The sequence below is a fragment of the Mesoplodon bidens genome (genome assembly GCF_964165515.1).
Source record: "Mesoplodon bidens genome assembly, chromosome: 8".
NCBI lineage: Eukaryota > Metazoa > Chordata > Mammalia > Artiodactyla > Ziphiidae > Mesoplodon > Mesoplodon bidens.
In genome coordinates, this window is record NC_138165.1 from 1,573,171 (window position 1) to 1,644,840 (window position 71,670).

General features: G+C 44.2%; 1 protein-coding gene across 2 annotated transcripts; it reads left to right on the forward strand.

Moving 5' to 3' along the window:
• Positions 1-212: 212 nt before the first annotated feature.
• CYP27C1 (cytochrome P450 family 27 subfamily C member 1) lies at positions 213-20,873 on the forward strand. Of its 2 annotated transcripts, none has more exons than XM_081242138.1 (9): positions 213-519; positions 6,042-6,232; positions 6,987-7,186; positions 8,541-8,750; positions 9,430-9,593; positions 12,834-13,000; positions 14,693-14,771; positions 15,289-15,492; positions 20,316-20,873. In XM_081242138.1, the coding sequence occupies exons 1-9, from the start codon at positions 259-261 to the stop codon at positions 20,430-20,432; spliced, it is 1,593 nt and encodes a 530-aa protein (XP_081098264.1). In that variant the 5' UTR covers positions 213-258; the 3' UTR covers positions 20,433-20,873. The 2 variants fall into 2 exon arrangements, with proteins under 2 accessions (XP_081098264.1, XP_081098265.1); XM_081242139.1 differs by having other exon boundaries at positions 477-519; positions 6,115-6,232.
• Positions 20,874-71,670: the final 50,797 nt, after the last annotated feature.

Consider the following 71,670-nt stretch of genomic DNA (forward strand, 5'->3'; position numbering starts at 1 on the left):
TTGGTCTCAAAGAACGCTTAATTAATCTGATGTGAAGAAAAAATAATAATCGCTTTATTTCTCTGGCAGTCTAATCACAGACCACCCCCTTTTCCCCAGACTTAGGGGAGGGAGCGTTTAATAACGGTCTGTGTAAACTGATGCCCAGGCCGTAAGAGTTCGCAGGAGCTCTGCTCGAACAAGTTAAAACCAAGCAAAGAGCAAAGGGCGGCCCTCGAAACAAAAAACTGCTCAAACCAGCCAACGCAGAGGATCGCAATGGCTCTGCTGGCGCGGATCCTCAAAGTCCGTCTGAGCCCGGCGCCCGAGCGGGGCCCTTGGCAGCCTCGGCCCAGGGACGCCAGGCTCCCGGCGAGGGCGCGGGCCGAGGACAAAGGAGCCGGGCGGCCGGGGGCGCCGCGGGCCGGGGGCCGGACAGAGGGACCACGGAGCCTCGCCGCCATGCCGGGGCCGCGGACCCTCGCCAACCTGGTGGAGCTCTTCTGGAAGGACGGCTTCAGCCGCATCCACGAGATCCAGGTAGCTGCGAGCGGGAGACCGGGAGCGCGAGGGGGCTAGCTCCGGCGGGAAGGCGCCGGGGACGAGGCCTGGGGAGGGAGCGCCGGGAAGGGGACCCGGGGAGAGGATCCCGGGAAGGACGCCAGCGAGGAAACCCCGGGAGGGAGCGCCGGGGAGGGGATACGGGGAGAGGAAACCGGGGAGGGAGCGCCGGGGAGGGGATCCGGGACAGGATCCTGGGGAGGGAGCTCCGGGGAGGGGACCCGGGACAGGATCCTGGGGAGGGAGCGCTGGGGAGGGGACCCGGGAGAGGAAACCAGGGAGGGAACGCCGGGGAGGGGGTCCGGGGAGAGGATCCCGGGGAGGGAGAGCCAGAGAGGGGACCCGGGAGAGGATCCCTGGGAGGGAGAGCCAGAGAGGGGACTTGGGAGAGGATCCTGGGGAGGCAGCGCCGGGGAGGGGATCCGGGGAGAGAATCCCGGGGGGGAGCGCCGGGGCGGGGACCCCGGGAGGGCACCGGGGAGGGGCGCTGGAGGAGGGGGTCACGGGCAGGGGCCGCCCTGGAGCCGCTGCGCCCCCACGCGCCGTACTCTCCGGCGGGCAGGCCTGCGGAGTCGGGGCGCGGGGAGCCGCCCCCCGGCCTCCCGGGACCGTCCCGAGGGAGGCCCGTGAGGAGCGCCTCTCTCTCGGTGGGTGACGAGCCCTGCGGGTCTTTACACGGCCGAGGACAGGTTGCGTATGTTCCTAGTCCTTTTTGTTTGTGTTTTATAATTGAAAAAAAAACCAACCTAAAAATAACAGCGAGGGGTTCGGAGGCTCCGAGTTATGTAATCTCTAAGTGATGGGAAGACAAACGAAAGTTCGTGAACCTCGGCGTCAAGCCAGGTCTGGGCAGGGACTTAGGAAGAACCCAACCGGTCCAGCAACCCCGTCGGAGTGTTGGGAGCCCGCTCGTTGTATGGTGGCTCATCTTGACCCTGAGTTTTGCCCTTCCTGTGCTCACCTCAAATCGCGTCTTTCACTGCAAGGTGAGCCCCACCTTTCAGCGTCGTCAAATTCATTCGCTCCCATTTCCTGTGGCAGCTGCTTGCTGCTTGCCTCCGTCATTTTCTCAGGGCTCCCACCCCAGCACCCGCTGTGATTTCTGGGACCTGGGCCTTTTGACCTCCTCCTTCCCCACTACTCACTTCTTTTTGTTCAGAGCTTACCCTTCAACCTTCAGAAACTTCTCAGAGGAAGCTTTTTGTAACCACCCACCTGGGTTCTGGTCATTTGTTCATACATTCATTCCCTCAACCCTTAACCTACATGATGGTGCAGAAGCCACAGCTACAGCTGGAGAAGCAGAAACTTACTTCATTGATAGAAAAACAAAACCAAACACAGTGGGGCAAGAGCAACAATCTTAATTTGACTGAAATTCCAGTTGGCCCCTCCTCTCTGTGCCCCACATGAACTCTACACGATTTCTTCCCAAACATGTTTCTAGGGGTCAAAAATGATTTTTTTTCTGTTCCATGTGGAATCTGAACATAAGGTATCAAGATAATAGTTTTCAAATACGGTAAAAAAAGTTATTTATTTATTGACAAGTTCAATACAGATTGCTCTAGACTGGAGCACTGGTTGTTTACTAGAGCTGGTTGTTCTAGTAAAACCCTCTCCCCGTGCTCTCCAGGTCACCCCTAAGGCATTTCTAAGGAGGAAGAGAATTACTCTGTTACCTCAAGTCCAGTTTCCTTTCACTCAACTTGTAATCACAGAATGCTGTCTCATGAGGGATTCATCTATAGGGTCCAGGTCTTTCACTTTACATGTGGAAAAGGCCCAAAGTGTCAGCGGAGTGACTTGCCCACAGTCACATAGCTGGTTAGTGGCAAAGCAGACACAGTGATCAAGGTCGCCAGGTATGACAGAGCAGGAGGGTCCTGCGTTACATAGCAGCCCTTTACAAGCACCTGTGGAATCTTGGCCAATCAGTTCTTCTCTCTGGACCACAGTTTCCTCCTCTGTGCAGGAGTCTAACAGTCCTCATCCATCTCACGGGTTATTGTGAGGTCGTGTGATCAGGGCTGTGGAAGGGCTTTGTAAACTGTATTAATAACCAATACATAAGAAGAATGAACAGTTCTGGAACTCTTTTCATGTGCCAGGCACAGTTTTAAGTCCTCCATGTGAGGTAATCTCTATTATTTCTCCATTTTGCAGGTGAGGAAACTGAGACACAGTGGAACCTAACTTCCCAAGGTCACCCCGCTAGTAAACTGTGAGCCGAGATTCCAACTCCAGAGTCTGTGCTCCAGCTGGCTACACAAACTGAGTCTGTGGCTGACTCTATCATTCCTTGGCCCTCCACCAAAAAGGGCTGTAAACTACCTGTGTCCTTCATCTCGTTCTTTTTGCCCCTTGGTCAGTGGCTCCCTTGTCTGATTGTGCCCATTCAGTAGCTGGATGTGCCCGAGGAGTGGCCCATCTCCCAGTGGTTCCGGTAACATTCATCCTATCAGAGACCTGGAGAAATACCCTTTTGGGGTCACCTGTTTGTTAGGCAGAGTGATCCCTTGGCACCTGACACATCCCAGTTGAGTCTGAGTGTCTTCATCTCCAGGCAGCGGGACTTCAACCAGGTCCACAAAGAAGCAAACAGCTTCTACCTGAGAGCAGAACAGTGGAGAGACGACAGAACCTCTGGCCCGCCATTTCTGTGGTTGAGAGTTGGGGTGATAAGAAATGTTGGCAGATGCCAAAGAGGGACGTGGTCATTTTCCCCATGCTTAGCCCTGCCTATGTCATGCTTTTTTTTTTTTTTTTTGGCCACACCACACAACATGAGGGATATTAGTTCCCTGACCAGGGATCTAACCCATGCCCCCTGCATTGGAAGCATGGATTCTTAACCACTGGACCGCCAGGGAAGTCCCTATACCTATGTCATGCTGAGCCATGCTGGAGGGTACTTTCTCTCCTTCCTTCTTTAATTATTTAACTGGACTGTTTAACTCATTTACATTTATTGTGATTTCTTTTTTTGGTAACAACTTCATTGAGATATAATTCACATATCATACAATTCTCTCACTTAAAGTACACAACCATCACCACAATCAATTATAGAACATTTTCATAACCTTAAAAAGAAACCCCATATTGTATTCTTTAGCTATCACTCCCCAACCCTCTCATTCCCCCAGCCTTAAGAAACCACTAATAATTTACTTTCTGTCTTTATAGATTGGCCTATTCTGGACATTTCCTATAAATGGAATCATATAACATGTGGTCTTTTTTGTCTGGCTTCTTTCACTGAGCATAATGTTTTCAAGTTCACCCATGTTGTAACATGTATTAGTACCTCATTCCTGTTTATGGACAAATAATATTCCAGTGTGTGGATAGACCACATTTTGTTTACTTATTCATCAGTTGATAGACATTTAGATTGTTTCGACATTTTGGCTGTTATGTTTTCATTTCTTTTGGGTATATAGCTAGGCGTGAAATTGCTATGTCAAATAGTAACTCTGTATTTAACTTTTTGAGGAATTGCTAGACTGTTCTAAAGTGGCTGCATTATTTTATATTCCAGCAACAGTGCAAGAGGGTTTTGATTTCTCCACATCCTTGCCAATACTTGTTATTACCTGTCCTTTTGATTATAAGCACCCTAGTATTTGGGAAGTGATATCTCATTGTGGTTTTGATTTGCATTTCCCTAATGACTAATGACGTTGAGCTTCTTTTCATGTGCTTATTAGATATTTCGATATCTTCTTTGGAGAAATGTCCATTCAAATAATTGCCCAGTTTTTAATTGGGTTATTTGTTGTTGTTGTTTTTTACTGTTGGGTTGTAATAGCTTTTTAATATATTCTAGACATAAATCTCTTATCCAATATGTACTTTGCAAATATTTTCTCTATTCTAGGGATTGTCTTTCACTTTCTTTGTAATGTCCTTTGACATTACGCACATTTTAAAATTTTGATGATGTCCAATCATCTGTTTTTTCTTTTGTTGCTTGTTCTTTCAGTATCATATCTTAAGACACCATTGCCAAATCCAAGGTCATGAATATTTATCCCTATGTTTTCGTCCAAGTGTTTTGTGGTTTTAGCTCTTGCATTTAGTCTTTGGTCCACTTTGAGGTAGTTTTTGTATGTGGTGTGAAATAAGGGTACAAATTATTTTTTGTTTGTGGCTATCCAATTTCCCAGCATCTTTTGTTAAAGAGGCTATTCTTTCCCATTTAATTGTCTTGGCACCCTTTTTGAAAATCCATTGACCTTAGAAGTATGGGTTTATTTCTGGGTTCTCAATTCTATTCCAATGATTTAGATATCCATCCTTATGCCAGTAGCACACTGTCTTCATTACTTTTATAGTAACCTTTGAAATAGGGAACTGTGAGTCCTTCAACTTTGTTCTTTTTTAGGATTATTTTTGCGGTTCTAAATCACTGGAATTCTGATAGGGATTATGTTGAATTTATGGATCAGTTTGAGAAGTATTGCCATCTTAATAATATTAGGTCTTCCATTCCATCGACATGGAATAAATAAATTCCATTTATGTAGGTCTTTAATTTCTTTCAGTGATCTTTTGCAGTTTTCAGAGTGTAAGTTTTACACTTCTTTTATTAAATGTATTCCCAAATATTTTATTCTTTATGATGCTATTGTAAATGGAATTGCTTTCTTAATTTTATTTTTGGATTATTCATTGCTAGTGTGTGGAAATACAATTGAATTTTGTATATTGATCTTATATCCGGCAAGCTTACTGAACATGTTTTTTAGCAGATACCTTAGAATTTTCTACACGCCAGATCACGTCATATGTGAATAGAGAGAGCTTTACTTCTCCCTTTCCAATCTAGGTGCCTTTTCTTTCATTTTTTTGCTGGGGGCATTTTTACAGGTTTATTACAGATTTCCCACAGGGAGCTTTCTTCACAGGGCAGGCTGGGTGGCTGCTGAGTGTCTGAATGTAAGGAGCAGGCACACCCTGTTTGACTCAGGACAGTTAAGACCCTGCAGTTCATCTACAGCCACATTCCTCTCCATTGCTTCACACAGCTAAGGTTTTTTTAAACACACATCTTTAAAGAACTAAGAAAACTTCTATGAATAAGATTTTTGTTTTAATTAATATTTATTGGAGTATAGTTGATTTACAATGTTGGGTTAGTTTCTGCTGAACAGCGAAGTGAATCAGTTATACATATATACACACCCACTCTTTTTTAGATTCTATTCCCATGTAGGGCATTACAGAGTACTGAGTAGAGTTCCCTGTGCTAGACAGTAGGTCCTTATTAGTTATCTAGTGTGTATATGTCAATCCCAATCTCCCAATTTATCCCTGCCCCCTCCTTTCCCCCTTGGTAACCGTAAGTAAAGTGGCCACTCTGATTCAGTTCTGCATGATGTAGAGCTTCCCTCTGCCCCAGTTTTCTGCTCCCCTAACATCCAGGAATGTCCGTGTCAAAGGTATATCATATCTATGTATTTTTTTCCTTTTTTGATTTCTCCATGGTTTTGCAGCAGAAACACACACGGGAATATGGAAAAATCTTCAAGTCTCACTTTGGTCCTCAGTTTGTAGTATCTGTTGCAGACCGAGACCTGGTGGCTCAGGTGCTCCGGGCAGAGGGGGCCGCGCCCCAGAGAGCCAACATGGGGTCCTGGCAGGAGTACCGAGACTTACGGGGCAGATCCACCGGGCTCATCTCCGCGTGAGTATGTGAGGCCAGGCTGAGACACGAGCAGGAGCGGGGAGCCCAGGGACGCCCCCTCCCCCCCCCCGAACGCTGGGCTCCTAAAACCAGCTATTAATAAAGCACAGAACTCCCAGTGGAATAGTATCAAAAGAGCCTCAGGTGTGATCTCCCCAAATCTCCTAAAACCCTCTGGGAAGAGATTTGGTGGCAGGGACAAGGTGGGGACCCCACTAGCCGAGTGATGGAGAGGAGCCATTTTTCAAGGAACGCTTTGTGGCTTTCGGTGTCCATTCGGTGCCCACTGACGGGAGCTGAAGCTCACAGAGCCCATCTGTGGACAGGGGTGAGGGTGGTGAGCTGTTTTAGGAGACCTCCAGGAGGGGCTACGAACTTCAGCATTGATCGCCATGTGATGACGTTCCTGCCTTATAACAGACTATGGTTATTATACACCTTTGTGTTTTCCAAGAGTGAATCGGTACAGCCTCAGGTAGGGAGGAGAAAACAGAGCATCTGCAGAGCCCCTGGTCCAAATCCCTTTGGTTTAGAAATTCTCTCTTTGGCTCTTTTGATATACATGTCCTTACACATGAACTGGGGAGTAATACCATCACTCCCCTCTCTTTGCAGTGCCTGTCCTCTCTTCATCGCATTTAGACTGGCAAATCTTGTTGACTCTTTATTGCTGGGAAATTTTTGCAGAGATACTCTGAATTCCTTCCTAGACTATCACTATAAGTAAGATTATTTGGAATTCACTTTATTCTAGGGAGGGTGAACAGTGGCTCAAGATGAGAAGTGTGTTGAGACAAAGAATTCTGAAACCGAAAGATGTGGCCATTTTTGCAGGAGAAATCAACCAAGTTATTGCTGATTTAATTAAAAGAATCTACTTCCTCAAGAGCCAGGCAGAAGATGGGGAGACTGTGACCAACATCAATGACCTTTTCTTCAAATATTCAATGGAAGGTAGGTGAACTCAGGAAGTGGGGAAGATGGAAGAATGGACATTTTACCAAAATATGGTTGTTATCACTCATTGAGCATCTCCTGTGTCCCAGACAATGTGCTAAGCCCCATACATACGTACATGTAATTGTCACAGTGCTAATGGAACCAGGTTGACTGACACTGTTTTACACATGGGGGAACTGAAAAACTAACACCCGTTTTTAGTGGCAGAAACTTGGGTTTCAAATTGAGGTCTCTCTAACTCAAGAACCATGCTCCTAATTACTACACATTTTGTTTTAGCATAGTTTAAAAAGCAACAGAAGTCTAGAGAGCATGTACTACAATCATTCCAGCTTTTAAAATCCATGTTAAATGGGTAGCACATTCTCATGGTTCAAAAATCAAACCCAAAAAGTACTCATGGAAAAGTCTCCCTCTCTCTTGACCCAGCTAGGTCACCAGCTTCTTCAAGGGATATTTTATGTACATACAAAGAAATATGAGTATGAGTGTGAGTATTCTTTTTACTTAAAAAAAATATCAGTAGCATACCAAACATTTCTTCTGTACCTGGGTTTTTGGAGAATTCTATTAGCTTTCCCATTTTTATTTATATTTATTTATTTATGGCTACATTGCGCGTGGCATGCGGAACTTCCCTGACCAGGGATGGAACCCGCACCCCCTGTAGTGGAAGTGCGGAGTCTTAACCACTGGACCACCAGGGAAGTCCAGATTTCCCATTTAAAAAAAAAAAAGTTTCTTCAAGTTTAAGTTTTAAGTTAACTTTTCAAAGTTCTGGTATTAATGCTCTCTAAAAATAGTAACAAAATCAACAGAGAAGTGAGTTGTAAACACACTGAAAAATCCTGCCCTTCCCTGGTTCACAGAGGCCCTTTCCTCTGCCCCCTTAGCTCGTCCTGGGGCTGCCCAATGTGCGGCCAGGAGGAGCCACCTTTCAACTCCCCAAAGTTGGGCAACTGGCTGAAAGGTTGGGAGTTTTGCCTTGTGAGTGTTGAACAGAACATTGAGCTGAGGGCGCACTGAAGCAGAGGGTTCGTCAGCATTGAACCCACAGCGCCCTGGGGGTCAGGACCTGGTAGAGAAAACCTCAGGGCTGGGCACCTGGATCACTTTTTTTTTAATTTTTATTTTTTTTTGGCTGCACTGCGAGGCTTGTGGGATCTTATTTCCCTGACCAGGGATGGAACCCAGGCCCCCTGCAGTGGAAGCGAGGAGTCCTAACCACTGGACCTCCAGGGAAGTCCCTGGACCACTTTTGAAAGTTACATTTATGGCCAGGTATTGTATGTTGATGCTGTGAATAATCTAGAAGAAGAAGAAGGGTTGTAACCTCTCTCCCGCGCAGGAGTGGCCACCATTCTTTACGAGAGTCGTCTGGGCTGCCTGGAGAACAGCGTCCCGCAGGCGACGATGGACTACATCGAGGCCCTAGGGCTCATGTTCTGCACATTCAAGACGTCCATGTACGCCGGTGCCATCCCTAGGTGGCTCCGCCCACTCATCCCCAAACCCTGGCGGGAATTCTGCAGGTCCTGGGATGGACTCTTCAAATTCAGTAAGAGAAGAGTCAGGGCACCTTTTGTAGAAGCAGATGGACCTGACTTTCCTCCTAGTTGTGTATCTAACACTCACGCAGACAGTGGGTATTACTGCAGGGGATACCCCAATGGAGTTATGTGCTATTTGGACTCAAGAACTTTTAGATTGGTTTCTTGAATGAGCAAAAAGCACGTGGGTTGTGACCACAAGTAATGTGACAGATTTCTCACTTTTTAAAATAATAAATTTATTTATTTAGTTTATTTATTATTTTTGGCTGCATTGGGTCTTTGTTGTTGCGCGCGGGCTTTCTCTAGTTGTGGCGAACGGGGGCTACTCTTTGTTGCGGTGCACAGGCTTCTCCTTGCAGTGGCTTCTCTTGTTGCAGAGCATGGGCTCTAGGCGTGCGGGCTCAGTAGTTGTGTCACGCAGGCTCAGTAGTTGTGGCACGCAGGCTCAGTAGTTGTGGCACATAGGCTCAATAGTTGTGGCTCACGGGCTCTAGAGTGCAGGCTCAGTAGTTGTGGCACACAGGCTTAGTTGCTCCGCGGCATGTGGGATCTTCCCGGACCAGGGCTTGAACCCGTGTCCTCTGCATTGTTGGGTGGATTCTTAACCACTGCGCCACCAGGGAAGCCCTGAAGAGGCAATTCTTAACCAAAACTTCTTTTAAAAGAAACACTGTTTTCAAACAGGCCAAATTCACGTTGACAACAAGTTGAGGGACATACAGTGCCAAATGGACCGAGGGGAGAGAGTGAGAGGGGGCCTGCTCACGTACCTCTTCCTCAGCCAGGAGCTGACACGGGAGGAAATCTACGCCAACATGACCGAGATGCTGCTGGCCGGCGTGGACACGGTGAGCTCTCAGCATTCTTTTCTTCTCAGCAGAGCACAGTTAAAGCTGGGGGCCTTTCCGAGGAATCCGACAGATGGCAGATACTTTAAGAGGACCATGCTTGTTTGTACTAGCTGAACGTCTGCTTCACTGCTGAGGGTCTCCAGGAGAAAACTCGACCTTTTTTCTTTTCTTTAATATAAACTAAGGTGCACAATGAATTCTGTAAATAACATAACCCAATTCTATTACCACACACACAAAGTAGCAATATGTTTTAAAGTTTAAAATCATTCCTGATTTGCAAACATTTCTCCATTCATAATATCAGAAATGAAAGGACTTCCCTGGCGGTCCAGTGGTTAAGACTTCGCCTTTCAGTGCAGCGGGTGCGGGCTCGATCCCTGGTCGGGGAGCTAAGATCCCCCATGCCTTGTGGCCAAAAATCCAAAACATAAAACAGAAGCAGGAGTGTAACAAATTCAATAAAGACTTTAAAAATAGTCCACATCAAAAACATCTTAAAAAACAAAAAAGAAATGAAGAGGGCACAGACATTACTTATCATTTAAAATATTCTGGGCTGTGGAGAACTTCCCAGTTCATTTGATAAAGTCAGCATAACTTCAAAACTTGCTAAAGAAAGCATAAAGAAAGAAAAGTTTAATAAGCAATTTGACTTATGAATATGTACATATATCAATTTTAAATCCTAGTGAATAGATTCAGTTAGTGTAGCAGATGAATAATACACTATGACCAACGAGGGCTCAATATCAGAATGAAACAAAGCATTGCCCATTGATTTGGAGGGAATTCCATACCCTATTACTAAGTGAGAAATGAAGATGCAGGAAAGCGTGTATATCCTGTGTTCCCGTTAGTAAAACAGTGGCCCCCGTCCCATCTGTCCATGTACACGTGTATATTGCTAAGTGATTGCTGGACGTGGAGGAGAGTATGGAGCCTGCACCCTGGATGGTTAACATGGGTTCCTGGGCTGGGGCGGGGCTGGTACAGGGGTGTGGAAGCCAAGTTCCTTCCAAAAACTTACGTATAATCTGATACATTTACTCAAGTATAAAAAAGGATATACTTGTGGGTATATGTACAGAAAAAGTTTAAAATTTGCTAAAAGAAAGTGGTGAAATAAAAAGAAGGGCCAGGCTTTTGGTAATTGGTGGAAGAAAAGTCAGTTGAGTGAAATAATGAAGATTAAGACAGTAAATTTGGTGATTTACTGTGTCTCCAACGCACATCTGTAAGCACCCTTCTGTTCACACGGAATCCTCTGAGGTAGGTGTTATTGTCTTCATTTAACAGGTGGGAAAATGAAACAGCTAAGCTTGCCTCAAGGTTTTTCCTTCACAGGAGTGCTTCCCGGACTTGAGGAAAGCAAAAATCTCCTTTTTAGAGGTAGACAAAAACCCCACGGTTGACATTTTTATTATGAAGTCACTTAAACCTGTAAAAGCAAAAAAACTTCACATAAATTCATTATTCTTATGAATCATCTTCAACAATAAAGCAAAAAGTATATAAATTAAATACAAACTAATCAATGCGGTCAATGCAAGCGATGAAAGTTCTGATTAACCGTGTGAATGTGACAGTGTGGGTTTCCTTGAGTGGAGAAGCAATGATGGAATGAACGGCCTTTTATCTAAGCTGATTCAGATGCGTGCTACTCCTGCCCCCTGGTGGTAACTAAGAGCATCACCGTGAGATAGACGGCAGAGAGGACTCGTTCCTACGTGAAGGGAACATCAGGAGAAAAACTCTGGAAACTTCATGCTCATTTTTTAAAATGTTATTTTAAAAAGCCAACTTCACTGCAGCATAATTTATGCACAATAAACTGCATCCATTTAAACGGTGCAATTCGATACAGATTGTTGACTGATACAGGATAAGCACAGATGCATCATTTTTGAAACCAGCACTGCAGTTAAGATCGTGGACATTGCTACCACCTCTGCAAGTTCCTCACCCCCATTTCAGTCCATCCCTCCCATAACCCCTGCCCCCCCCCCGCAACCGCCTTCTGACACTGTCATAACAGTTTGCATTTTTCTAGAAATCAGTTTGCATTTTTCTAGAAACTTATATAAATGGAATTGTACGGTATGTATTTTGTGTCTGGATTCCTTCACTCAGCAAAATCATCTTGAAATTCATAGATGTTGTTGCCTGTAAAAGTAGTTTATTCTTTTTTATTACTGGATAGTATTCCATTGTATGGCTATACCACGTTTGGTTTTTCCATGAATATGTGATTTTAATAGAAATTTTCTGTTCTCTTCATAGGAAGCATCTAAATTATTTCCTTATCATTTATAAGGAAGAACTTGCACGTTACATTGTATATTACAGGAGAGCTTGCCCTCTAAAAATACATAATATCTGTTAGAGGGAAATAACATCAATATGGCCTACTTAAGTTAGATTTTTTTTAGATGAAAGAAAGGGCACTTATACTGTGGAATTTCCTTGTTTACAAGAGAGTGAACTACAGTCACATAGGTAATAGTATTGATTTTAGTGAAAATCTTGGAATCTAGGGTATAAAAGAGAATTATTTATTCTCAATAACCAGAAATGTAATTCTTCAGTTTAGGAAGTGGTATACACAATGATACTGCTTTGTGCAAATGCCATTCAATCCTTGTATGCTGCTTTGCTTGGTAAGTGCACGGGAACAATGATGGACCAGTAATAGTCCTGTGACCACCACCTCCCGTCCCCGACTCCCTCATCTCTTCTAGATTAGGGCAAACAGAGCAGCCCTTGCCCAGCCATGGGCCTGCAGGATGCAGTTCTCAGGCTGATGGGCAGCCTCAGGTCCTTTCCAGCAAAACTCAGGTGACCTTTGTAGAGAAGGTCGAAGAAAGTTCTAGGCACAACTTCCAGGCTTGACCAGCATTCCTACGTGCTCTCAAACTCCATGTAAGAAGAGGCAGATTGCTCTTCAATGATTTTAAAAAGTTCCAAAATATTTTTTCCTGCGGCTCTTCATTGAAAGAGCACTTGAATCCCATCGTTGATGTTACTTTCCAAAAATCTCTGTTAGTTTTTTTTCCAGGAGGAGTTAAGGTAGATCATCTTTTGTTTCAGTAAGACATAAAATGCTCCGATGGACTTATATGGGCATGGCTTTGCACCCGTGCTTATTCTCCCATGACTTCACGTCCGATGTTGCCTGCACCTGAAATCCTCGATTTTACTCAGCCATATGCCTGTGTCTGCCGGTTTCTTTATTAGACATCGTTCACGTTGTCCTGGGCGGTGTATCTCCTCGCGAGGCACCCGGAAGTGCAGCAGACCGTGTACCGGGAGATAGTGAGGAATCTGGGGGAAAGGCATGTTCCCACGGCTGCAGACGTCCCCAAAGTCCCACTGGTCCGAGCTCTGCTTAAGGAAACCTTGAGGTAAAAGGCTCACCAAAATTCATGTCAAAAACCATGTCCGTTAAGTCTCTGATTCTTTATCACAATGAATGTGCTTTTGACTTAAAAACTGGGTCCTAAACCAATACTCCAGCGACCCGCGGTGGCAGAAATGTTTAGGAAGGAGAGACTCATGACCATTTTATTTCCTCTCTGCCCTCGACAGAGCAGCAGAAAGGCTATTCTATTTTACATTTGGAAATAGTCATTTCTTCATAAAGATTTTTAGAGCCATCCTCGAACTTTGTACTCACTCTAGACATTTGTTTCATCAACTGTTTCCCAGTGTGCTCCTCTGAGGATAAAGCAGAACAGGACTGACTGTCAGGAGAATGTTCTGGGCTGAGTGGCCAGTTACTAGACGTGCTTACTGTGCTCCTTGTGTGAATATCTAGTCAAGGTGGAGACACCAAGTAGTGAGGCTTGTTTACTTCCGGACAGGACTTTACTGACCCTGGGAAACGCCGGGGCGTGAGGGATACAGGTGGTCTTGGGCAGGCTTGGGTGGGAGGTGGGATTAGGTGACTAGTGAAGGTTCTTCCTCCTGTGAGGCTCAGGATCGTGACCACAGCATTCCTCTGTGGAGGAAATGCTGTGACAAGGAGCAAAGGTTATTCACAGAGTACACACTAAAATAATGCTTTTAAACCTGACTTGATAATGATATTTCAAGTTGGATTGCATCTTCCATCTTCAGCATGCTGTTTAATCTCAAAAAAAAAAAAAAAAAAAAAGAAGAGAGAGAGAAAGAAAAAGCCAGCTGTGTGTTAACTGGTATTTGTCAATTAAAGTTTATTCAGAGTTTTCGTAAGATCACTTCCCAGAGAATTCAAAAACTGATGTAGCGTTTCTCAGAATCTATTTCTTGGAGCCCTGAGTCCTATGAACTATTTCTTGATAAAGGGATCCCATGCTTGCATAGATTTCAGAAATTCAGCATTATTCCTCTTGGGACTTCCCCGGTGATGCAGTGGTTAAGAATCCGTCTGCCAATGCAGGGGACACGGGTTCGATCCCTGGTCGGGGAAGATCCCACATGCCGCGGAGCAACTGAGCCTGTGCGCCACAACTACTGAAGCCCGCATGCCTAGAGCCCGTGCTCCGCAACAAGAGAAGCCACCACAATGAGAAGCCCTCGCACTGCAACAAAGACCCAACACAGCCAATAAATAAGTAAATAAATTTATTTAAAAAAAAAAGAATTATTCCTCTTGGGAGCACAGTACCATTTTAAAGGCTTTGTGTTCTATAAATTTTTTTGACTGTGAGGCCCCAGAATACTTGCTGGGCAAAGCTAGGGAGCCCACGAAGATCCTTGCAAGATTTCCTGGTTGAAACTGTACCATGTGTTACTTTTTTTTTTTTTTTTTTTCCGTATGCGGGTCTCTCACTGCTGTGGCCTCTCCCGTTGCGGAGCACAGGCTCCGGACGTGCAGGCCCAGCGGCCATGGCTCACCGGCCCAGCCGCTCTGTGGCATGTGGGATCCTCCCGGGCCGGGGCACAAACCCATGTCCCCTGCATCAGCAGACAGACTCTCAACCACTGCGCCACCTGGGAAGCCCCATGTGTTACTTTTTAGAAAATGAAAATGGCAATATATCCAGACTTTTAAATGTTTAGTAACATATTTTGAAAGTCACCACTCCCTTCCTGTCCCCGTTGGCTCTTTCTAGGCTGTTTCCAGTGCTGCCGGGGAATGGCCGGGTCACCCAGGAAGACCTGGTTGTTGGCGGGTATCTGATTCCCAGAGGCGTGAGTTTGGCGGACATGGCGGGGCTGGGCTGAGCAGGGGCGGTTGGATTGGAAATTTGCTTCCATGTTTTGGATGTCCCTGTACCTAAGCAAATATCTGTAGATGTCCTTTTCTTCTGCATATATTTTTATGATGAAGATGGGGGTTTAGGAGCAAGGAGATGTGGATTGTGTGATACTGCTCTGGCAAAAACAAAGGCAGATATCTCTGTAGCTCACAAGCCTATTCAACCCTCCCTCCCCCCGGAGGCCCCATGGAAGCAGCAGTTCCCTCCAGGGAGAGTTTCTGAAGGACTTGAATTGCCTTCTCTGTGGCTGCATTGATGTTCATTCCGGGTAGGGTGTGAATTGAAGGGGGACCTACCATCCTGGGTCTGCATGGCCTCTTGGGCCCTTACATGACTCCTCCTGGCCCGAAGCAACTCTGGAGGGTCAGTCCAGCCGGGGCTGTGGCCTCTTCTCTGCTTTCCCTTGATTAAGTTCTTTACTACTTTTCTGGTGAAAACGGTTTGCTCAGACCCAGCTGGCCCTCTGCCACTATGCCACCTCCTACGAGGATGAGAACTTCCCTCGGGCCAAGGAGTTCCGGCCTGAGCGCTGGCTGCGGCCAGGAAACCTGCGCAGGGTTGACAATTTCGGGTCCATCCCCTTCGGCTACGGGGCTCGAAGCTGTATCGGGCGGAGGATTGCAGAACTGGAGATCCACCTCCTTGTGATTCAGGTAGGGCCCGTGGGCTTCATCCAGGTGGGCTTCATCCAGGTGGGCTTCATCCAGGTGACTGGGCTCCGTTGTTGGATCAAGACTTAGGTGAAAACAAGGAAACAGGATTTTGAAAACTTTCAGAGCTTCCTGTTAAATCTCTTTTGTGTGTTAAAATGCCTCCCCTCCCCCTAGAGTAGCCACCTCTAGCCCCATGGCCACCTGCCTTGTTCCTTTCTTCCTTGGAGTCACATGGGCAGAACTGGGATGTGTGTGTGTGTCCGTGTGTGTGTGTGTGTGTGTGTGTGTAGCAGGGGTGGGTGGTTACAGGAGCCCAAGCACTCCCACAGGGGTTCTGCAGAGAGGCCAGTGGAAGGTATCCAGCAAGCGGCCCTCAAACATTATGGACCATCCCATCACCAGGAGCCCCTCGAAATCAGGTTCCTGGGCCCTGGCCACAGAGAGAGTCACTTGGTGGGTCTGGGATGGGGCTCTGGGCGATTCTGATGTCAGTGGTCTGTGGGCTGCACTCGGTCTAAGGAAGTGCACATGGTGGGGCACGGGGGCATCTCTACTCCTGCTGGTGGCTGCATCTTCTGTTCAAGCCCCGGCCTCCCAGGCCTCCTCCCTTCAGAGCTTGTCACTGTCACCATCACCATGGAGGAAGTCAGGCTCACCCCCTGACACCCCCTCAGCACCTTGTTTTCTGTGAATCAGCCTTTTAAACAGGGAGGTGGCTTTCAAGCTTGTTTGGGTTTCGAAACATCAGGAAGGCTTGGTTTTGGTGAGAGAATACCTTACATGCAAATCTCTAAATGCTCAAGTGTTTACTTTTGTGCTTGTCCAGTATCTGAGTTCAGGCTGCAGCAGGACCTAAATAATGTCTGAAGGAAATTTTATGCAAGAAAAGCCTGCAGTAGAGAAAATTCTATCCATTAGCCTTTCCTGCGGATGTGGGGAGCCTGCCATGGAAAACCTAGGCCCAAGGTTCGGGGGCTACTGTCACTGACGCAAGGCTTTGGAAGCACGAGGGGATGACCTGGGGACCCATCTCCCCATGTCACTGATGAGGATGCTGAGGCTCAGGGGGCTGGAGCCACTTGCCACGGTTGCCGCGTGGCAGGTGCAGGGCACGAGGCACGTGTCCTGTCTCCTGCCTGCATTTCCCCTCATGTCAGCCAGGTGTTGCCTGCAGGCCGGCAGAGCCCAGGGCAGAGCATTCAGGGGTTGGGACCTTTACGGATGATGGCATCAGAGGGCGTAAGGGATGGGGAAGCCTGGCCGGCCTGTGGGGGATGGTGGGCAAGGGAGGCAGGCTCGGAGGGCGGGAGGAGGTGAAGGGCCATGGCCAGGGAGGTGGGCGTGGAAGGGGGCGGGGAGGACACCAGCGGGGCCCACCTGGCTCTGGTGGGAAAGCTCCGGGGACCTGGTGAGACCAGCAGAAGTGGGCGCTGGCCTGTCCCTCGGTCGTCCCACCTCTGTGGGCACACGGGTGGCTACAGTCCTCCAAGGTGAGAGGTGTCCCTTCCAGGGCAGCTGTCCCGGGCAGCGGTGGGCCCCATGAACACTGGCCAGGCCCAGTCATGCCCAAGGTGAGAGGCATCTCCGTGTGGAGGATGGACTCCAACGCCAGCTCTGCCAGTCTGTGGTTCCGACACCATGGGCAGACCTCCTAGCCACTCTGAGCATGTTTCCTCATCCACAAAATGGGCCAAATATCTGCCTTTTGGGTGTGTGAGGAATAAAACTAGTCTAAGCAGAGCCTGTGCTGTCTGCACACCTGCTCTCAGTGTCTGCTCATGGGGACTGTGTTTGGGAAGGTCCTGGCTCCATCAGTGCTCCTGTGTGTTCCACAGCCATGTCTCCGATGGGCAGAGGCCACTTCCAGGAAGCTTTTCGGGGGAGCTGACTGCTTCCTGGCTGCTTCCCTCTTCTGATGGCCTGGACAACCATAGCGGATGCTGAGGGCAAGAGGGCCAGCTGAGGGCACAGATGGTGGAGTGGGAAAAGGGTCAGAAACTGGGTGTTTGGTGGTGGTGATGGGGGTTTTATTTGTTTGCTACTATAACATACACGGGTACCTGCTACAGTTCTTGCTTCAAGAGCCCTCATTTCTACTTGTGCAAGTATAGAGAGGGAACATCATTATTTGTAATTGCCAAGAGAAAAAAAAAAAACAGAAGGCACAAATAAACCGTACTAGGAATGAGAAAGGAGACATAGCTACAAATGCAGTTGATTTTCTTTTTTTAAATCAAGAAAATACTGCAAACAGCTTTTTTACCAATACATCTGAAGACTTAGATAAAATGTACAATTTACTAGAAAAGGTGTAAATTACCCAAATTGACTCAAAAGAAAGAGGACAGACCTTGAATACACTGAGTCAGTAGTAAAAATATCTACCACCAAATGTTCCAGACCTAGACAGTTTTATTGGCAAGTTTTATCAAACCTCCAATGAACGGGTGATCATCATCTTAAACAAATAGAAAATAGAAAACAAATAGAAAATAGAAAAAGGAAGTCTTGTTTTTATGAGACTTGTATAACCTTGAGAGTCACAACCTGGAGTGGGTAGAATAGGAAAGAAAAACTACAGGCCAATCTGATTTATGAACAAAGATGAAAAATACCTTAAATGAAAAATTGGCGAGCCAAATCAGCAATGTATGGACCAGAAATGCACCGTCACCAAATCAGGTTTGTTCAGGAATGCAAGGATGGCCCACCTCAAGACAGAATTCACCACAATGACAAATTAAGGGAGAAAAATTTTATGACCCTCTCCCAAAATAATTGATAAAATTCAACACCCATTCATGAAGAAACTCTCTTAGCACACCTATAATGGAAGGGCTTTCCTTAAGCAAATAAAGAGTGTCTATCCCAGCAAAACAGCGACTTATGCCTGTGGCCTCTGGGAAGGGAAGGTTTGGCTTTAATGCTGCAATATTAATCTGTTTCCTTGAAATCAGGAACAAGATGTTCATATTGCACGGAGAATGGTTAGAAGATACACCCTTGCTCCTTGGGAACTGGAGACTTGAGGTGGAAGGGGGGCCTTGTTTTTTTGGCTTTTACATCTCCTGTGTAGTTTTCATTTTTCAATGAGCACATACCGCCACTCAGAAAGGAAAAAGGCCCTGTGGGATGTTGGCCATGGAGTGAGGAGACCTGTGTGTGATTCCTTCCTCTGCCACATGGGAATGCGCGAGCAGTCCTGTGAGGTCAGAACAAAGGGTCAGAGATTAGATGATGAGGTGAAGGCATCTCGATGCCAGAATGTTCTAGAGCTGCCTAAATACAGGTCGTTCAGCTTGGCTCTCTAACAATGACAAAGCAATGATTTTAGCCTGTGTCTTCAGTGCAGCCCTGCTCCCTGCCTGACCTCCACCCCTAGAGCCCCAGCTCACCCAGAGGACCCATCAGTGGGTCTTGCTGCTTTACCTGGGAGACCAGGCTGGAGAGTCAGGGTGGGCTGGGGCGTTTGCATCCCATGGGACAATATAGGTTCTCCAGCACTGATGCTCTCTTAGGAGGTTGGAGCAGGGGAGGGATGAATGGCTGGTCTGCTACCCTGCACTGTCCCCACTGGCTCTTGAGCAAGGCCTTGCCTCCCCTCCAGGAACCAATGTAGTTTTGACAGAGGTCCTTAGAGCAGGTTGCCTTTTGTTCTCTAAGCCTAGAGGTGACTTTGAAAATCAAGCCTTGGCCATTTGGTGGGGAGATTAGTGCTTGAGGCTGACAGATACTTAAGTGATCTTTAAAACTTCCCAGTTTCACCCTGAGAGATAGGGCTGCTTCTCCTTTTGAACTGCAGAAGTGAGAAATGGAATCAAAGGTGCAAATGAAGAATATTTAAATTAAAGACAGTAATGGATAAAGTCTGACAGCTGTGCCCCTGCTGTGTCCGTACCACCACTGAAGTGGCTGCAGATTCCAAACCAGCAGGAACCCTGGAATTTCACTTTGTTCCTCTTTCCTCCTTGCTCCTTTGATTCCTTCCTTTTCTAGACCTACAGCGGAAGCAATACAGTTAGAACTTTGAACTAGCTAATAAAGTGTAAGTCATTTGAACATTCTGTTACTGAACAAAGCTCATGTGCCCGATGCTCAGTGAGGCCAAGCAAACCAAAATGTCAGAGTTTCAAGCAGAGAAAGGTTTATTGCAGGGCCAAGCAAGGACATGGGTGGCTTATGCCCCCCAAACCCCAAACTCCTTGATGGTTTGTGGGGAGAAGCTTTTATAGGCAAAATTTGGGGTAAGGGCTGCAGGGCTGATTGGTTGGTGGTGAGGTAACAGAGCGGGGCTCCAGGAATCTTGTGCTCATCCTGAAGTTACCATCCTCCACCTGAGGGGGGACCTTAGTTCTGCAGAAGTGCTCAAAGATACTGTGACGTATATTTCTTGAGAAGGAACCAGAACCCAGCCCCAAGCCTGCACTACTGTTTCTTGACTGCTCCTCCCTTGTTTCTGCATCCCCTCCCTTCCCTAATTAGTAACTGCTCGAGTCCCTTCTTTGGAACTCAGGGAAGGTCAAGGAAGTCGTATGAAGCCTATTTCCTCCCAGCAAGAAATGGGGGACATAGAAGGGTTTTTGTGCCCAGGAGCCCCACAGGGTCCTGCTCAGTTTAAATTCTGATTGCGTATCTTTGTCCCATGGGCCTTGTTGCTCAGTGGACATGCTGGGCTCCTGTATAGGACCTGATGGCGTCTCCCACATCTCTCGTTCCCTCGGCTCCCTGCAGTTGTGGCTGTCACAGGAGTATGGGCATTCCAGCAGTACTGTGGATTTTCTGCTTCCCAATTTTTAAGTCCTTTTCTCTCTTTCTCTTCTTAGTTGCTGCAACGTTTTGAGATCAAAATATCTCCTTGGACTAAAACTGTTCATGCAAAAACCCATGGGCTTCTGATGCCAGGGGAGCCCATCCACGTGCGTTTTGTTAACAGAAAGTGAGCCTGGCGTTTTCACCCAGCTGCCAGACCGACACACACCAGGTGTTCGTGGGCCACGGATGATGGTGGGGGAGAAAAGGATCCCTTCTGGGGGCTGTCTTGGTTATAAATTGGCCTCCTGGTTTCTGGGAGACTTTGAAATCTTTATGCAAAGTAATGTGAGAAGATTGCTTTACTTTTGCATACCAGAGTTGCCTTTTTTTTTTTTTTTTTTTGGAGAAACAGCTGTTGCAAAGCCATTGGCACTGAATTCTCATGCCTCATATGGTGTCTTACCCTTGGACTCACTATTCACTTACCCATAGTCTCCTCTGCATTTGGGCCAGGAAATGTTGGCGTACATATAGATTCAGTGCTTGAATATACCTTCTCTAATACTGCATCCGGGACTGCCTTTTAGGATACAATTCCAGCTTCTTGTTTTTAATTTGAAGAGGAAACATTAAGAGACCTCTGTAGAACAGACCTGTGCTTGCCAGGGGGGAGGGGAGGTGAGGGAGGGAAGGACTGGGAGTTCGGAATTAGCTCTATAGCACAGGGAACTATATTCAATATCCTGTGATAAACCATAATGGAAAAGAATATGAAAAAGAATGTATATATGTATAACTGAATCACTTTGTTACATAGCAGAAATTATCACAACACTGTAAATGAACTACAATAAAATAAATTAGAAAAAAAAGGAATGCCTCTCTAATACCATAATTACGGGAAGAAAACACCCAGGCGACACCAAGCCCCAGGTTTAGATCCTGCAGCAGGACTCCGAATTAAAAGGACCATATTCTTATTTTTTTCTCCAAACTAATATTTCTTTTTCTAGTCATAGCTCCTAAAGAAGTTGAATATTAGTTTTTTGGTTTGAAAGAAATAATCAATAAGAAATAAAACTCCTGGGGAAGTCAAGAATAATCAGGTTTTCTAACCTAATCTAAGTACTCAGCAGATGTACAAGAACTGAGAATATGAATATGTGAAATTTCATTGCCTACATTGAGAAAAATGAATTAAACAAACACTGTGGAAAACAGTGTAACTTTAGAACATTTTTATTTCAAGGAAAAATAAATATGTAAATGGACATTCTATAGACAAAATCATATTTTTATCTTCATAGTCTTATTTTAAATATCCAAACTGGAAATGTGATCCAGCTGTTGGTGCTGACATAAGGCTCTGACTGAATACCTCAAATGCCTAGGAGCCTTCGAATGTTCTGTTGCTGCTCATGCCACCTGTTGGTCGCTAGTAAAAACCATAATTTTATAACATTCTCTCTGTGCCTTCATGCTTGAGACCTCTTAGTCTCAATTCCATAAGTCTCTTTACATAATCCTTACCCTCAAATCACTTTCCTACGAATATATGCCATAAATCTTTCTTCCCCTCTTTAGTTGGTCATTCTGCAAAGTAATCCTTACATAAAATAGAAATAGTATCAATTTCACATACCATTTTTGTTTGAGTATATAAAGCGTGATGGCGGAAAAACTTTAGTGTGAGTGCTGTAAAAATATGTAGAGTTAAATATGAAATTATGTCACGAACTGAAAAAATGTTAGATTCCTTTGAGTTAGCAGTATATATATTAAGTTTTATAAACTAGATACAATTTTATTCTGTTTGAGACTGAAATTTAAAAATATTGAGACACCAGGAAACTTGAGGTGAACTCTTATTCTACAAGGTGACCCTCTAGTGATGTGTGTTCCTGCCCAGGGATGGGCACAGCCAGGTGGGTTGCACCTGAGCCCAATTCTTGGTCTCCACAGACAGAGAGAGAGGCAGCCAGACCTTAGGAGCCTCCTGGTGTGACCAGCGGGACGTGCATGGCACCAACTGTGAAGCATTCTTGCCAAAGAAAGTGAAAGCAAATCAGTTAAGTCTCTAGATCCACCAGTTTATAGGAAATACAGGGTATAGAGGGGCATGTTAAAATTCCATGCGGATGCAATTGGCAAAATCCAGCCCATAGCAAAGTCTACAGGACAAATAGCTTTTTTTTCCCCCAACAAATAAGTGACAAGAAAAAAGAAAAAGAAGAAGGGGAAACTGTTATAGATTAAGAGATTTAAAGGATAATTAGGGAAATTTGAACAATGTATATTTGATGATATTAAGGAATTATTGTTACATATTGTTACATTAACAAGAGAGATCTTATCTCTTGGAGGTATTCCTTAAAGATATAAATATGTAATGTTTATGGATGGAATGTTATGATATCTTGGATTTGCTTTAAAATAACCCAGCTTGCTGAGGAGGGTGGGTAATGTGTGTGTGTGTTGGGGGGTGGTGGACTGGGGGAGGAAAAGATGAACCAAGATTGGACCGATGTTGATAAGTGTAGAAGCTGGGTGATGGGTACCTGGAGGACTCATGACTCCATTCTCTGCTTTGTGTCCATGTGAATGTTTCCATAATAAAAAGTGTCTTCAAAAACCAAAGACTTGAGTGGCCAATGATTTAATCAATCGTGAAAAAGGACCTGGTTCAAAGAGCTTCCGGGTTGGGGAACCAGAACCCTTCTGCATGCCGTTGTCCACTGTGCAGGTCCCCAAACTCCATGAGGACAGGAGCCTCCGTCTTATGTGTCTCTGGCTGTTGATCCGGGTGAGCGTTAATCTTCACAACGAAGAGCGCCCGCTTTTCCTGCCAAACACCCACTGTATCGAGGTTGGAGGCGAGGAGAACTAGCGCAACTCCCGTCCATCTTCTTGGGGTCCTGCCCGAGCTCGTGGACTGCTGCTCACCTCGAATTGGCTTTCTCAGACTTCATGATTCCTGGGAGAGCTGTGAAAAAAAGAGAACCTCTTCTTATGTGACATTAAGACTTTGAACAGACTTCCGGTAAGATGGCGGAAGAGTAAGACGCGGAGATCACCTTCCTCCCCACGGATACACCAGAAATACAGCTACACGTGGAACAACTCCTACAGAACACCTACTGAACGCTGGCAGAAGACCCCAGACCTGCCAAAAGGCAAGAAACTCCCCCACATACCTGGGTAGGGCAAAGCGGAGAGATTCCCGCACAGAGGATCGGTGCCGAGCGGCACTCACCAGCCCGAGAGGCTTGTCTGCTCGCCCGCCGGGGCGCGCAGCGCTGGAAGCTGAGGCTCGGGCTTCGGTCAGAGCGCAGGGAGAGGACTGGGGCTGGCGGCGAGAACTCAGCCTGAAGCGGGCTAATGTGCCACAGCTAGCCGGGAGGGAGTCCGGGAAAACTCTGGAGCTGCCGAAGAAGCAAGAGACTTTTTCTTCCCTCTTGGTTTCCTGGTGCGCGAGGAGAGGGGATTAAGAGCGCTGCTTAAAGGGGCTCCACAGACGGGCGCGAGTCGCGACTGAAAGCGCGGAGCCCAGTGACGGGCGTGGGACGCTGGGGCTGCTGCTGCCGCCGCCAAGAAGCCTGTGTGCGAGCGCAGGTCACTGCCCACACCGCCCTTCCGGGAGCCTGTGCAGCCCGCCACTGCCGGGGTCCCGGGATCCAGGGGCGGCTTCCCTGGGAGAACGCACGGCGCGCCTCGGGCTGGTGCAACGTCACGCCGACCTCTGCCGCTGCAGGCTCGCCCCGCACTCCGTGCCCCTCCCTCCCGCCCGGCCTGAGTGAGCCAGAGTCCCCGAAGAGGCTGCTCCTTTAACCCTGTCCTGTCTGAGCGAAGAACAGACGCCCTCCGGCGACCTACACGCAGAGGCGGGGCCAAATCCAAAGCTGAGACCCAGGAGCTGTGAGAACAAAGAAGAGAAAGGGAAACCTCTCCCAGCAGCCTCAGAAGCAGCGGATTAAAGCTCCACAATCAACTTGATGTACCCTGCATCTGTGGAATACATGAATAGACAACACATCATCCCAAATTGAGGAGCCCGGAGTCAGTGCTGTGCCTCTGAGGTGGGAGAGCCAACTTCAGGACACTGGTCCACAAGAGACCTCCCAGCTCCACATAATATCAAACGGCAAAAATCTTCCAGAGATCTCCATCTCAACACCAGCACCCAGCTTCACTCAACGACCAGCAAGCTACAGTGCTGGACACCCCATGCCAAACAACTAGCAAGACAGGAACACAACGCCACCCATTAGCAGAGAGGTGGCCTAAAATCATAAAAAGTCTGCAGACACCCCAAAACACACCACCAGACGTGGACCTGCCCACCAGAAAGACAAGATCCAGCCTCATCCACAAGAACACAGGCACTAGTCCCCTCCACCAGGAAGCCTACACAACCCTCTAAACCAACCTTAGCCACTGGGGACAGACACCAAAAACAACGGGAACTACGAACCTGCAGCCTGCAAAAAGGAGACCCCAAACACAGTAACATAAGCAAAATGAGAAGACAGAAAAACACACAGCAGGAAAAGGAGCAAGATAAAAACCCACCAGATCTAACAAATGAAGAGGTAATAGGCAGTCTACCTGAAAAAGAATTCAGAATAATGATGGTAAAGATGATCCAAGATTCTATTTCCCAGATCCAAAATCTTGGAAATAGAATAGACAAAATGCAAGAAACAGTTAACAAGGACCTAGAAGAACTAAAGATGAATCAAGCATCGATTAAAAACACAAAAATGAAATAAAAAATACTCTAGATGGGATCAATAGCAGAATAACTGAGGCAGAAGAACGGATAAGTGAGGTGGAAGATAAAATAGTGGAAATAACTGCTGCAGAGCAAAATAAAGAAAAAAGATTGAAAAGAACAGAGGACAGTCTCAGAGACCTCTGGGACAACATTAAACGCACCAACATTCGAATTATAGGGGTTCCAGAAGAAGAAGAGAAAAAGAAAGGGACTGAGAAAATATTGGAAGAGATTATAGTTGAAAACTTCCCTAATATGGGAAAGGGAATAGTTAATCAAGTCCAGGAGGCACAGAGAGTCCCATACAGAATAAATCCAAGGAGAAATACGCCAAGACACATATTAATCAAACTGTCAAAAATTAAACACAAAGAAATCATATTAAAAGCAGCAAGGCAAAAACAACAAATAACACACAAGGGAATCCCCATCAGGATAACAGCTGATCTCTCAGCAGAAACTCTACAAGCCAGAAGGGAGTGGCAGGACATAATTAAAGTGATGAAGGAGAAAAACCTGCAACCAAGATTACTCTACCCAGCAAGGATCTCATTCAGATTTGATGGAGAAATTAAAACGTTTACAGACAAGCAAAAGCTGAGAGAGTTCAGCACCACCAAACCAGCTTTACAACAAATGCTAAAGGAACTTCTCTAGGCAAGAAACACAACAGAAGGAAAAGACCTACAATAACGAACCCAAAACAATTAAGAAAATGGGAATAGGAACATACATATCGATAATTACCTTAAATGTAAATGGACTAAATGCTCCCACCAAAAGATACAGATTGGCTGAATGGATACAAAAACAAGACCCATATATATGCTGTCTACAAGAGACCCACTTCAGACCTAGAGACACATACAGACTGAAAGTAAGGGGATGGAAAAAGATATTCCATGCAAATGGAAACCAAAAGAAAGCTGGAGTAGCAATTCTCATATCAGACAAAATAGACTTTAAAATAAAGACTACTAGAAGAGACAAAGAAGGACACTACCTAATGATCAAGGGATCGATCCAAGAAGAAGATATAACAATTGTAAATATTTATGCACCAAACATAGGAGCACCTCAATACATAAGGCAAATACTAACAGCCATAAAAGGAGAAATCGACAGTAACACACTCATAGTAGGGGACTTTAACACCCCACTTTCACCAATGGACAGATCATCCAAAATGAAAATAAATAAGGAAACACAAGCTTTAAATGATACATTAAACAAGATGGACTTAATTGATATTTATAGGACATTCCATCCAAAAACAACAGAATACACATTTCTCTCAAGTGCTCATGGAACATTCCCCAGGATAGATCATATCTTGGGCCACAAATCAAGCCTTGGTAAATTTAAGAAAATTGAAATTGTATCAAGTATCTTTTCCGACCACAATGCTATGAGACTAGATATCAATTACAGGAAAAGAGCTGTAAAAAATACAAACACATGGAGGCTAAACAATACACTACTTAATAACGAAGTGATCACTGAAGAAATCAAAGAGGAAATTAAAAAATACCTAGAAACAAATGACAATGGAGACACGACGACCCAAAACCTATGGGATGCAGCAAAAGCAGTTCTAAGAGGGAAGTTTATAGCAATACAATCCCACCTTAAGAAACAGGAAACATCTCGAATAAGCAACCTAACCTTGCACCTAAAGCAATTAGAGAAAGAAGAACAAAAACATCCCAAAGTTAGCAGAAGGAAAGAAATCATAAAAATCAGATCAGAAATAAATGAAAAAGAAATGAAGGAAACAATAGCAAAGATCAATAAAACTAAAAGCTGGTTCTTTGAGAAGATAAACAAAATTGATAAACCATTAGCCAGACTCATCAAGAAAAAAAGGGAGAAGACTCAAATCAATAGAATTAGAAATGAAAAAGGAGAAGTAACAACTGACACTGCAGAAATACAAAAGATCATGAGAGATTACTACAAGCAACTCTATGCCAATAAAATGGACAACCTGGAAGAAATGGACAAATTCTTAGAAATGCACAACCTGCCGAGACTGAATCAGGAAGAAATAGAAAATATGAACAGACCAATCACAAGCACTGAAATTGAAACTGTGATAAAAAATTTTCCAACAAACAAAAGCCCAGGACCAGATGGCTTCACAGGTGAATTCTATCAAGCATTTAGAGAAGAGCTAACACCTATCCTTCTCAAACTCTTCCAAAATATAGCAGAGGGAGGAACACTCCGAAACTCATTCTACAAGGCCACCATCACCTTGATACCAAAACCAGACAAGGATGTCACAAAGAAAGAAAACTACAGGCCAATATCACTGATGAACATAGATGCAAAAATCCTCAACAAAATACTAGCACACGGAATCCAACAGCACATTAAAAGGATCATACACCATGATCAAGTGGGGTTTATTCCAGGAATGCAAGGATTCTTCAATATACGCAAATCAATCAACGTGATACACCATATTAACAAATTGAAGGAGAAAAACCATATGATCATCTCAATAGATGCAGAGAAAGCTTTCGACAAAATTCAACACCCATTTATGATAAAAACCCTGCAGAAAGTAGGCATAGAGGGAACTTTCCTCAACATAATAAAGGCCATATATGACAAACCCACAGCCAGCATCATCCTCAATGGTGAAAAACTGAAACCATTTCCACTAAGATCAGGAACAAGACAAGGTTGCCCACTCTCACCACTCTTATTCAACCTAGTTTTGGAAGTTTTAGCCACAGCAATCAGAGAAGAAAAGGAAATAAAAGGAATCCAAATTGGAAAAGAAGAAGTAAAGCTGTCACTGTTTGCAGATGACATGATACTATACATAGAGAATCCTAAAGATGCTACCAGAAAACTACTAGAGTTAATCAATGAATTTGGTAAAGTTGCAGGATACAAAATTAATGCACAGAAATCTCTGGCATTCCTATATACTAATGATGAAAAATCTGAAAGTGAAATCAAGGAAACACTCCCATTTACCATTGCAACAAAAAGAATAAAATATCTAGGAATAAACCTACCTAAGGAGACAAAAGACCTGTATGCAGAAAATTATAAGACACTGATGAAAGAAATTAAAGATGATACAAATAGATGGAGAGATGTACCATGTTCTTGGATTGGAAGAATCAACATTGTGAAAATGACTCTACTACCCAAAGCAATCTACAGATTCAGTGCAATCCCTATTAAACTACCACTGGCATTTTTCACAGAACTAGAACAAAAAATTTCACAATTTGTATGGAAACACAAAAGACCCCGAATAGCCAAAGCAATCTTGAGAACGAAAAATGGAGCTGGAGGAATCAGGCTCCCTGACTTCAGACTATACTACAAAGGTACAGTAATCAAGACAGTATGGTACTGGCACAAAAACAGAAATATAGATCAATGGAACAGGATAGAAAGCCCAGAGTTAAACCCACGGACATATGGTCACCTTATCTTTGATAAAGGAGGCAGGAATGTACAGTGGAGAAAGGACAGTCTCTTCAATAAGTGGTGCTGGGAAAACTGGATAGGGACATGTAAAAGTATGAGATTAGATCACTCCCTAACACCATACACAAAAATAAGCTCAAAATGGATTAAAGACCTAAATGTAAGGCCAGACACTATCAAACTCTTAGAGGAAAACATAGGCAGAATACTCTATGACATAAATCACAGCAAGATCCTTTTTGACCCACCTCCTAGAGAAATGGAAATAAAGACAAAAATAAACACATGGGACCTAATGAAACTTAAAAGCTTTTGCACAGCAAAGGAAACCATAAACAAGACCAAAAGACAACCCTCAGAATGGGAGAAAATATTTGCAAATGAAGCAACTGACAAAGGATTAATCTCCAAAATTTATAAGCAGCTCATGCAGCTCAATAACAAAAAAACAAACAACCCAATCCAAAAATGGGCAGAAGACCTAAATAGACATTTCTCCACAGAAGATATACAGACTGCCAACAAACACATGAAAGGATGCTCAACATCTTTACTCATTAGAGAAATGCAAATCAAAACTACAATGAGATATCATCTCACACCAGTCAGAATGGCCATCATCAAAAAATCTAGAAACAATAAATGCTGGAGAGGGTGTGGAAAAAAGGGAACACTCTTGCACTGCTCTTGGGAATGTGAATTGGTACAGCCGCTATGGAGAACGGTATGGAGGTTCCTTAAAAAACTACAAATAGAACTACCATATGACCCAGCAATCCCACTACTGGGCATATACCCTGAGAAAACCATAATTCAAAAAGAGACATGTACCAAAATGTTCATAGCAGCCCTATTTACAATAGCCCGGAGATGGAAACAACCTAAGTGTCTATCATCGGATGAATGGATAAAGAAGATGTGGCACATATATACAATGGAATATTACTCAGCCATAAAAAGAAATGAAATTGAGCTATTTGTAATGAGGTGGATAGACCTAGAGTCTGTCATACAGAGTGAAGTAAGTCAGAAAGAGAAAGACAAATACTGTATGCTAACACATATATATGGAATTTAAGAAAAAAAATGTCATGAAGAACATAGGGGTAAGACAGGAATAAAGACACAGACCTACTAGAGAATGGACTTGAGGTTATGGGGAGGGGGAAGGGTAAGCTGTGCCAAAGTGAAAGAGCGGCATGGACATATATACACTACCAAATGTAAGATAGATAGCTAGTGGGAAGCAGCCGCATAGCACAGGGAGATCAGCTCGGTGCTTTGTGACCGCCTGGATGGGTGGGATAGGGAGGGTGGGAGGGAGACGCAAAAGGGAGGGGATATGGAAACATATGTATATGTATAACTGATTAAATTTGTTATAAAGCAAAAAAAAAAAAAAAAGACTTTGAACAACAACAACAAAAAAAACCCAAAGACTTGGGCTTCCCTGGTGGCGCAGTGGTTGAGAGTCCGCCTGCCGATGCAGGGGACACGGGTTCGTGCCCCGGTCCGGGAAGATCCCACTTGCTGTGGAGCGACTGCACCCGTGAGCCATGGCCACTGGGCCTGCGCGTCCAGAGGCTGTGCTCTGCAACGGGAGAGGCCACAACAGTGAGAGGCCCGTGTAACGCAAACAAAACAAAACAAAACAAAAGAAAAAAACCGAAGACTTGATTGACTAATAATCTCATAGTTCATTTCTTTTTCAAACTGTTTACAAACCAGCAAAACTGCCTGTAAATTAGGTTCTTCAGGGAGCTATAGCTTCTCTTTCAATAATTGTTAGAAACCATCGATTTAACTGCCTAAAGTACAATTGTTGTGGTCAGATTTGAGTGACCTGCCAGACAGGGGTCAGCTAGCCCTCGTAGCTGAGAAGCCAAGGCAGGGCACAATTCCAGGGGTATTAGTAAGGAAAGGGGAGCAGGGCTAGGTGCTGCCCCCAAGGAGGGGTGAAGTTGGTAAAAACTGGTAGGTAGCTAGTCAGACATGAGCAGGTGCTGCCCCATCCTGGAGGGGGTCATCTCTCCCGGCCCCCCACTGGTAATCAGAGCACGCCCAGAGATCCTCCCTCTTCCAGTCAAGGACCGCCGCTGAGTTTCCAGGCTTATCAGGACTAAGCAGGATAAAATCGCCAACACAGGTTGGTGCAGGGGCACCAAGACCTAAAAAGTGACTCAAAGTAACCCAGGGCCCATTATGCCATATTTATAATAAATTAGCATTGCGTTTTTTGCCTCTCCTCTCCCCGCCCTCCGTGCTTTTCGCTTGGGTGCTTCTCAGTGGTAAGCACCTGCGCAGTAAAAGAAAGGTCATATAACCTAAAACTGTCAATCAACTTGTCAGTCAAATGACGTAGGGTGTGGGGAGGGACTGCCACCACTGTAATAAAACCCAGCCCCGCCCTGACTGCAGCGCTGCTTCTGGAGAGCGTACTTATGCTTTGCTTAATAAAACTTGCTGCCTAAACCTGCTCTCTGTCTCTTGACTGAATTCTTTCCCTTGAGAGGACAAGAGCCTAGGAATCGCCCATCTGCCAGTAATAAAACCACTGGTTGTGGGACAGTAGGGGGTGGTGAGGCCTGCGGAGTACACTCCCCGCAGGAAGGTTTTCAAACTCCATTTCTAAAAATGTGCTGGTCAAACTAAAGGGGTCAGCAACTGGCCAGGCTGAGAGATGGCCAAGGCAAGGGGTTCCCCCAGAGGCCCAGGAGCCATGCCCATGGGGACTGTGGTGGGCACAAGCAACAAGTAGACTGGGGGCGAGGGGGAGCTGTGGCCAGTCACCAAACTGAAGGAAGAACTGACCAGCCAGGAACCAGGAAGCACTGTCCAAGGGCCTTGGCTGCAGGATCTCTGAGTGACTGGCATCCCAGCTGGAGGGTCCCCTTCCCCAAGGCATTTGACTGGCTTGCCTTGTGATCCATAGGTGCCCTGACCAAAGGAGGAGGGGGGCGGTGGGAATGCCCAGCTGGCAAAACCAGAGCTGCCAGCAGGCCGGCATCCCCAGCTCCTGGCTGGGCAGAATTCTCAGCGTGAGACTGAAAACAACATCCCCTCTCTCACGGCCGTCGCTTCGAACCAGTGCTGTGGTCACTTCTAGCCTCAGATGAAACCTTGGGCAGTTGGAGGAAGGAGGGCGGGAAGCTTGCTCCCGTCTGATGCAGGAGACCTGGCATCAGGCTCTCCGGCCTGAGCAGGTGTCCCTCCGCTCTTCTGGGGCTTCTTAAATGAAAACCTGCAGCTGCAGGGCCTCTCCTCCAGGCGGCTTCGTGACTGTTCCCTCAGCGCTGGGCATCCAGCCTGGGTCCCGTGGCCCCTCCCAACTCTCCTTCTGGCCAGAATCTAACCCCCTGCCTGACTCCCTGTTGTCCCCACCCTAGTGGGTGTCATTTCCTCCTCATGTGTCCAGTGCTGCGTGGGCTCACTTTCAGGTGGTGGGAACTGGCCTCAGGTCTCGGGAGCCCACAGACACCAGGCAAGGGGGATCAGGCTCCCTCTGAGTGCCTCTGGAAGCCCCCCTCACTCAGCTGGGGAGAGGAATGTGGGATCCCTGCCACCCACTGCTCTATTTGCAGCTGTTGCAGCTTACCTGAAAAGAGACATTCTGGGGGGGGGAGCGGGGAAGGTCCTGGTCCCTTGGTCACTGCTCCTGTCAACAGAGCTGGGGCCTGGCTTTGAGCTGACGCTGGGGATAAGACTGGTCCCCACTGGATGCCAGCCGCCAACACGGAGGTATGCACCTGGGCTTTCTGGCTCTTGCAGACCAGGGGCAGTGCCGGTGTAGAATGGACCCTGAACCCTGCCTGGAGTGGAGTAGGGTTGGGGTGGGTTGCAGTTCCTGACAGCTACTTAGAGCCCCATGTCTTCTAGTTCTGCAAGCTTTTCATTTAAAGTGCTAATTTAATTGTACTGGGATCTGCATGATGTGGACACTTGCTCTGTGGCCTCATACAGGGTGAATTTATGAAAATGTTCCATGATGCTTGCTGGGTGCAGGCTCCACATCCGTCTTATTATGCCAGGCTTGCTGTTGTGCTGTTGAAAACATCTGTATACTTCTTAATGTTTGCCTATCCATCACTGAAAATGGTGTATTAAAAATTCCCACTCTAATTGTGGAGTTGTCAGTTTTTGCTTAATATAGCTTGATTTCATGTTATTAGATGCGTCCGAGTCCGAGTGTTGTTTTATCTTCCTGGTGAACAGTTCCATTTATCGTTATGTGGTAATGATGCTCTTGGTCCCTCCAGGTACTTTGGCCTTAAAGTCTATTTTTATCTGACAGTGATTTAGCCATTCCAACCTTATTTTATAATATTTACGTGACATTTCTATTCCTATTATTTCCCATCTCCACAGTCTTTTACTTTCAATCATATAGTTTTCTTTTGTTTTAGATGTGTCTCTTGTAAACAGAGTGTAGCTGGATTTTTTTAAAAATCCTACTTGGTGATCTCTGTCATTTAACTCTTTTTAAAAAAAATTTATTTTATTCAAGTATAGTTGATTTACAATGTTGTGTTAATTTCTACTGTACAGCAAAGTGATTCAGTTATACACATGTATACACTCTTTTTCATATTCTTTTCCATTATGGTTTATCGCAGGATATCAAATATAGTTCCCTGTGCTCTACAGTAGGACCTTGTTGTTTATCCATTCTCTATGTAATAGTTTGCATCTGCTAACCCCAAACTCCCAATCCATGCCTCCCCCACCCCCTGTCATTTAACTCTTAACCTTTGTTGTGGTCACTGATACATTTGAAATTATTTTTAACTTTTTATTTTGTGCTTTCTCTTTATCTCCTCCTCCTCTTTGACTCTCTTTTCCTGACTTTTTGTTTTTTTTATAAATTTATTTATTTATTTCTGGCTGCGTTGGGTCTTTGTTGCTGCACGCACGCTTTCTCTAGTTGTGGCGAGCGGGGGCTACTCTTTGTTGTGGTGCATGGGCTTCTCATTGCAGTGGTTTCTCTTGTTGCAGAGCACAGGCTCTAGGCATGCGGGCTTCAGTAGTTGTGGCATGCGGGCTCAGTAGTTGTGGCGCACAGGCTTAGTTGCTCCGTGGCATGTGGGATCTTCCCGGACCAGGGCTCGAACCCATGTCCCCTGCATTGGCAGACGGACGCTTGACCACTGCACCACCAGGGAAGCCCTGACTTCTTTTTGACTGATTGAATTGTCTTTCCTTTTCCCCTCCCTACTGACTTGGAAATTATGCATTCTATTTCTACTCTTTAATGATTACGCCTAAAATTTTAACACACATTCTTAACAAAGTCTAAAATGACTCTGTATCTCTGCTTCTTCTTGAAGGTCACCCCCTTCTGTCTTATGTTTTTGTCGTCCAGTATTTGAGTTTCACCTTTCCTATCCTCTATAGTACTCATTATTGTAATTATGGTTTTATATAGTAAATACTCATTTATTTCCTGCATCTCAGATCTTCCTTCTGGTTTTAATTTCTTTCTTCCTGAAGTGCATCACTTAGAAGTTCTAGCCATAAAAATCTGTTAGTAGTAAACTCAATTTTTTCCTGGAAGTCTCTTTATTTTGTGCTCATTTTTGTCATGTTTTCAAATTTTATATAAATAATGCATACTGTATCACTCTGCAACCTGCTTTTTTCTCCTCTCAGCATTGTTTTAAGTGAGTTATTCATGTTGTTACATGTAGCTCTGTTTCTTTCATTTTAACTCTTTATAATATTTCATTATATTAATACAGCACAATTTATCTATCTGTTCTCTTGGAAGAAGACTTTTTAAAAAATATCTTTAGAATTTTACCTTTTTCTTCTGGTACAGTGCAGAAGTTTACAATCGTAGCAAGTATGTATTTATTCCCAATCATCATAGCTTGAAATTAAATTCATGCATAATCATTCATCACAAACAAATGAAGTACAATCATCCACAATCCAACGAGTTGCATCCACTTTAAATTGCATCTAAAATTGATTTATCCTTCATCAATTAAAAATGTTTTATAAATGCAATAGAAAAAAAATTTCCAGATTTGTGACACTAAATGGGGACCAACACTTAGTAGAAGTAATTAACAGAGAGGATCATAAATTTTTAAAATCTCAGGAACAAAATGTGTAATAGCAATTTAGAAACTAGTTTACTTTTGTCAGCCAAATACAACATTATAAACAACAGCTGCATCTGATCCAGAAATTTCCTGTTACTTGGACTCCTATGAACAGAAGAATGCAGAATTATTCTATTATAACTGGTTGGATCATGAACTATTAGCAGTTCCAACTGGTTCATTTAGATGTTTCTTTTTGGTTATGCTCTTACAATTTCTAGTTAATATGGTATATCTAATTATAATAATTTAACTACTTGGAAAGTTAAAGTACATACCATGAAAGAACATGCCTACAGAACTACAAACACAATTAAGAAACATACTGTTTTCAACTTGGAAGAAGACTTTCAAGAGAATTTATTTTATAATTATATTTATTTTATAATAGAAAATATTTATTTTATAGTAGAAAATAATTCTATTTGTTTTATTTTTTGGCCACACCGTGCAGCATGTGGGGTCTTAGTTCCCTAACCAGGGATCGAACCTGTGCCCCCTGCATTGGAAGCATGGAGTTTTAACCACCGGACTGCCAGGGAAGTCCCTCTATTTATTTTATAATTTATTTTATGATAACTGTTATTATTGTATCTTTATTGTGAAAAATTTCAAACAACAATCATAAATAGAATAATGAACCCTGATGTATCCAACCTCAACAAAAGTCAACTCATAATCAATCTGGCTTTATGCATATTTCCACTCACTAGATTATTTTGAAGCAAACCTACACATAGTATCATTACATCTGTTAATAAACCATAAGGATTATTAAAAGAAAAACCTCATAATACCATAATAACACATAAAAATTTAACGATTCATTATTATTATTAAATATCCAGTCTGTGTTCAAACTTGTAGTTGTTTCATGACTATAATTTAAAAAAATAGTTTGAATCAATTCAAATGAGACCCAATCACTGAGACTGACTGATATGTCTCTTAGGGTTCTCTTTTTCTTCCTCTTTTTTCTTTCTTTTTCAAGATTTCCTTGCAATTTATTTGTTGAGGAAACCAAGGTGTTTGTCCTGTGTAATTCCCCACAATCTGAGCATTGTTGATCTCATCCTGCAGTCTCACTTAGCATGTTCTTCTATCCTCTGTTTGTCCTGTACATTTGTAGCTAGAGCTAGAGGTCACCTCCTTCTTGAGTCATTTATTTGAGTATAAAACTCTCTATTAATTGTTATTTTTTCTCAGCATTTTGAAGATATTATTCTGCTGTCTTTAGGCTTTGCTTATTGCTATTGAGAGGTCTGAGGTCAGTCTATCTGTACTTTGTAGCAATTTATCTTTTCTCTCTTGCTGTCCTTGTCCTTAAAGTTCTCCAATTTCATTATTTTTATTTCTCTTACTTACAGCTCATTTTACTCCCTAAATTAGAAGATTCATGTCCTTCATCAATTATGGAAAATTCTCAGCCATTATCTTTTTGAAAAACTGTTCTTTCTCCTCTTCTTTCCATACATTCCTTCAGGAACTTCTATTAAGCAGAAGTTGGACCTCTCATTCTGTCTTCCATGTCTCTTACCTTTTCTCGCAAAATTTCCATGTCCATCTCTCCCGAGTGGCACTCTCAGGAATTTCTTCAGACTTATTTTCCAGTTCACTATTGCCCTCTTCAGCTGACTTGTCCATTGAGTTTTCCATTTCAATACCATTATTTTCCATCCTATAAACACTATTTGGTTATTTTTAAGCAAGCCTAATAATATATTTTAATAGCATCTTGCTCCTATATCACGCTCTGACTCCTTCCTTTATTCTTTGATGATCTTCAATGTAATTACTTTACAATCTGTATCTACCTGTTCTGTTGTCTCCAGTTCTTGGGAGTCTGCTTCAGTGGCTCCTCATCTCTGTTGGCTTTTGCTCACAATGTCTTGTTCCTTGCTTGCTCTGTGGGTCTAGACTGCACATCCCCATGGGTGGGGCCTTAACTGTAGAACACATGCAGCCCATACTGAGGGTGGGTTCCCTAAAGGAGCTTTACAGTTGCTTTTGCCAGATACCCCAGTGATGTTCACAGCACAGAGCTGCTGTTTACTTGTTTCTCAGCAGTGGGTTCCTGGGAGGTCAATGCATAAGGGCAGGCCTGTGGCTGTGTGTCCCCATGGGCACATTTTAAGACAATTTGAGACAAATTCTTTTGTAGCCCTCCCCTTTTATTTGCCACTGGACAGATTTTTGTGTATTCTTGAAAGTGAAAAACTTTAAGGCTCCTACCTTTTTATGAGGGCAGGTGCTCAGTTCTAATCCCCCTCTGCTGTGCTCTGGCTTCTCTTGCCTTCATGGTCATTGAAATGCAAGCCCTTTGGAAACTGCTAACCTCCCCCATCCAAGGCAGCTGAAGTGTTAGCACCCCTCCCACCCTTTGTTTTTTGGACTTTGGTTTTCTCGCTGTGGTAGAATAATGTCCCTCACCCCAAAGATTTCTGCATCTTAATCTCCAGAACCTGGGAATACGCTAGAGGACATGGCAAAGAGGGAATTGAAGGTGCTGATTATCTGGGTGGGTCCAATAGAAGGAATCACAGGATCCATATAAGTGGGGGAAGAAGGCAGAAGAGGGTCAGAGGGTGGAGTGACTACAGAAAGAGGGTCAGAGGAAGGCAACGCTGGCTGTGAAGGTGAGGTCGGACCATGAGCCAAGGAATGCAGGTGACCTCCAGAAGCTGCAAAAGCTACAGAAGTGGATTCTCCCATAGAATGCAGTCCAGTGAGACCAGTGTTGGTCTTCTCACCCTCAAAACTATAAGTACATAAATCTTATGTTGTCTTCAGCCACTAAGTTTGTTGTCATTTGTTATGGCAGTGATAGAAAATGAACACACTCTCCAAAATGTTTGGCTCTAGATCTTTTTACTTTTCTGTGGACCCATCCATGTACTTTAAAAGGACATTTATTATATTTCTTGCAGCATTTCTGGGTATTTCATAGCAGGGTATTTTTGCTCTGCAGTCTATCACATTGCTGGAAGCAGAAGGCCCTGCCTTCACTATGGAAAGATTCATTATATCTTTATTCCCAGGCCTGTTTTGTTTGGGTCCCTGCATTGTATTCTCAATCCACAAATGTATCCTCTCATGGGAGCATAAGGCCGAGGAGGAGGATTAGTCCACACTTCTGCATGGGACGCCTTTAGGAACAGACACAGAATGGGCAGAGAGGCTGTGAACTAGAATGATCTTGATGGGTCCCAAGGTCAGTGTCACACATGACTGCTCTGGTTAAAGGCCCATCCCTGGTAAAGGGATGATTGTAGAGAGGAGGAAGACTGTAGTCACTACCGGATGCTTTGTGTTATATCAAGGCTCTAATTTAGCTCTTGGATAATAAAAACCTTCTCTAGAACTCTCTGGTTTGTTTCATCCTTGGACTCTGCAAAGGAGCCGGTTCTGCTTTGGCCTTCGGTTGGGTGGAAAGCGAGAGCAGAGGCCTCTGCAGAGAGAGGGAGTGAGCGCTGGTCCTCAGGGCAGGTCGTGTTGTGAGTGTAGTAAAACCACGAGTGCTCTTGGTACCCAGCGTGGGTTTTAAAATGTCAGGCATGTGGTAGGTGGTTCTGTTAATATTACCACACATGGATTCTAAATTACAGCCTCAGTGAGAACCTAGGATTACAGCAATCCTTGCAGAACTGCCCCCCTGCCCGGTTCCCCAGGGCCTGAGTGGGACCAGAGAGGAAATGTCAAGGGGACTCCTGCTGGGATGTGATGTCAAGACAGCCCCCAGGGACCTCCGGGGGTTCGAAATTGCCTTCTGTGTGAAAGAAGTTAGGGTCAGAAGATTTTTCATTAAAAATTCTATTTTTAAAAAGGAAACAAAACAGTGTTTCGGCTTTTGGTAGAGATGGAGAGAAGTAGCACCCTCCTCCAGGGTGTGGAAGCAATTTCCATAAATAGATGATTCCTGAGGACCAGCATGGGGGTCCCTGAGCATAGAATCTTGCCTCAGGGAGGGAGGCCATGTGGAGCACCGTGAGGGTGACCCATCTTAGGGAGCAGGTGGCATCTGCTCAGCTCCAGAGTTCGAGTCCCCTGTCACCTGTGTCCTGAACATCGTTGCCAGATGGGCATCCCCCAGCCCTGCTCCCATCCTCACCCCGCCCGAAGCTCCTGGGATGGGAAGTAAGACCCCTGAGACGCCTCCCAGCTTTGTTGCAGACAGATGAAGCTTGGGTCTGTCCAGACCTCAGTGCTGTCCAACTCTTGACCTTGGCGAGCACTCAAGGACCTTGAGGGCTTTGCACAAGCACAGGGATAGGAATCGTTACTTTGCTTGGTGAGGATTAAATAAGATCATGTCCGCAAAGCATCTGGCACATAGCTGGACTCAGGAAAGGCTCACTCTGCGTGTCTTTCCCTACATTGCTTAATGGAGAGGCCTCACAAAATCACTGCTTGATACAATTTGCAGCTGATTCCACATGAGGGTGGGGAAACAGTCGAGTTCTGAGTCCCGGTTCAGTGTGGTGGCCGAGGACAGGAACACTGTGTACCATTAAGTTTGGTCCTGGGGGACTGAGCCATTACGAAGTCATGGTCCAGATGGGAAATGAGGTCCAGGAGGTGTTGGAAACCACTCGGGCTGGGTGTCGGGCACCTGCCTGGCTTGGTCCTGGCTGCTGACAAGCTGTAGGACTTTGTGAAGTGACTGGATCTCCCAGGCCCAGGACTCCCCAGCTCGCGGAGCTGTTCTCGGCTACTAGTCTGGTCCATGGAAAGAGGGTTACAAACCCCAGCTCCTTGGGTCTGCCTTTGACTGGCAGCTCCTGCAATGCAGCGTCTCCACCTTGCACCCCTCTCCCCTTGCGGTCCTGATGCTGCCCATGACCTGCCACCTGTCGGGCATCTCTCCGCTGGGGCTGCATCCGGCTCAGCCCTGACTCCTGCCTGGTCCTACGCTGAAGCTAGCTCATACCACCTGGTTCACAGGAGCTGATCATATGTTCTTTTTTTAAAAAATTAATTTATTTTAATTAATTTATTTTTGGCTGCATTGGGTCTTTGTTGCTGCGTGTGGGCTTTCTCTAGTTGTGGCAAGTAGGAGCTACTCTTCATTGCAGTGCGTGGGCTTCTCATTGTGGTGGCTTCTCTTGTTGCGGAGCACAGGCTCTAGGTGCGCGGGCTTCAGTAGTTGTGGCTCACGGGTTCAGTAGTTATGGCTCACGGGCTCTGGAGCGCAAGTTCAGTAGTTGTGGTGCATGGGCTTAGCTGCTCTGCGACGTGTGGGATCTTCCCGGACCAGGGCTCAAACCCGTGTCCCCTGCATTGGCAGGCAGATTCTTAACCACCACGCCACCAGGGAAGCCTTGATCATATGTTCTAAGCTAACTTTAGAACCACCGCAGGAGTATTTACACAAAGGAAACTAGCAAATTCTACGGCAATGGCTTCTGATGCCAACTCCCTGGAGTTGGGCCAAACTTCACAGGTTGAAGGCACCACCTCCACAAGACGGCCCTCACTTCAGTCCCAGGTGCAAGTTCTAGGGTCCCCAGGCCAGGCTCCCTTCTAATCAGTTGGCTACAAATGTGGAGGTTCTCACCACCCCTCAGGTCCGGTCGTTTGCTAGAACTATTCATAGAACTCAGGAAAATGCTATACTTAGGGTTACAGTGTTTTTATGACACAGGAACCCAAATCAGAACAAAGGGAGAGATGCATTAAGGTGTCGTCCCCAGGGACACGCTATCTTCCTGGCACGTCCCTGTGTGACGATATGCAGAGTACTGCCAACCAGGGAAGCTCACCTGAGCTTTGGTGTTGGACGTTTTATTGGGGTTTCATGAAGTCAGCAAGAATGATTGAATCGTTGCCCATGTGATTCCATCTCCATCCCCCCTCCCCTACGCACACGCCCCAACCCCCATCATCACTGAGGTCCCAACCCTGTAATCACATTGTTGGTTTTTCTGAGTCACCTTGTTAACATAAACCAGCAGGTGTGGTCCAAGGGATCCATCACCGGCAACGGGTAACGCTTGGGAAATTCCAAGGGTTTCTAAACCCTGGCTGCCCCCAGAAACTAGGGAAAAAGGCCAGTCAAATTCTCTATTACTCAGCTCCAAATCAGTGCCCACTCCCCACGGCACCCTTCTTGGCGCCCCACTCCTGTTTCCTAGTGCAAGCACTGGGCAGGCCAGACTCACCTTCTGCCTCCAGTCAAGGTCAAAAGTTGGTAGCAAGCCTCTGGTCAGGGGTCACCGGTCCAACCAGCGGGGCAGGGTGGGATGGGTCATAGGACGTGAACCATGAGCCCCTAATCTTCGTCTTTAGCTGCAGCTACGTACAGGCCTTCACTGGGGCTCCCGGAAGCGTGGGCACCCGGATTGGAGGGTCTGCTGAGACAGGGAAGGGATGTCAGCTAAGGGACCAGGTGGGGAGGTTTTCCTTGTGGCTCCATTAAGCCCTTAACACCACACTTTCCTCCCAGAGAGGCTGATCGTGTCTTTCCTTTTGTAAATTTCTTCCCGATGTTCTCAGGCTCGCACACAGCAGCATAGCCTGGCCCATGAGGTCTCCTCCCCTCCTGTGGCTCCCTGAGACCGAAGAGCCTGGATCTGTGTATTTTCAGAAACCAAGACATGGATCAACGTTTGTCTCAAAAGCGATAACTATGATGAAGTACCTACTATGTGCTAGCTCATGAGTAGGGAGAGGTATAGAAAGCTTCAGGATAACGCTGTTGGGTAGAAAGAAACTGTGAACCACGTAGGCAATTTAAATGTTTCTAACCGCCACACTAAAAAAGTGAAAAGAAACAGGCCAAATGAATTTAAATAATGTATTTTATTTAACTCAATATACCCAAACTATTACCATTTCGACATGTAACCAAGGTGAAAATTATTAATGAGATATTTCACAGTTTTTCAAAATGTTCAAAATCTAGTGACTATTTTATGCTTATAGCATGTGTCAACGAGGACCAGCCCCAATTCAAGGGCTCAGTAACCTCCTGTAGCCTGTGACTGCGTATTAGACAGCACAGCTACAAGTTTATTATATGTATAGTTTATATATTTTAAAATTATATATATTACATATTTATTTCTTTTCTTATACTCAGTATTTTGTAATGACTATAAGGGAAAAGAATCTGAAAAAGAATATATATATATATATATATATATATATATATATATACACATATATATAACTGAATCATTTTATTGTGCACCTAAAATTAACAGAACATTGTAAATCAACTATACTTCAATAAAAAATAAAATTATATAGATTACATATTTACCTCTTTGGTATTATATATATGTATAAATATGATATATTTTCTTCTCTGGAGGAAAGATGCTGGGGAAAACCGTCTTCAGGAGGCCTGGTGCTTATTTCCTGGCTCCACTGTTTGCTGGCAAGTTACCAGCCCTCCTGAGCCACTGTTTCCTCATCTGTGGAATGGAGCTAATAACACCGGCACAGAATTGTTGGGACGGTTAAACGAGCTACTCTGTGGAATACGGTACAGAACAGGTGACTGGTTAATACATAGCTTGTTCTCTGTTCTCAAGGACTTCAAGTCATGACACAGATCCAGATATTAAGTTGGCTTCTGACCCACCTTGACCAGAATTCTAATGAAGAAATCCCAAGTTATGTTATGTATCCAGACAACAAAGATCAGGTTTGTTGTGTAGCAGGTAGAATGCTAGTTCTGTGGGCTGTCAGTGAGGCCCTATCAATGTATCAAAGTTATTCATGGTCAAGCACATCAGGACTTCGCAGAGCCTTAATGTATTGACAGGATGTATTGTGAATCTCTGAAAGTGGGATGTGTCCAGATTCCTTGGACCATGAAGCTTTTTCTATAGAACCTCTCAAGGAGAGACGGGGAACACCTTGGTGGGCTCCCTGCAATTTTTATCAATTATAAGAATCAACCACATGGAGCACACCTTAAACTCACTTTATTCCCTTGACTGCACTGGTTTGGGTTTAACACATTCAGAGCAATTTATGCTGGAATGGAAGGGTTGCCTGAGTATGGGCTTTTCAGACAGGTTAGCTGGAGCATCCAAGATTCACAGAGTGATGCAGTGTTACAGCTGGAAGACTCAAGGCTGCCTCCTCCCACCGCTGCCCCGCCCGGCCCCCTCCAAGCACATGGCTTGGCCGCCTCTGTCCCATCGTGCTTCTGTGAACATTGGGGTGCATGGATCTTTTTGAATTAGAGTTTTAGTCTTCTCTGGATATATGCCCAGGAGTGGGATTGCTGGATCATACGGCAACTCTAGTTTTAGTTTCTTAAGGAACCTCCATACTGTTCTCCATAGTGGCTGCACCAATTTACATTCCCACCAACGATGTAGGAGGGTTCCCTTTTCTCCACACCTCTCCAGCATTTGTTATTTGTGGACATTTTTTTTTGGCTGTACCACGTGGCTTGCGGGATCTTAGTTCCCTGGCCAGGGATTGAACTCGTGCCCCCTGCAATGGAAGCATGGAGTCTTAACCACAGGACCGCCAGGGCAGTGCTTATATGTGGGCTTTTTAGTGATTGCTATCGCCAGGGTGGAGTGGCTCTGCTGGCATTGTGTGCTTCACAACTTTGGCAACCACAGACCTTAGGTGTGTGCGACGCACTGGCAAAAACATACGTGGACTGCTGCAGGCTCCGCGCCCCGGTGGGAACAGGTCCTTCCACGTGGGGTCCCCCCTGAACTGCTCAGAGCCCCCGACTGGGCTTCACCCCTCCTCCCAGGCTCCCAGGCGGCCTCACTCGCGCCTGTAGACGGTTGTCAGGGCTGCCGCTCTCCTGAACCGTCTGGGTCGCTGGCTGCTCACAAGGCGGGGCTGTTGCTGCCGCATTCCTGCCCTGGACTCCGCCTCTTTGGGGGCTGCTGAACTTGGGGGCCCGCTCGCCAACTGCCCCGCCGCGTGGAGCTCGCCCAGGTTTGGTTTAGAAATGGGGAGAAGGCCCCTCCCCCACTCTGAGCCCTATCTGGCGGCTCACCTTGAGCCTCTGAAAATAGGGGCCTCCCTCCTTCCTGTCTCTCCTGCCTCGGCCCCCAGCGACCCTGACAGCTGTCTCCTTAAATGCCTGCGGCGTCTCTGGCTGCATCTCCTTGCGCACAAGCACTTGGGATTTCCCAGGACCTTCGCAGTCCTTGGCTGTCTCAGTCCTCACCACAGCCCCCGGATGCTCGTTACCCCTCTCCTCGTAGGGGAAAACTGAGGCTCAGAGATCCGGCAGTGCTCGTTCAAAAGTCATAATGATGGCGAGTCCCAGGTCTGGGTTTGAATCCACCTAGTCCATGCAGTCCACAGGGATTTATTGAGCACCTACTGTGTGCTGTCTGCATCCAAAGCCCACGCTCTTCCTACACTGCTTGCTGCCTCTCAAAGTGCTGCCCAGGAGCGGGTCAGAGCAGGAGGCTTGGGGTGGGGATGGGGGGAGGTGGGTGCCAGGCCCGAGGGAAGGTGCTTGTGCCCTGTGTCACCACTAGATGGCGCTGCTGGCCCGGCCGCCCAGCCTCTGCTGGGGGAGCAGCGTCCAGCCCGACAGCTGCTATCGACCCAGTTGTTCATGAAAGCAGGACAGCCCTGGCCATGCTGGGAGAGCACTTTAAAGAGGCCAGCAAGCCACCCCCGAGAAGTTCTCGTTCGTGGAAAGCTGGAGCCTGAGGGGACTCTGAGACTCCCCCGCTCCTTCCTGCATTTTGGTTTCTCAGAAGTTCCAGCTGTGGAAGGTTCCGAAGGCCCAAGAAGGTGCTGGAGGATAGACCCTAAGCCCAGCTTCTGGCAGGAAGTCGATGGGGATAGTCCTGGAAGCCTGGGGTTAATTTGGGGGGCTTCCCCCCCACACCGCGTAAACTTAATTTAAAAATGTTTCAAGCCTACAAAAGAGTTGAAAAAATAGTACAATGGGGACTTCCCTGGTGGTCCAGTGGTTAGGACTCTGTGTTTCCACTGCAGGGGGCATGGGTTTGATCCCTGGTGTGGGCATTAAGATCCAGCATGCTTCATGGCAGGGCCAAAAAAAAAAAAAAAAAAAAAGGTACAGTGAACACCCATTTCTACCTCACCTAGATCACTGCTTAACATGTGGACACACCAGATTGGTCTCTTTCTCACTAGTGCGTGTGTGTGAACCACGTGAAGGTCAGTTGTAGACAGGACACTCCTCACCCTCCCCTCATCACTTCACCTCAGCTTGCCTTTCCTAAAAGCAAGGCCATTCCCTCACTTAACCATGATGCTGTTCTTTGTGGTTTTACTTTTTAAGAAAAGAAAGGAAGGGAAAATGTATCTGGCTTAAGAACTTGAAAAATCTCCAGTGAGATATTGTTGCCAAGAGTGAAAACATTAAGACGCCTAATGTTTAAAAAATTCATCCCTGGGAGTTCCCTGGTGGTCTAGTGGTTAGGATTCTGCGTGTTCACTCTGTGCCCCGGGTTAAATCACTTTGCTGTACAGCAGAAATTAAAAAAAATATTTCTTTTAAATTGAAGTATAGTTGATTTACAATGTTGTGTTAATTTCTGCTGTACAGCAAAGTGACTCAGTTATACATATATATACATTCTTTTTAATATTTTTTTCATTATGGTTTATCCCAGGGTATTGAATATAGTTCCCTGTGCTCTACAGTAGGACCTTGTTGTTTATCCATCTTAAACCACAAGTCTGTTCTCTATGTCTGTGAGTCTGTTTCTGTTTCATAGATAGGTTCATTTGTGTCATAGTTTAGATTCCACATATAAGTGATATCACATGATATTTGTCTTTGTCTGACTTATTTCACTTAGTATGATAATCTCTAGGTCCATCCATGTTGCTGCCAATGGCATTACTTTATTCCTTTTTATGGCTGAGTAGTATCCCATTGTGTATATACAGCAGAAATGAACACAACATTGTAAATCAACTATATTTCAATAAAAAAAAAAGATTCATCCCTCTTTCACTTGCTTTGAGAGAAGTTTTCAGTTTTCAGCTTGACGGTGGACTAGGCTTGGTGTTCCTGAGGACAGGTCTGTGTCTGACCTACCAGCAGAGGGTGAATTCACAGAAGACAGCCCCTGGGACCCTGGCTGGGCGGGAGCTTTGTGCTGGCTCAGCGCCAGGCCAGAGCCCAGGACATTCTTTTTTTTTTTTTTTCTTTTTTTTGCGGTACGCGGGCCTCTCACTGTTGCGGCCTCTCCTGTTGCGGAGCACAGGCTCCGGACATGCAGGCTCAGTGGCCATGGCTCACGGGCCCAGCCGCTCCGCGGCATGTGGGATCTTCCCGGACCGGGGCACGAACCCGTGTCCCCCGCATCGGCAGGCAGACTCTCAACTACTGCGCCACCAGGGAAGCCCCCCCAGGACATTCTTAATGCAGGCCCTGCCCACGGCAGCTTCCAGGAGCAGGAAGGGGCTCAGCTGCCCCCAGGACTCCAGCAAAGGGCCTGGGAGGGTGATTCTCAGAATGAATGGTGGCTAAGTGTCCTTTTCTGTATCCGAGAGCTGGGCTGGGGGTTAAATTCTGCCCCTGCTTAAAGAGAGCAGGGAGCAGGAACTCTGGACAGGGGGGTTTGGAGCCAGATTTTCTTTGTGGAGAAGATGGGGAGAGGGCGGGTCACAGAGCTGGGCTGAGGCCTACTGTTCCGGACCCCAGGCTCCAGCTGGCTGCACATGGCAGTGGGGGTGGGAGGGGCTGAGGAGCTGCTGTTTGCTGGGAGTAAAAAGTAGCCTCTAGCACATGTGGACCCCAGCTTGAGTGGAATCTTCTAGGCGCAACTACCCTAAGCATTTCCCCGGCCATGGGGCTGTCTGTTACAACATCTGGGCCTTGATGGAGGACAGGCAGGCCTTTGGGAAGCCAGGGACCCCCTCTGTGTGGCTGCTTACACGTTCAGTGACCTCCGAAAGGAGTCTTTGAGTTTCTGTCCCTCCAATCTGTCCTGGTCAATCCATCTCAATCACACACAAGGCCAAGCCTGGTTTCCTGACCTTATGACGTCTGAGTGACACACACACACAGTTCTAAAAAAAAAAAAAAAAAAAAAAAGAACGCACAGCTACATCCAGGAATGCACCCAGGCATTACAAAACTTCCAGGAATTCATTCACATGAACTGGGCATTGATCTGGCACTGATTGGGATGGGGTCTTGCTGGCGTCTGGTCCCACCCTGGGTGCAGGGGCTGGAGGGGCTTCTGGTCCATGTGCTCTACCCCACAGCCTTCCGGGTGTCCCGACGGACCTTTCTTTGGTGGTCTCCTCTCCAGAGTGAGGGGAGAAGGGGCCACCTTTGCGTCCTCCTGGACCATGCTGTTAGGATGCAAGCCCGTGCCTCCTCGTGTGCCCTTTTTCAGCTCTGTGCTCTGAGGCAGGGTTATTTCTGGGGAAATAAACAGCCAGGGACATGGAGCAGCTGGTTGCCTTCCCTTCCTTTGCAGCCCAGTCCTAATTTCTCAGCAAACACACCGCCATCCACTTTTGCCCACCATGTGTGAGGCCAGACCAGGAGGCAATTCAGCAACACCCTTTCCTTGGGTCCATGTCTTGGTGGACCTGGCCAGGATGGACTCCTGGGGTAGACAGATGACTCACTGCTGGACCCTGGGAATGTCAGCCCTCCCTTACACGCTCGAGGTGAAGCTGATGAGTAATCGGTGCCAAAGTGACACCTAAGGGTGCCTAGCTACTGCCACAGAGGACTGATTCTCTAACTTTTGCGTCTCAGGAGCTCATTAAACTCTTAAAATTATATGAGACCCGGAAGAGCTTTAGAGGATGTGAATTATATCTATAGATATTTAGCATCTTAAAAATGAAAACAGAAATTTAAAAACCATTCATTCCTTTCACTGAGTGCTCAGCAGCCTAAAACAATCATGTATATATATGGGCCGCTATACCAAAACCTCATGGTAATGACAAAGCAAAAATCTATAATAGATATACACACAAAAAAGAAAAAGGAATCCAAACACAGCACTAAAGAGTCATCAAATCACAAGAGAGGAGAACAAAAGAGGAAAGGGAAAAAAAGACCTACAAAAACAAATCCAAAACAATTAACAAAAATGGCGATAAGAACATACTGTACGTATCAATAATTATCTTAAATGTAAATGGCTTAAATACTCTAACCAAAAGACATAGACTGACTAAATGGATACAAAAACAAGACCCACATTTATGCTGTCTACAAGAGACCCACTTCAGACCTTTCACCGAGTGCTTTTATTCTCTGACCCTCAGAATCCTCAGCTGCTTTTAAGTGCATCCACTGCCGTTGGTCACTTTTGTTCTCCTCCCAAAAGCTGCAGGCTTTAAGACCCTCCACCCCTCCAATACACACGCACATGCAGCAAAAGGCTTGCTCCTATGGTGCAGCTGTCTTAGTGAGAAAAAGCTATGATGAGGTCACCTAAGTGTTTCTCGCTAAAACGTGAATGACTGCCAGCCCCAGAGCTGCCAGGAAAAACCTGACTGGAAGAGGAGGCATGCTCAGACAAATACTTCTCTCCCTCTCTGGCTTTTCTAGCCATGTGACAATAGAAAGAACATTCTACCCACCTGTGGGAGTTACTGTGGAGTTTTTGACTCCAATTTCCTGGACTCTTTCTGCCCTTCAGATCTGCTTCTCCTCTTCCACTTCTAGGCCTTTAAAAAGACTCTCCCAGCCACACTAGTGTGGTGGGAGGTCCCAGAAGTGGGGCTTGAGTACTGTCTCCAGAACCTCAAATTTTAGTACCACTGTTTCCTGTCTGTGGAATCTGAAACCTTTCATCCTCAGCTTACCTTTAAACCACTGCTCTAAACTGTACTTTGAATGGCTCTTTGACTCATGCATGTAATGTCACTCAGATTCACTGAGTTACGCAGCTTTCCCCAAGGTTGATGCTCTTCATCAGACAATATAAAAAAAAAAAAATCACATTCGAGAACACTGCCACCTATCTCAAAAGAAACATCCTCAAATATTTGGAGGCTGTCAAGCTCAGGATGGCAGATACGAGTTTTGCAAATTTCTAATTTTTACTTGAATGCTCGGATTTTTTCATTGGTGGCAAATACTGTCATTGTTTCCCTTGAAATGACAAGCTCACTTTGTTCCTTTTTGAAGAAATGTCTGTCAAATACCCAAGCCTTAATAACCATTGTGTGTTTGTCATTCTTTTAATTCAAATGAGATTTCATTCTTTCAAGTTATTGAAAATGTTACTTTCAAAATGTTACTTTCAAAAAATGTTATTGCATGAAAAAAAGTATCCAGATCGGCTCACACCACAAACAGCCCCGTAGGTGCTTCTCTCCAAACGATGGTGGTCTTGGGGTGCCCCGTAGAAGAGCTCTAGGCCACCTTGAATTCCATACACTTAATATTTTTTACTGCTTCATCAGGGAGAATCTTCTTTTAAAGAATTCTTTTTCATATTCTTTTCTATTATGGTTTATCACAGGATATTGAATATAGTTCCCTGTGCGACACAGTAGGACCTTGTTGTTTACCCATTCCCTATATAATAGTTTGCATCTGCTAACCCCAAACTCCCAATCCATCCCTTCACCAGCTCCCTCCCCCTTGGCAACCACAAGTCTGTTCTCTATGTCTGTGGGTCTGTTTCTGTTTCATAAATTCATTTGTGTCATATTTTAGATTCCACATATAAGCGATATCATATGATGTTTGTCTTCCTCTGTCTGACTTACTTCACTTAGTATGATCATCTCTAAGTCTGTCCATGTTGCTGCAAATGGCATTATTTCATTCTTTCTTATGGCTGAGTAATATTCCACTGTGTATATGCACCACATCTTCTTTATCCGTTCATCTGTTGATGGACATTTAGGTTGTTTCCATGTCTTGGCTATTGTGAATAGTGCTGCTGTGAACATAGGGGTGCGTGTAGCTTTTCAAATTATAGTTTTGTCTGAATATATACCCAGGAGTGGGATTGCTGGGTCATATGGTAGTTCTATTTTTAGTTTTTTAAGAACCTCCATACTGTTCTCCATAGAGGCTGCACCAATTTACATTCCCACCGACAGTGTAGGAGGGTTCCCTCAGGTAGAATCTTAAGGGGAACTGGCACATGTGATGGAGAATCACATGACCACTGCTGCCTGAGCAGTGCAAAGGCCCGCAGCTTTACCCACTGCTGTTTGTGCTCCCGCAATGCAAACACCAGCAAAACTCAAGTGACGTTTCAGTGGGACCACGAAAATAATTTTGACCTCATGCACTCCCTTAAGGGTCTCTTGGGAGTCCAGCTTGCCTGGACTGTGCTTTGAAGCCCTGTGGGCAGGAGCATCTGATATGTTCGTTCCCTCAGTGTTTTCTTAGCACGGCTCCCAAGGCCCCATGGGCTGGGCTCCGGGCAGAAGCTCCATAAATGCCCGCTGGCTGAAGGCTTGGCATCTCTGTGAGGCAAGTTTAGGGGACAGAGTCTGGATAAAGGAGAAGTTAATGCCCAGAGCCAGGGGACTGCTCTCTGGAGACTAATAGGTTTTGGGCAGCACCCAGGCATAGGTATTTTCTAAATATTTAAATGATTTTAAAATCCTACCACAAGAAAACTAACTGCAGGGCTGTGAAGCCAAGAGCAGAGAGGCAGCCCAACTGCAGGGGCAAAGCCACAGTCTTCTCTCTGCTTCCCTGGCTTCTCCTTAGAACAGTCTAGACGGGGCACCTTGACCTTCAACCACAGGCCCTGGGCTGTGTTGTTGTGTGGCTTCCAGGGCCCTCCTGAGGAATGTGTCCTCAGGGGCCCAGGCGGGGCTGAGGGCACTGGCACCACTCGGTGCCATTGGAATCACAGAGGAACAGCTCCTGACTCTGGAAGGGATGTGGCCACAGAGCTTTGGAGCTGCACTGGTCAAAGTTAGGAGGCCAGGGAGCTGTGAGTGCCCGGCCCTCCAGGCCTCCATCAGGGGTCTCCCTGCAGTTCTCATCCTGAGAAAGATCTGCAACCCCCCAGGACCCTCTCTTTGGCCCTGCTTCACCCCAGGGGACCCTTAGTAAGTCACCACTGTTTCCCAGAGTGGCCGTGATTTTAATTCTGTGCCCACATCACACCCCGAGACAGGCTGACCAGCTCCAGCCTCTGTGCCCACGGCCCCGAGCACTCTGTCCAGGCACAGGCAAGGCCCAGAGCCCCATGGGCTCCATCATCATACATGAGCCTCCCTCCTTGGGCCGTATCTGTGGCTTTGAGAAGGTGGCTGGTGCCGGTGAGGACAAGGCTCTTCTGGTTCTGGGAGATATTTTTGATTTCTTTTTTGTAAGTGTCCTCTGCCCTCCAGAGAACAACCCCTGGGCTACTCGTCTGCAAAGCTTCCCTAGTGATTCTACTGCATGGCCTGGAGAGAACTTGGTTTGTTTATTTATTCCTTAAAATTGACTCTTCGGCAGGAAACCAGGGAAGATATTTTTGAGATCTAGGTGGAAAGCAGAGCTATGTAACCCCACCTGAGGTTATGCAATTAAAAAAAAATAGCAGTATGCTCCTACGTAGCTTACATATATAGATTATTCAGCCAGAACTGTATTTGAAATTTGGTTAACACTTTCATTGATTATGTTTATCTTCCTGTAATCAATTTCAAAGAGGTATTTGAAATCTCGAAGACCAAGTTTCTCAACAGCGTTACAAGCTTGTAAGAAAAGTAGCATTACTTCATAATGACATGAAGGGTAGAGAAACCATTTTTGTGTTTCCACAGGCTTACGATCAAATTTTCCTGAAACTTGGAATCCTGGGTATCTTAGTCTGCTCAGGCTGCCATAGCAAAATACCATAGGCTGGGTGATTTAAACAACAGAAATTTATATCTCACAGTTCTGGAGTCTGGAAGTCCAAGATCAAGTGCTGGCTGATTCAGCTCCTGGTGAGAGTTCTCTTCCTAGTTTGTAGTTGGCCACCTTCTTGCTGCGTCCTCACCTGACAGAGAGAAGGAACAAGCTCTCTGGGTGTCTCTTATTATAAGGGCACTATTCCCATCATGAGCTCCCTCACCCCATTATCTCATCTAACCCTAGTCACCTCCCAAAGGCCCCGTCTCCAAATACCATTACATCGTGGGGTTAGGACTTCAACATATGGGTTTTGGGAAGACACAAATATTCAGTCCATAAAACTGGGCTAAAAGCAAGCCTTAAAAGTTAATTTATGGTAAACATAGTGACAGAACTCTAGAGAAGTTTACCTAACTCTGGAGTATGTAGTTACATACATTACAGGGAGTGTGAGGCCTAGAAACTTGGAGGCAGCCATCTCTAGGTTGTCTGGCCCCTGGAGAGGGGTACTGATACTGCAGAAAGTAAGTGTGAGAATCCAAGATCCAAGGAGCAAGTGTGTCCTCTCTCCTCTCAGGAATTGCTCTGTGCCCTGGCTCAGGAGTGCGCTGCTTGCTGGAGATTTTCCATCCACTCCCGTCATATCACCCAGGTAAGGACCAGATTGAAGAAAGCCACATGCTTATTATTTACTACAAGGTCGTTAGTGAGAAATCTGTCACAGATCCAGAACACCTCATACATGCATTTGGGATAAAATTAATAAAGATGAACATCAAAAGCCAAAAATGTTAAGTAAAAAAAAAAACAAAACCAGGAGGTGCTTATATACAATGGAATATTACTCAGCCATAAAAAAGAATAAAATAATGCCATTTGCAGCAACATGGATGGACCTAGAGATTATTATACTAAGTGAAGTAAGTCAGAGACAAATATCATTTGATATTGCTTATATGTGAAATCTAAAAAAATGATAAAAATGAACTTAGTTACAAAACAGAAATAGAGTCACAGATGTAGAAGCAAACTTATGGTTACCAGAGGCAAAGGGAGGGTGGGATAAACTGGGAGATTGGGATTGACATACATGCACACTACTATATATAAAATAGATGACTAATAAGGACCTACTTCCTTATTAGTTATTAGTAGAGTTCCCTGTGCTATACTACTGTAGAGTAAAGGGCACTCTACTCAATATGCTGTAACGACCTATATGGGAAAAGAGACTAAAAAAGAGTGGATATATGTATATGTATAATTGATTCAAGTTGCTGTACAGCAGAAACTAACAGAGCATTGTAAATCAACTATACTCCAATAAAAATATAAAAAAACAGGTGAAAAGTTATGTATGCTGAATGATTATAACTAGGCAAAAGACCCTCTAGATAGAAGAAAAAATAAAAAAGAAATGGCTGAAATGATTAACATGCTGGCAGCTGCAAGGTGACACATTTGGTGATTTTAATCTGTCTTTCCTCCTAAAGTTTTCTTAAAGAGTGTATATTAATTTGACAATTGAAAAAATTAAAAAGAAATCCTTTGCCTGAAGGTCACAATGAGTCCAGCAGTGGAATGGCTGGAAGCAGGACCTCAGTCCTTGTCTTCTTTGAAGAAAGAATTCAGCACAGAGACCAAGATTGTGAAATAGAGACTGCGTTTATTAGAAACAAAGTATGTGTGGAAGAGCACACACACAGGCGAACTTGGAGTGACTTGCACGCAGTAGCGTCGGCTTAGGTTGCTCATATGGGGGGAAGTTTTCCAGGTTGTCTCTGGCCAGTCATCTCGAAGTGTCAGCAGGGGACTGCTTGCTGCTGCTCACCTGGGGCCTATCTCCTGCCTCAACAATAGAGAATCTGTGTTAGTTATCAATTGCTTCATTACAGGTTACGCCAAAACACACAGCTTCAAACAACACCCTCGTTATCTTTCAGTTTCTGTGGTCAGGAGTCCAGGCCTAGCTGAGCTGGGTCCCCTGGTAGCCCTGGGCCAGACGTGCCACCAAGAGCCCGGGGTCTGGGGAAGTAAAATATTACAAATTGAACTTGTAAGTTATATTAAGCTCATGGAATATATTTGAGTGTCTTCTTTCTCTTTCTGTTTTTCTTTTTGGGGTTTCATACATGATTTCTAAAGTTTTTCTTTGTGACCATGCTCTCCCTGTGCTTGTGTGAATCCAGATCTCACAAGCCCTGGAGGTTTGCATTGCAGACCTTGGTCTTCTTGGCAGGGTTTATGGTGTGTTTGGAGTTGGTTCCAGCAGTGGCTGGAGAAGGGGTCGCAGAATTTCTTGGCAGTCAGTCTTCCTTGGGGAGATGTACTATCAGGCATGATGGCATGGGGTGGGGGGACCATGGCTTGTACTATTCAGTAAGATGAGAATGAAATAGAAGCCCTGTTATTTTTTATTTTTTTTTGGCGGTACGCGGGCCTCTCACTGTTGTGGCCTCTCCCGTTGTGGAACACAGGCTCTGGACGCGCAGGCTTAGCGGCCATGGCTCACGGGCCCAGCCGCTCTGCGGCATGTGGGATCTTCCCGGACCGGGGCACGAACCCGTGTCCCCTGCATCGGCAGGCAGACTCTCAACCACTGCGCCACCACGGAAGCCCAGAAGCCCTGTTGTTTGAAAACACAAATGCTAGCCATGCAGGGACATGCACCCTTGACCTGGGGTCTTGGTGACAGCTGGGCCCTCTGGAATCTGCTTCTCACCCCTCTCTCTGGGACCACGGTCTTCCGACCTCCTCCCACAAGTGTAGCCTCTCAGGGAGTGTGTGTGTGTGGCGGGGGGGGGGGGTCCTCCAGGTTCCCAGAAAGGCCTTTAGGGACGTGCGGCTCCTGGCCTCCCTGCCCAGTCATGGCTTGGCTGACCTGCCCCTGGACTGGACCCTGATGGGCAGGGCTGAGCAGGGCCACAGGGAGCTCATATTTCCAACCATCAGCTCCTTTCCTCTTAGGAGAATCCTATGACCAGCCCTCAAGCCCTCAGGGAGTGGCTGCGCCCTGCATCCAGGAAAGCAGCCCTGTTCCAGGCCTCTCCCTGAGGACACCCCGCCCCTGCCGGGGTCCCAGCCCCTTAGCAGCACAAGGACTATCAAGTGGACAGAAGTGGTTATGTATGCAGGGCTTTCTAGGGCAGGACTTCCAGACCTGAGCTGTGGAGGAGGGTTGTGGGGAATAAGCACAAGCACAGACTGGTCATGCCAGCATGTGGGGCTCCTCAGAAAAGCTTTTGGAACTAGAGGATACATGTGTCATTGGAGGCCACATTCGCCAAAGGCTCGAAAAACTACTGCTTAAACTTCAGGTCACAAATCCTGCACCAGTGGGTTCTTGATTCCAGTCATTAAGAAAACATACCAGACTGTTTATAATAAAAATGGGGAATAGCCAAAGGTCCGAGAGGGGGATGCAGTGCAGAAGGCCATGGCTGCTGAAACGCAGCAGGGGTGTGTTTGGAGAGCATCGCAGACTGCAGGGGCGCACTGGGAGGCTGCGAGCAGAGCTGGGCAGGAACAAAGTGTGGCCCGATCTCCACCCAGGCCCTGTCCAGAGCCCATCTGGAGAGGGCACCGCCCCTGGCACCTCTGTCAGTGGACACCCACTGCCACCCTCCCTGGGTCCTCAGTTCCTATGCTGGGAAAGATGATCTCAACAGCTTGGTGACTCTGGCAGAAATATGGAGTCAGCCAAGCCTGAACAGAGACTGAGTCGTGTAACTTCCCTTGGCCAGCAGGGAGTGAGGAGGGAGAGGGCTTAGCTTTCTCCTGCCACAGAGTGGGAGGCAAGGCCTGGCTCCCACCAGACAGATAGGGAGTGAGCTCCCTTGGCTGGTAACACCAAATATCGGGTGTCTCCACAGTGGCCAAGAACCTGTGCTATTTTAACCATGCACTTGAAATGCCTGGTAAAAGAATTCTGTATGTTTATGTATATATGTTGTTGATTATTCTATATATATCATATAGAATACATTTAATATACAGGTTACAATTATATACAACATAGTAGATAACATATATATACTGTTCAACAAAAGCATCAGAGCTGAACATAACAGATCATTCTTGTTCTTTTTCCAATCTTACAAAAACATGTATACAAGCACTGGCTGGATTGTGGTAAGCCATTGGAGCTCACTGTTTATATTGTTCTTTTGAGCTGTTGTTATTTGAGTTCAGAAGAAAGAAGCTGTGGTAGAAATGCCCGTGGAAACAGTCATTCTCTAATCTACTTGGTTTTATTCATTTTGAAAGACATGTATCTTCTGGTGGCATCAGAGGCTTCTGACATTGGTTTTCAAGATGGTGATTCCCACCAGGAAACCTCTAAGAGCCCATGGCAGAAAACATACAGTTTGGGAATGACCAAGGTTTATGTCAGAGCTTGGAATAAGTACTGAACCCAGTCTGGTGGGGTTATGGTTGGGCTATCCTGTCCAACATTGGGACAGTCAGATAAATAAGAACACAGACCATTCATTTTGCCCCCCACACTTACAATCACTCTATTTTAAGGTCTGTGCCAAGCACAGTTGACAGAAATAGAGGTTACAGTCTGGTGGAAGAGACAACACATAATTAGAATGTTATAATGACCTATACTTCTTAAGAGTATGACTACTGAGCCAGTGAGCCACAACTACTGAAGCCCACGTGCCACAGCTAGTGAAGCCCACGCACCTATAGCCCATGCTCCACAACAAGAGAAGTCACCTCAATGAGAAGCTTGTGCACTGCAATGAAGAGTAACCCCCGCTCGCCACAACTAGAGAAAGCCTGCATGCAGCAACAAAGACCCAACGCAGCCAAAAAAAAAAAAAAAAGAGTATGTTGGTGGCTGTGAAGTCCCAGAATAGACTCAGGGTATCTTTCTGGAGAGTTGATTCCATTCTACAGGAAATAATTTAAAATCAAATAATGTTATAATAACAACAGTTGGGAACAAAACCCACTTGGATATATTGTGGAGTAGAATGTAAAATATGAAGTGGATATTGGTGAAAATTGTGGAGTAAGGACTTCTGAAATTTCTCTCTGAAAGAGCAATGAGAAAGTTGGCAAAAAAGGTCAGAATCAACTTTTTTAGAACTCTGGAAATTAACCACAGGCTTGCAGAAATCTGGGAAATACTTATTCAAGAAAAATGGCAGAATCTTGGTAAAAATCGTGGGCTTTGTGGCATTTTATTCAGTCCTAGTCCTATCCACCATGATAGTTTTGAAAAATAACAGCCCCATTTGCAGTGAACATCAGCAGTCTGGCAGCCACCTAAGGGAGCAGAACTGGTCTGGAGCTCTTTCAAAACGCCATTACCAGAGAACTATCATTGTTTGACCTGCTGGTGGTTCCCTGGAAGACCTCTTTTACAGGGTTGCCTGTGTCTGACCAGACTCTGAACACACACAGTGTGAAAAGCCTTTTCCCAGGAAACATTTGTTGAAAACAATTACAGGCAATTGATAACAGTTGGGTTAAATAATAGACTAATCAAAAAGCTTAATAGGAAAAGTTGGGGAATGAGATGTCCAGACCAGAGTGGTATTGAAAAGCTTTAAAATATTCCTGGGGATCTAGAAGGCCACCTTCATGTGTAGGGCTGTGAGCATGCTCAGAGCTGTATGAAGACTCAAGAAAGACCTGAGAAAGCTCAAAATTCTCACCTCTGGCTGGTCTTGAGGCTCTGTGAAAGCAGGAAGTGAAGGCTGTAGGAGTTGTAAACTGCCTGGCTGAGTGTGAAGGCACATCCAACACACACACACACACACACACACACACAGCCCCTCAGCACAGACTGGCAGACATACTGGTTCCAGGTGTTTAAGGAAATCTCTATCCAATCATTAACTGATCACTAGGCTAACTGAGAAGAAACTTCAGAGACCACATATAAAAAAGAATACCCTACTATGTAGAATTAGTTCAAAAAAGGCAGTAAATAAACAAAACAAAAACTCAACTACAACAAACAGCAAAAACAGCAATCCCTGGGGAGAGGGAGAGCTTGTTTTTCAGAATTGCCATAGCGCATTACTTGAAATGTTCAGTTTTTCAAAAAATGTTCTCAAAAAATTATGAGACATGGGAATTTCCTGCTGATTCAGTGGTTAGGACTCAGTGCTTTCACTGCTGGGGTCCGGGTTCGATCCCTGGTCAGGGAACTAAGATCCTGCAAGCTACATGGTGTGGTCAAAAAAAAACATTATGAGACATGAAAAGATACAAAGTACAACCTATTCACAGGAAAAAAGCAATCAATAAAAACTGTCCCTGAGGAAACCTAGATGTTGGACTTACTAGATAAAGACTTTAAATTAGCTATTTTAAGTATGTTGAAAGAACTAAAGAAAACCATGTCATACTACAAGAAAACATATGTATAAGTGACATATAATTTATATGTCTTTATTGATGTTCTCTATTTGTTGTGACATCATTCTCATGCTTTCCTTTAGTATAATATGGATATATATACATATAAAATAAAAGTACAATAACTAGGGCTTCCCTGGTGGCGCAGTGGTTGAGAGTCCGCCTGCCGATGCAGGGGACACGGGTTCGTGCCCCTATCCCGGAAGATCCCACATGCCGCGGAGCGGCTGGGCCCGCGAGCCATGGCCGCGGAGCCTGTGTGTCCGGAGCCTGTGCTCCGCAACGGGAGAGGCCACAGCAGTGAGAGGCCCGCGTACAGCAAAAAAAAAAAAAAAAAAAAAGTACAATAACTAATATGAAAACTTCACCAGAAGGGCTCAACAGTATATTTGAGCTGACAGAAGAAAAAAGTCAATGAATTTGAAGATAGAGCAATTGAGATTATCCAGTCTGAGAAGCAGATTAAGCAGAAAGAAAAAAGAATGAAGAAAAATTAACAGAGCCCCAGAGACCTGTGGACACTGTGAAATATACCAGCATATGCACAATGGGGGTCTGAGAAGGAGAGGAGAGAAAGAGGCAGAAAAAATATTTAAGGTATACTGGATGAAAACTTCCAAAATTTGATGAAAGATATCATTTCATATTCCATATATATATATATACATAACAAACTTCCAAGTGCTCAAAAAACTTCAAGTAAGGTAAATTCAAAGAGATCCACACCTAGATACATCATAATCAAATTCTCAAAAGACAAAGACAAAGAATCTTGAAAGCAGTAAGAGAGATGATTCATCATGTATAAGTGATCCTCAATAAGTTTAAAAGCTGATTTCCCATTAGAAACAGTGAAGGAAACAGTGGGATGATAAATTCAAAGTGGTGAAAAAAAAACCCTCAAACAAGAATTCTATATCTAGCAAAACTCTCTTTCATAAATGAAGAATAAATTAAGATATTTAATTTATTCATACAAGCAAACACTGAGAGAATTCATCACTAGGAGACCTGTCTTATAGGAAATATCAATGGGGGGTCCTTCAGGCTAAAATAAAAGAAACACTGCACAGTAACTTGAAGCCAGTGAAGAATGAAAAACACTGGTAAAGTAACTACATAGTTAAATATAAAAAACAGTATAAATGTATATTGTTATTAACTCTTTTTTTCCCATCTGAACTAAAAGACAACTGCGTAAAGCAATAATTAGAAATCTGTGTTAATGGTTACAAAATGTATAAAGATGTAAGTTGTATGAAAGTAGCATCATAAATCAGAGAGGAAGGAATGGAGTTTTATTGGAAGAAAGTTTTGTATATGATTGAAACTAAATTGATATTAATCTGAACTAGATTGATATAAATTAAGATGTTAATTGTAATCTCAGAGTAACCATTAAGAAACAATCTTTGAAAATATATAGTAAAAGAAACACTAAGAGAATAAAAATGTTATATTAGGAAATATCTATTTAATACAAAAGAAGGCAGAGGAATAGAGAAACAAAAAACATATAAGAAATATAGAAAACAAAAAATAAAAGGGCAGATGTAATTCCAACCATATCAATGATAACATTAAATGTAAATGGATCAGGCAATCCAGTCAAAAGGCAGAGATTATCAGACTGGATTAAAAAAATAAACAAACAAAACGAGACCCAACTATATGCCGTCTACTGGAGACATGCTTTAGATTCAAAGATACAAGTTGATTTAAAATAAAAGAGTGGAAAAAGATGTGATGAAAACAGTAAAGAGAAGAAAGATGGAATGGTTATACATGGAACAAAATAAACTTTAAAAATGTTACTCTAAGTAAACAGGGACATTTTATAATGATGGAAGTGTCAATTCATCAGCAAGATGTTAACACTTATAAACATATATGTACCTACCAGCAGAGCCCCAAAATACATAAAGCATGACATATTTAGAGGGAGAAATAGACAATTCAACAGTAGTAGCTGGAGACTTCATATGTCATATTCAATAATGGATAGAACTAGACAAAAAAAAATCAACAAATAGAAGACTTGAATGTCACTATAAACCAACTAGAACTAATAGCCATCTATAGAACTTTCCACCCAACAAGAGTAGACTATATATTCTTCTCAAGTGTACCTGCAATGTTCTGAAGAATAGACCATTTGCTAGGCCATAAAACGAACCTAAATAAATTTTAAAGGATTGAAATAATACAAAGCATATCTTCTGACCATAATGGTATAAAATTGCAAATCAATAACTGATAGAATTTTGAGAAACTCACAAATATGTGGAAATAAACAACATACTTCTAAATACCCAATGGATCAAAGAAGAAATCACAAAGGAAATTAGAGAATACTTTGAGATAAGTGAAATGGAAGATACAACATATCAAACTTACAGGATACAGCTAAAGCAGAGTTTAGGAGAAACTGATAGCTGTTAACACCTATGCTAAAAAAACAGAAAAATCTAAGATCAATAGCTTAAACTTCCACTTTAAGACACTAGAAAAAGAATAAAGTAAACCTAAAGCAAGCAAAAGGAAGGGAAATAATAAATATTAAAATGAATATAAGCTAAATAGAGAACAGAAACACAGTAGAGAAAAATCAATAAAACCAAAAGTTAGTCCTTTAAAAAGATCCTCAAGATGGACAGTTATAACAACTTTGACAAAGAAAGAAGAGAGGAAACTCCAATAACTAAAATCATAAATGAAGTAGGGGATATTACTACTGATTTTATAGAAACAAAAAGGATTATAAAGGAGTACTATAAATAATATATGACAATAGATAGCAGATAAAATTGATAAATTTTTAGAAAGACACAAACCATCAAAATTGACTTCAAAAGAAATAGAAACTCTGAATAGACTTAAAATAAGAAAAGAGACTGAATTAGTCATCAAAAAACTACCCACAAAGAAAAGCCCAGGCCTAGATGGCTTTATTGGTAAATTTCACAAAACATCTAAAGAAAAATTAGTACCAATTCTTCACAAACCTTTCCCCAAAAATAGAAGAGGAAGGACCTCCCAAATCTTTCTAGAAGGCCAATATTACTCTAATAACAAAACAAGACAATGACATCACAAGAAAACGCCAGACAATCTTTTTTTATGAATATGAATACAAAACTCCTTAACAAAATACTAGCAAACCAAATCAAGCAACACATGAATAGATTTATATACTATAAACAAGTGAAATTTATCCCCAGAATGCAAGATTGGTTTAATATCCTGAAATAATTAATGTAATACACCATATCAATAGATTAAAAACAAAAACCACATGGTTATCTCAGTAGAACAGACAATAAGAAAAACCATTAACAAAATCCAGCACCCTTTCATGCTAAGGGACTCAACAAAGTAGGAATAGAAGGGAACTTCCTTGGGACTTCCCTGGCAGCCCAGTGGTTAAGACTTGGCCTTCCAGGGCAGGGGATGTGGGTTTGATACTTGGTTGGGGAGCTAAGATCCCATATGCCTTGGGGCCAAAAAACCAAAAACCATAAAACAGAAGCAATATTGTAACAAATTCAATAAACACTTTAAAAATGGTCTACATCCAAAAAAAAGTCTAAAAAAAAAAAAAGAACTTCCTCAATCCAATAAAGAGCATCTATAAAAACAAAACGAAACTAAAACAAAAACGCCAAACCTACAGTTAACACCATGCTTAATAGTGACAGACTGGATACATTTCCCCTAAGATCAGGAACAAGAAAAGGATGTCTGCTTTCACTACTTCTATTCAATATTGTACTGGAGGTTCTAGCCAGGGCAATTGGGCAAGAGGAAATAAATGGAACCCAGACTGGAAAGAAAGAAGTAAAACTTTCTCAGTTCACAGATGACATGGCCTTTTGGATAGAAAATCCTAGGGAATCCACAAAAAATTATGAGAACTAATAAATGAGTTCAGCAAAGTACAAGCTCAATACACAAAAATCAGTTGTATTTCTATACCTTAGGAATGAAAAATACAAAAATGAAATGAAGAAAACAATTCCACTTATAATATCATTAAGGGGAATAAAACACTCTAGAATAAATTTAACAAAAGATGTATATGATTTGCACATGGAAAACTACAAAACACCACTGAAAAAATTAAAGAAAACTTAAATAAATGAAAAGGCATACCTTGTTCGTGGATCAGAAGACTTAGTATTGTTAAGATGGCAATACTCCCCAAATAGATCTACAAATTCAACACAATCCCTATTGGAATCTGAGCTGGCTTCTTTGTAGAAATTAATAAGCTGATCCTAAAATTCATATGGAAGCCCACAGGACCCAGAATAACCAATATTTACAATAGCCAAGACATGGAAGCAACCTAAGTGTCCATCAACAGATGAATGGATAAAGAAGATGTGGCACATATATACAATGGAATATTACTCAGCCATAAAAAGAAACGAAATTGAGTTATTTGTAGTGAGGTGGATGGGCCTAGAGTCTGTCATACAGAGTGAAGTAAGTCAGAAAGAGAAAAAGAAACACTGTATGCTAACATATATATATGGAATCTAAAAAAAAAAAAGGTTCTGAAGAACCTAGGGGCAAGACAGGAATTAAGACGCAGATGTAGAGAATGGACTTGAGGACATGGGGAGGGGGAAGGGTAAGCTGGGACAAAGTGAGAGAGTGGCATGGACATATATACACTACCAAATGTAAAATAGATAGGTAGTGGGAAGCCACTGCATAGCACATGGAGATCAGCTCGGTGCTTTGTGACCACCTAGAGGGGTGGGATAGGGAGGGTGGGAGGGAGACGCAAGAGGGAGGGAATACGGGGATATATGTATATGTATAGCTGATTTACTTTGTTATACAGCACCAACTAACACAACAATGTAAAGCAATTATACTCCAATAAAGATGTTAAAAAAAAAAAAGCAAAAGAGGTTACTGTGAAGAGCAGATAAATGAAGTGTAAGCAAAAAAAAAGAAAAGAAAAGAAAAAAAAAAACCAGTGCCGGAGTACTCACACTTCCCAATTTCAAAACTTACTACAAAGCTATGGTAATCAAGACAGTGTGGTACTGGCATAAGGATAGACATGTAGGTAATGGAATAGATGAGAATTTGGAAATAAACTCTCACATTTACAGTCAGTTGATTATCGACAAAGGTGTCACACCAATTCAATGGACCAAAAAATAGTCCTTTCCACCTACTTTGGTCTTATTATATGGTTAGTGGTTTCATTACTGGTATAGTTTGCATTTAGAAACATGGATTCTGGACCAGGTCATATGTGCATTCTGGACTCTGCCTCTGCCTGTGTACCTCTGTCTTCTTGATCTTTCTGGCATTTAATTTCCTCATATCCAAATTGGGGTAATAAGCTAATTTTAATTTCTTAAGAGTAAAATGTTTCAGGGATTCCAATGATAGAATCTTGTGCCACTAGATTAGTTTTCTCAAAAAAAAATCTTTGAGATTTTATTTGTGAAAAATCCAGTCAAATAAAATTTATTTGACTATTGAAGGACCAGGCTAGTTAGCAGCTATGCTCATGCCAGTCTGAACTGCTACTACTTGTTATGTCAACACCAGCCAGAATGCCAGTCTGTTTAATTTCTACAGATGGCAGTTTCAGCAATATGATATTATTTAGGAGAAAGACTTATACCATATGCTACTGCTCTCTTTTCTCCCAAACAAAAGGATACTTTTGAGTGTGTGGTGAAGATCATCAATAATATGAATTCTAGAATAAGCACCATCAATTTACATGTTGGAATTTCTCATACTATGTTTGTAATATCCTTAACTTAGGTTTAATACCCATTTCCCAGAGGTGAAAAACATCTGGTTATCACCATTATTTTACGTGAACGTCTCAAAAATTTATATTTGTTTTAAAATGTAATATTTTGAAATACCATTTTGATGTATTTTGATGCCTTCCTATGAGTTTGACTGTGTTAGATACCTCATATATGTGGAATCTTGCAGTATTTGTCCTTCTGTGACTGTCTTATTTCACTTAGCATAATGTCCTCCAGGTTCATCCATGTTGTTACAAATGACAGGATTTCCTTTTTTTAAGGCTGAATAATATTCCAGGATATTTATATACCACACTTTCTTTATCCATTAATCTGTGTAAGCAGGAAATAGAAGGGTGGTTGCCTTGGCTGGGGGAGAGGGAAATAGGGAGTTGTTGAAATGGTATAAAGTTTCATGCAAGAAGAGTGAGATCTAAAGATCTGCTGTACAACAGGGTGCTTATACTTATCAGTACAGTACTAGGCACTTAGAAATTTCTTAAGAGGGTAGATCTCACGTTATGTGTTCTTACCACAAAAGAAAAGGAACACAGAGATGCTTTTGGAGGTGATGGATATGTCTACTACCTTGATTGTGGTGATGGTTTCAAGTGTATATGTGTATATCCAAACTCATCAAATTGTATACATTAAATATGTTTGGTTTTTGTATATCAGTTATACCTAAATAACTCTGTTTAAAAGAAAAAAAATAGTCCTTTCAATAAATGGTGCTGGGACAACTGGATGTCCACGGGTCAAAAAAAAAAAACACTTTGGTTCCCTACCTCAAGCTATATATAACATTTAACTCATACTGGATTAAAGATAAAAGTAAGAGTTAATGTTCCACAAATTTTAGGAGAAAATATAGTAGTGACTTTTATAACTTTGGATTTGGTAATGGTTTATTAAGTATGATGTCAAAAGCACAAGAAACAAAATAAAAGTAAATAAACTGAACTTCATCACAATTAAACCCTTTTGTGCTTCAAAGGGCACTTTGAAGGTAAAGTCCAACCCACAGAATGAGAGAAAATATTTGCAAGTCGTATATCGAGCAAGGGACTTGTATCTAGAATATATAAAGACTTACAACTCAATAATAAAAAGACAAATAGCCCAATTAAAAATGGGCAAAGACTCTGAATAAATATTTCTCCAAAGAGGATACTCAAATAGCCAAAAAGCACATGAAAAGATACTCCACATTATCAGTGATCAGGGAGACGCAAATCAAAACCACAGTGAGATATTACTTCATACCTACTAGGATGGTTATAATAAGAAAGACAGATAATACCAAGTGCTGGTGAGGATGTGGAGACGTTGGAATCCTTATACACTGCTGGTGGGAATGTAAGATGGTGCAGCCTCTGTGAAAGAGCCTGGCAGTTCAGGGGCTCCCCTCTGAACTAATTACTGGGCCTGAGAGGGGTCAGGGGAGAGGCAAATCCTTCAAAGAAGAAGGTGCCTTTCTTGGAGGAATGGGAGCAGCTCTGAGCAGAAAAACAAACAAACGATGTCCGTTCTGTGGACCTTACTGGCTTCTTTGATGCTGAAGCTGCTTGTGATAATAAATCCTGGGATAGCTGACTGGATAACCATTTTACCTAGCAATTTCATTCCTAGGCATATGTCCAAGAGAAATGAAAACATATATCCAGATAAGACTTGTACATGAATGTTCAGGACAGCATGATGCATAATAGCTGAAAAGTAGAAACAACCCAAACATCCACCAGTGGATGAATGGATAAAGAAAGTGTGGTATATTCATACAATGGGACAATATCAGCCATAAATATGTACTGATTCATGCTATAACATGGATGAACCTTGAAAACATGCTTGGTGAAAGAAGTCAGTCACAAAAGGGAACATATTGTATAATTCCATTTGCATGAAGTGTCTAGAATAGTCAAATCTATAGAGACAGAAAATAAATCAGGGCTGCAAGGGATGGGGCAGCTGGTGGGGGTAATAGCTTAAAAGGTGAGGGGTTGCTTTGGGGGGGATGATGAAAATATTCTAAAATTGATTGTGGTGATGGTTGCACAACCGTGTGACTATATAAAAACTATTGGGTAAATTGTATGGTATTAAATTGTATGGTGTTAAAAATGCATACGAATGCTTTAGGAGAAAACTTGAGACTCCAGGAAACCGTGCCCTTGTGTAATGGTCTGTCAATCTATATTTCAATCTATATTTTCAATATAGGTTCTATCTATATCTCCTAGACCTCTGAGAATCTTTGTGGGTCCTGTAACCCATGCCAGAAGGGAGACGAGTCCAGAATCCCAGGCAAGGTTAGTGTGATGCTAGTGTTCATGGACCCATGGGGCAGGGGTCCCTCCAAGCTGTCAGGACGCAGGATCCCTTGGGCTTTGTGAGGCTTGTCAGCTGGACACACTTTCCATGCAGGCACTCTCAAGAGAGGCCTCCCAGAGCCCCATGGCTGTAATCCCCCTGCAATGTGAATCAAGTTCCCTCTGCTCAGCTCACAGGCTAAGTGGGCAGCACAGCTGAGGGCCAGCTCATCTTTCCCCCAGGACGTGTAGCCGCAGGGATCCTGGGCCCTTTCTGAACCATGGCAGGCTGCTAAGAATAGCGAGAGTACAGTATGTGAGCCTCTGAAGATCTGGCCGTGGAGTCAGGAGTATTCACAGGCCTTCCTTGAATAAGAGATCTTCAGCCTGCGGTATTGCTTTGAGAACGCCCTGTGGTCTCTCCTGTCAAAACTCAGCCTTAACTTCCCCTCCTCCAGGAAGCATATCTTGATTTACCAAACCTCTCTGATTGAATGTCTCAAACGACTGAACATGAATTTGGCTGATGACTCTGGCCCTAGCATCTCCTTTGGGGCCTATTTATCCTCTTTTTGGACAAATTGACATATAACATGAATGTTCGTTATAACTCTTTTTTTTTTTTTTTTTGCCCATGCCTCGAAGCTTTTGAGATCTTAGCTCCCCGACCAGGGAGTGCACCGGGGCCACGGCAGTGAAAGGGCGGAGTCCTAATCACTGGACTGCCAGGGAATTCCCAGTTATAACTCTTTGATTGTAAGTGACAGAAACCCAGCCCAAACTTGGGTAGTAACTGGGGTGATGGAACCAGAAACTCAGGGCTACTGCGGGAGGGGCAATCCTTTTAACGAAGGAGGTGCCTTTTTTTAGAGGAGGCACTACTGGGCAGAAAAACAAACGATGTCTATTACATGATGCTGACTGGATTCTTTGGTGCTGAAGCTGCTCCGGATGATACGCTGCTGAGAGAGCCAACAGCGGAGGACATGTACTATTTTTTCACTTCCCAGCACCCTCTCTCCTATTCCACAGACCACTCCAGTTTCTTTTGGGGAACCACCCTACTCCTGCTCTCAGCCCATGTGCTGGGATGAGACCCCACTCTAGCCAGGAATGGGACTCATGACTCAGACTGGCCAGTCACATAGTCCATTCCCTACAGCCACCCTGATGGTCCCTGTGAGTGTCTTTAGGGCCAGGGCAGTGGGTCACTCAGTTCTGGGTCCCTTACAGCAGCGGTTCCCAGACCTGGGGGACCCTCGGAACTCCTAGGGGCCCCTCCCCAGATGTACTGAATCTGCAAATCTGGGGCTGGTCTCGGGCATCTATATTTTTAATAAGGTCCCTGCGGAATATGATTAGGTTGGGGAATCATTGTCCCACTGTGTTTGTATACAGCAGGTGCTTTAGAGCTGCTGGTGTCATGGAAAGGGCCGGAGTCTGTTTTTCAGGTGTGCCCATACTAGGTGGCTTTGACCTGCTCCTGGAAATAGAGCAGCCAGGACTCTGTATGTGTTGAGGTGGTCCTGCCACTTTCAGCTGGTGATCCACGTCCTCCCTGTTTGGTGAGATGGCCTTTGCTGAGGGGAACAAGGCCTCCTATTCCAAGAGCTGGCAGAGCTCCAGGGGTCTGAGACACCTGAGAAGACAGCCAGGTTGAAATGGGCTCCCCTGATCAGATCCAATCAGGCCACTTCAGGATGACTCAGAATGTCAGGCCTTCTAAAATTAATCTGTGGCCACATCTAAAATCAGCACCTTGCTTAGAGGCACTGGCCTCTCTTTGCCCCACAGAGGGTTTGGGACCATGGGTGAGCTGGGCCTGGACGTGCTCCATCTTTCTGCCCCTCAGACATTTGTCTGACTTTAGACTTGCTAACAGACAGTTTTCCTTCTGCTTTTTTCTTTTTATTTATTTATTTATTTATTTATTTATTTATTTTTAAATTCTCTCCCTTCTAACTGCAAGCAAAGGTTATTTTTATGACCAGGGGTTTCATTTCTCAAAAGGAGGATGACAGTTGGCAGATATTTTAGTACCATGTCCTTAGTTCTTACTAATGGAATTTAGGTGCAAATTGAATCCAAAATATTCAGAGCTCTTTTTTTTTTAAGATTTTTTTTTTCTTCCTGACTAAAAGGGTTGAATACAACCATTGTAAAAATTTCAGATAATACAGAAAGTTCTAAAGAAGAAAGCAATAATTACTGGAAATTCCTCATCCAGAAAGAAACACTTATTGGATTGTTGGTGCATTTACTTCTAATTTTTTTTAAACAAATACCTAAAGCCCACAGATGAAAACAAATTAAAATGCATAATTTGCATATATGGAAATAAATGTTAAGTCCAAGAAAGTCTTTGGATTCTTTGTGCAATACGGGCTCCTAGAGGGAAGAAATCAGATATTTGGAGTGTCTACATCAATGTTACTTTTAAATTGTCACTCTCGTAATCTGTTGATTAAATCATAAATCAAAAAATTCTGGAAGGCAATTTGGATTTATGTATAAAAAGCCAAAGCTGCCTACCTTTTGACCCAGCAAATGCAACTATAGAAATTTATTTTAGAGAAGAGCTCCCCAAACTTTCTCACTTCTTGGTGCTTTCAGTGTCTCAGAAATTTTTTCACAGCTCCCCCTAGGCCAGAAGAAGCACCTAATAGTTGATTAAGTAGTTAGGTCCAAATAACTTAAGTATTTTTGTGCTAAAAATTTGGTAGTCATTTGAAAAAGTAATACACATAAGTTGAAAAAATTTTTTAAATTTCAGACTTAATAACATTAGACAGCAACACTGGTAACTAGAAGAAGGCAAAGGAACAATGTCTTCAAAATTCTGGGGGAAAATGATTTATAACCCGGAGTATTGTGCCTTGTCTGGTTCATCCCTGTTTCTCCAGTACCCAATCAGGGTCTGGCCAAGATTAGTTGCTTGATGAGTCTGAACTGAATAAATGAGCAAATGGATGAATGAAGGAATTTATAGGACCTGAGAGTTTCCAAGTTTTCTTCGAAGTCCTGAGAGACAAGGTATCTATCTCTAAAGCCTGAGCCTTGGAAAGGTGAGTCTGGGGACTTCCTTGGTGGTCCAGTGGTTAAGACTCTGCCCTTCCAATGCAGGGGGTGTAGGTTCGATCCCTGGTGGGGGAACTAAGATCTCACATGTTACCGTGTGCCAGGGCCAAAAAATAAAAAAATAGAAAAGAGTGGGTCTGCATCTGGAGGCCAGGCGGAGGGGGTGCGGAGGGGGAGGATATGCAGACACCTCAGGATGTGCCTTATGACACTAGGGGATGGGGCCTAGGGTGCTGAGGGCGCAGGTATAGGAAACAAGCGGCCCTTTGCTTTCAAAGCCTGGTTTGGAAGAGTACGATTCCATAGACATAGGGGACCAAAAGACCCGGTTTCAGAGTCTCCCTCCCTGGCTCAGTTACATCATCTGCAAAATAATAATAAAAACAACAACAATACCTATTTTCACAGTGGGCATTCAATGAGTTTAGCATCATCCTGGCGTGGGATTAGCACTCCACAGATATTGGCTATTAATATAAGTGGCTGCTCTCTTAGAACCACTTTCTCGAGTCTAACATGGAATTAACATCTGTGTAGCTCACGGTGGGGACTAGACACAGCTGGTGAGCGGGCACATTCTGGGCTCACCATGGTTCCCGGAGCAGAGTGAGCGCATGCTTGCACGTTAGCCTACAGCGGGGAGACTTGGAGTGTTCCCCTTCTGGTCCTCCTCTTCCCATCCCTGTCTCCCTTTTTACTTTCTCTCCCACCCCTCCTACTTCCCACACCAAAGAGGAACAGGGAGTGAAAGCAGTAAAAGCAGAAAAAGAACAGGACCTTTTCCTGTAAGTTAAGGATGTCTCCTGCTGCGCTGGGGTCCCTCAGTCCTGATCTCGGATTTGGGCTCTTTGAGGGCAGCCATCAGGCCTTCCTGTGAGTTCCGTGTAGAATTCCCCGGATAGCAAGGCTTAAATTAGCTCTTGTAAGATTCCGGTCCTGGCCAGTCTTATTCATTCTAGCGCGACGAAGTCTGACTGTCCCTCTCCCTCCCACACCCCAGACTGCTCTCTCCTGGAGATCCCACCGGTCCAGGGGCTCCTTAGCGATGGGAGGGCTTTGGGAGGACCTAAGTGATGGTGGCAGGGGAAAGCTAGTGACTGTGGATCCCACATAGCGTGGAGCTGGCTATATTTTGTAACATCTCCTGGACGCTAGGCTCAGACAAGTTAGTTCCTTTAGGGCATGCTTGAAGTGGACCAAGGGTTCTGTCTATACTAGGCAGGACTCCTAGGAGATAAAGTGGCGAATCATAATCATCACTGTCACACAGCAACTGTTAATATAGCACCTACAATGAACCAAGAACCATCCCAGGCCTTCTATGTACCTTACCTTACTTAATAACAAGAAGTACCATGTGTAATATGTGTCTTTTGTCTCATTTTGCAGATGAGGAAACTGAGACTCGAAGAGGTTAATGTTGGGACTTCCCTGGTGGCACAGTGGTTAGGAGTCTGCCTGCCAATGCAGGGGACACGAGTTCAATTCCTGGTCCGGGAAGATCCCACGTGCCGCGGAGCAACTAAGCCAGTGTGCCACAACTGCTAAGCCTGTGCTCTAGAGCCTGTGAGACACAACTACTGAGCTCATGTGCCACAACTACTGAAGCCCACCCACCTAGAGCCCATGCTCAGCAACAAGAGAAGCCACTGCAATGAGAAGCCCGCGCACCACAACAAAGAGGAGCCCCCGCTTGCCACAACTAGAGAAAACCCGTGCACAGCAATGAAGACCAAATGCGGCCAAATAAGTCAGTAAATAAATAAATAAAATTTAAAAAGTAAAATAAAATAAAAATTAAAAAAAAGAGGTTAATATTTGTCCAAGGTGGCAAAACAAATATTGACCACAGTCTGTCTGATCTGAAGATTAGTATTGTGAGATATGAGAATACTAATTGAAGGGTGGTGTATGATTGTGAAAAATTGGAAATCATCGTTGATTTCCAGCAATAGAGTAACAATTAAATAACATGTAAATACATCTATACAGTGATTAAGATTGATGTTGCAGCATTCATTAACATGGGAATATTTGCACAGTATATTCTTATTTACTTATTTATTTATTTTAAAATTTATTTATTTATTTACGGCTGCATTGGGTCTTCATTGCTGTGCACGGGTTTTCTCTAGTTGTGGCGAGCGGGGGCTACTCTTTGCCGTGGTGTGCAGGCTTGTCACTGCGGTGACTTCTCTTGTTGCGGAGCATGGGCTCTAGGTGCGCGGGCTTCAGTAGTTGTGGCTCGCAGGCTCAGTAGTTGCGGCATGCGAGCTCTAGAGCGCAGGCTCAGTAGTTGTGGTGCACAAGCTTAGTTGCTCCGCGGCATGTGGGATCTTCCTGGACCAGGGCTCAAACTCGTGTCCCCTGCCTTGGCAGGGGGATTCTAAATCACTGTGCCACCAGGGAAGTCCTACACAGTATATTGTTAAGGAGAAATAGTCTATATAATGTGATTTCACTTTTGTAAGCTAAAACAGATGTTGTACGATCTTACAAATATCAAGAAGAAAATTATGTATGCATAGAAATATGTCTAGAAGGATACAGGCCAATGTGTTAATCTTGGACCTTTGCAATGTGAGGTTATGGGTGAGTTCTACTTCCTTTTTCATTGTTGACTTGAATTTTCTAATTTTCCAAAACACCCATGCATTATTTATTTATTTATTTTGATGTTCCCTTTTTAAAAAAAATTTTTATTGGAGTATAGTTGCTTTACAATGTTGTGTTAGTTTCTACTGTACAGCAAAGTGAATCAGCTATATGTATA

Coding starts and splice junctions, on each gene's coding strand:
- CYP27C1 (XM_081242138.1), top strand. CDS start 259: ATGGCTCTGCTGGCGCGGATCCTCAAAGTCCGTCTGAGCCCGGCGCCC. Junction 6,233..6,986: donor TCCACCGGGCTCATCTCCGC/GTGAGTATGTGA, acceptor ACTTTATTCTAG/GGAGGGTGAACAGTGGCTCA. Junction 13,001..14,692: donor CTGCTTAAGGAAACCTTGAG/GTAAAAGGCTCA, acceptor GGCTCTTTCTAG/GCTGTTTCCAGTGCTGCCGG.